Source organism: Phalacrocorax carbo, chromosome 3 (assembly GCF_963921805.1).
Source record: "Phalacrocorax carbo chromosome 3, bPhaCar2.1, whole genome shotgun sequence".
NCBI lineage: Eukaryota > Metazoa > Chordata > Aves > Suliformes > Phalacrocoracidae > Phalacrocorax > Phalacrocorax carbo.
The window spans coordinates 119535861-119607949 of record NC_087515.1 but is presented as its reverse complement, the minus strand read 5'-3'; the positions used below and the strand labels follow the sequence as shown (position 1 = coordinate 119607949).

Below are 72089 nucleotides of genomic sequence, written 5' to 3'. Positions count from 1 at the left end.
TATTTCTGATTGAAGCAGCCTCTCACAGCGTCATCTGAAGATTTCAAAACAATGAAGACAAGTGCCAGAATATTTTGAATTCTTCTTAACAGTGTTAGCAATGATAGCAGATGATCTTGCTTCCAAAGTCAGAAATAAAACCAATGAGCTGCAAAGGCATTTGCTTTTTCATATTTTTTCTGTTTCACCTACCTACTTCTTGTCCTTCACCTTGCTATGTCTCATTGATGAACAATATAAGCTTGAAAAAAAAGTTCTGCATTCTTTATTCACATACTTCATTTCTCTTAAGATACAGACTCTTAACAGCTTGAGATAAGGATATTGCAGACTTCAGCTTTATAGGAACAGCTATTACATTTTGATACGCATTTATCATGACATGCATTTCTCTAACAGCACCTCCAAACCGCACCCCATATTAACTTCCTTCCTTCGTGGTTGAGCTGGAAACCTGTGACTGTCTATGGCACTGCTTACATAGCCTCATGTCACCTGAGACATCACTTCAGTGAGTAATGTGATGTAAGGAGAAAGGGACCAGAGGAAGAGCTGCATGTAAGAAAAGATGGAATTTGTCTGGTCACATGATGGAGAACGGGCCGTGATGCTGCTCTGCACACGCCTGCCCCCCGCTATGGCAGATCTGCCGAGCATGGGGTCCGAGGAAGAGGCACAGGTCAGACCATCCTGATGCAGGTGAGGTGTAGTGGAGCTGAACTGTGGATGCATGGGCTGTAGGCACTGGCCATGACAAGAGAACATGGACTGGGAGCCAAATGGGCAGACGTGCTGTGAGGAGCTTGGCAGGCCTGTTGCAGGTCCCAGCCAACACGTGCTAGTTCAGCTGCCTGTAAGACCCTGTTGTGAATTTTCTAGGCCAAATGGAAGAGTCAGAGGCCCAGACCATAGCCCATAAAAGAGGAAAGATGCTGGGGAGCCCTTAGGGGCTTTCTGTTATTGCAACTGATAGGGATGTCCTGGTGTTAGTTTCAGCCGCTGGCTGGATGAATGCTGACAAAATTGCACGTTTCTTTTTCAAGCTTATGGCAGTAAAAGGGAGAAAGGGAGATTTCTTGCTCTGCTGGCTCCTCAGGGAACCACAGAGATCATCCCAATAGGCAAGAGATCAGCACCGTTCATTATTCCTGCCAATGATATATCCAGCATGTCTAAGCTTCAATTAGCCTTCAAAATCCTGTATGTCACCCACCCAGCACTACTCATTTAACAGCACCCACCACCCAACCCATTAGGGAGTGCCACATTTTGGCATAAATAGGACTCCTAAGTGTTTGGTCCAGACAGTTGAAACCCCCATACAGTCTCCTGCCCTTTCTGTGATGTTTAGGTACCACTCAAAATTCTGCTGTGGCAAGAGAGAAAACAGAGCTGTTTTCTTTTTTCTTTTTTCTTTTTCTTTTTTTTCTTCTTTTCTTTTTTTTTTTTAATACACAGCTCAGTGTAGGACACTGATTACTGAAAATCACAAGCTCACTGTTCTCGGAAGTTTGACACTGGAATTAGCATAGTCTAACAATTATCTTATTATTGAAGTCACTTTCATGGGACACAGTAGCAAATTTCTCCCTCTGGTTTCCCACTAATGTGTTAATGTAATGCAATGTAATAAATGCAGAGAAGTTTACCTTCATTATTTTTTTAAGCCCAAAGTTTTATCCTTCTAGTTCAGATTGTCAGCTGAATTCATTCAGTGATGATCAGAGCTTGAGCTCTGATGTGCCTATTAGTGATGTCCTCTGCTTCTCTTATCCACCCGATCCTTAGATGAAATTCACTGATGTAATTACACCAGAGAGACTAGAACGACATGGGTATATTTCAGCTGAGGATCCACCCTACTGAATACAGTTGAACATGGGAGTTTTCAGCTGAGATGTGATGTCGAAGAATAGAGAGCACTTTTTTAAACTGGCATTGAAAATTCCCTTAAATAATGGGACTCTCAGTGTAACATTCATTTGTATTAAAAAAGAACTCTGATTTAATCAAGCCATATCTAAATCCCTACCTGAATCTTGCATCTAATTATGCTTTAGAATAAATTTTTGTATTCCCCTTACCCATCCTCACTTAGGATTCAGGCAGAAAATAATGAGCTTTAGCAGTAGGTAGGTGTTTAAACCTCTTCTGATCTTGAAGAGGTAGAAACAGAACAAATGAGACCCTCTGTCGTTGAGCTCTGATGTGTGTGGCGACACAAGCAGGGCTCTGGGCAAGGGATTGTCTCTATACACTTGATTTGCAGAGCATGACACACGCAGGAGCACCTATTCTCTCCACATTTGTTTGCCTGATTTTGATGAGACACAATGAAATGGCACATCTAAGGAAAGACATAACGCTTCGCCCATGGCAGTTTTGCACCTAAGCCAGCTGTAGCAAATTATATCCTATCAGAGACATCACGGACAGCAGCAAAGGCAGCAGCAACTGCCATGAGCTAAAGATGTCAGCACAGACCATTCACAGCTTGAACTGAAGCCCACCGAAGACTTCCACATCACAGCAAAAGGCTTCGGATTGCCCTGAACACAGAACTTGTTGTAAGAGTTTGTCCTTCTGTTGGCTCCCTTCTTTTCCCAGCTGACAACAGCCTAAGAGAAGTATTCTCAGGAAAATGAAATCATGTGCTACAGCTACTTCCAGCTACAAAAGAATATATTGTAATCGAGCATTTTAGAACCACAATATTTTAACATACATTTTATTCAAATATTTCCCGTTAGAGGGGGTATTGCCATTTTTAGGTTCATCCTGACCATAACCAATATCCCATACCACTTTTTAGAAAAAAAATATTGCGGGCCTTCAAACAGTTCCTTAATGAATGCCACTTTGGTGCACACATCTTCATGTAGTACTTTAAAAGTCAGTTTCACAAAAAACTGCACTAATAAAATGCCTGTTTAGCAAAGGTTTTAAAACCCTATGTGATCACTATTTATTCTGTGCTAGTAGAGAAAAACCAAGAAGCACATCAGTCAAGAAAGCTTGAGAATCTTGAGGATAAAGATAGATAGTGAGACTTCTTGGGAAGGTAATATATGTAGCTCAACAGCAGCTGAATAATAAGCAAGAAGGACTTGTAATGGCAAGGGATAACCTTCTGGTTGGGACTGGGCCAAAAATGCATCAATATGGTTAATGCATGAAAAATAACAGGAAAAAACAGCAAAGACTGGGAAACTGCTGAGGTGAATACAATTAAAACCGACACCCTGCACTGAATGGGACTAACTCTGACAAAAAGCCATTTCCATGTCTCTTATGGAAATTTTTCTGGATAAAAACATTACCTAACTTTTCACATAGAAAAGAAATCTGGAATCCAGCCTTTTGCAGAGTTCATGCTCCTATTTTTAAATCTCCTTTTAGTTCAGATTTCCTCTATTTCAGTAGGTTAGAAGTTCACATTTCCAGCTAACATTCTGGACTTTTACCTTTGCAGTGAACAGTCTTTGGCAAATGTGATATAAATAACAGCAAAAATCCCTCTTGACAGCACATCCCTTCTTTACATTCACTGGACCTGGCTAGCAGCACTAACACCCTTGGAAAACAGGCCCTTTACCTCTGAACACAGTGAGGTCTGATCTTTCCACCAGTTTTAAGTAAGCTTAATGCCCTGTGCACTCTCAACAGATAGACTTTCTACCTACCCACACTTCACCTTTTCAGTGCTGCCATTCCCTACAGAGCAGCTGCCACGTGAAAACCCACGGGTAGTTTTGTGTTAGTCATAGACAAAGCGATTCCTTGTACTGGTGTGCTGAATATCCAAAGCATTTTGACACCTTGCAGGATGAAAGGTACAATGTAATATGATTATCATGACTGTACCATCGATCCCTGCTGAAAGTGTCTGAAGGATCCTTCATTATCTTGTTAGCTGAAGGTGCTTGGTTTTGCTATTTTAATTATCCTATTAGCTTCAGTTTCTTCCTTTAGAACTCTTTGCTATCAATACATCTGGCCTTTTAAAGTGGTTTCTGCTACAGGGAGAAGGTAAAGAAGCAGGGAAATCCTATGCATGCAGGGTTACCAAGTCTGAAGACAGTAGTACACCATAATTACTTCTGGGAAGAAGGAAAAATATTGGAGAGGGAGAGGGAGAGGGAGAGGGAGAGGGAGAGGGAGAGGGAGAGGGAGAGGGAGAGGGAGAGGGAGAGGGAGAGGGAGAGGGAGAGGGAGAGGGAGAGGGAAGGGAAGGGAAGGGAAGGGAAGGGAAGGGAAGGGAAGGGAAGGGAAGGGAAGGGAAGGGAAGGGAAGGGAAGGGAAGGGAAGGGAAGGGAAGGGAAGGGAAGGGAAGGGAAGGGAAGGGAAGGGAAGGGAAGGGAAGGGAAGGGAAGGGAAGGGAAGGGAAGGGAAGGGAAGGGAAGGGAAGGGAAGGGAAGGGAAGGGAAGGGAAGGGAAGGGAAGGGAAGGGAAGGGAAGGGAAGGGAAGGGAAGGGAAGGGAAGGGAAGGGAAGGGAAGGGAAAGGAAGGGAAGGGAAAGGAAGGGAAAGGAAGGGAAAGGAAGGGAAAGGAAGGGAAAGGAAGGGAAAGGAAGGGAAGGAAGGGAGAAGGCTATGTCACAAGCATAATTGTTGTACCACATATCCACATGATGTTCTTACCATTTGCCATCAAAGCCTGTGGGAGGAAAGCAAAGACCTCTGAACTCTGTTACCCCTTTCCTCAGAGGAATATACACAGTGTGCTGACATCAGTGTCTTGCCCTAGCTTTCCCTCTTTGCCTCATTCTGATTTTGCCCTGCGAGTCATGGCCCTTTTTGTTAAATATATTAAACTTTGTTTGCAAATATTCTGTTTTTAGATTATTGAGCCTTCCAGCAAGGTTCCCAAGGGCAGGGTGTGAGAGTGTCTGGTTGGACCTACTCATCAGCAAGCTTTTCCTTCATTTTAACACATCTCTTTATATATAGTGATAAGAAAGTAGAGAGGGGAGGAAGAAAAACTATTAATTGAAAATTGAACTATAGCCCATGAAATAAAGGTCTTGGATGTCTACTAAAACTCACAGCTTTGATAATGTCTTCTAACTTAAGATATAACTTGTGGTATCATTCATCTTTGACTTTTCATTTCTTCAAATAAGTGCTTAAAAATAATGGTTTTCACTTTCCAAAGGAAGCAGAAAATCCAGCTGAGCACTTACTTTGGCCTTCACTTGCAAAAGAATATCATAAAGGCAATAAAAATGTGCACTGATACCAAATGAGTGTAACGGCAAATTTCTCAGATGCACAGTAAAAAAAAAAAAAAACCAAAACCCAAAACTTTTATAGCCTGGACACACCAAGTGAAATTCATCTGTCCTGACACTGGTGCCAGAGTTAGTGGCATAATTCTATGTTGTCAGTAGAGTGAAATAGGCACCTCCAGGAGACAATTGTTTTCATCCAGAGACAGATGCATGTGACAGGTCACATGAATTGCCCTTTGGAGATACTTATTTCTCTCATTAACTATGGAGGGACTCTACAGATGCCTTAACTCAGGCTAGATTAATCTCACTGAGAATGACCTTCCCATATGAAATCCAGGTGTCTACCTGTTCTGTTAAAGAACTCTAGAAGCACCAGAAAACTCTAGTTAACCAATCCAAGCTCACAAAAGAGAAAATTAAAAAGGCAAAAGACATTGTACCGATTTAAAATAGAATGTAAGAATCCAAGGGAAAGAAAATGATGACATTAAATAGGAAATATTAGGCTAGAGAGTAGCAAAAAGCTAACCTCAGCCAATACAAAGTCACCTTTGAATAGTCACAGACAGTTAATGCTGCAGGGAATGAGTTCCAGAGTCTGAAAATGTCACTTTATGCATTGTTAAAAACACCTGTCTTCAACACAAAAATAAACAAACAAATGGAAAAACACTATGTGTATTATACTAGAAATGAACTGGGTGTTGGGGTTTTTCTTTTATCAGTGTTACAAATACATGTTCAAGGCATTTAAGAAAAACAGAATATCAATTTAATTTCTATGTCTTGAAATCTTCCAGCAGACAAACTGACTGTCCCTAATCAAAAAAGGCCAATGTTGTCTAAATTGTAACATCCATAGTAGCAGCCACTAAATTTGCCTTTATCTTAAAAAGAGTAAAGTAGAGCAAATTCCTAGTCACACTGTAGTGTCTTTGACCTTTAAGGAGGTTTGGAAGAGGACTCTGGAAAACAGTGGCTCAGTGGAGCATGTCAAGTGCTAGATTCAAGATCAACATTACCCCAGACTTCTGGCAAGTGTCATGAAATGCAAAACGTGTTAGTAGGCCAGAGGCTTTGAATGCATCCTGGGTCAAAACACAGATCCTTTCTAACGACCAACTTACTGAAAACTCAGTGGGAATTTTAGACTGGGCAAAAGATTATGGAGAAGATCATACTGGGTACTGTTGAAAGGCATTTGAACAATGATGCAATCATCAAGCACAGTCAGCATGGGTTCACAAAGGGAAAGTCCTGCCTAACTAATCTGATATCCCTCTCTGATAAGGTCACCCACCCAGAGGATGAAGGAAGGCGGTGGATGTAGTTTTGGGGGATTTTAGTAAGGCTTTTGATACTGTCCCTCACAGCATCCTTCTGGACAAGCTGTCCAGCGGTGGGATGAGCAGGTACACAGTGTGCTGGGTGAAGAACTGGCTGAACAGCAGGGCTCCAGGGGTTGTAGTGAATGGGGCTCCATCTGGCCAGCAACTGGTTACCAGCGGTATTCCTCGAGCTCAATTCTATGGCCAGTTCTGTTCAATCTATTTATCCATGATCTGGATACAGGAGTTGAATGCACCGTTAGCAAGTTTGCTGATGATACCAAACTGGGAGGTGCTGTTGACTCTCTTGAGGAACAAGAGGCCTTGCAGAGAGATCTAGACAGATTGGAGCATTGGACAATCATTAATGGGATCAAATTTGACAAGTTCCAAATGCCGGATTCTGCACCTGGGATAGAATAACACCAAGCACAAGTATAAATTGGGAGAGAAGTGCCTGGAAAGCAGCCCCGCAGAAAGGGATCTGGGGCTGCTGGTTGGCAGCAGGCTCGGTGTGAGTCCGCAGTGTGTCCTGGCAGCCACGAGGGCAAACCGCCTCCTGGGTGCATCAAGCACAGCATAACCAGTCGGTCAAAAGAGGTGATTATCCCGCTGTACTCAGCGTTGGTGAGGCCTCACCTTGAGTACTGTGTGCAGTTCTGGGCCCCACAACTTAAGAAGGATGTGAAGGTCCTTGAGTGTATCCAGAGGAGGGAAACAAAGCTGAGGACAGGCCAGGAAGGCCTGTCCTATGGAGACTGGCTAAGGGCTCTGGGCTTGTCTGGTTTGGAGAAAAGGAGGCTGAGGGGTGAACCCATTGCTCTCTGCAGCTTCCTGAGGAGGGGAAGCGGAGAGGGAGGTGCAGATCTCAGTGGAATGGTTCAAAGCTACATGAGGGAAGGTTTAGGCTGGACAGCAGGAAGCATTTTTTTGCCAAGAGGGTTGTCAAACACTGGAACAGGCTTCTTGGAGACACGGTCAATGCTCGAAGCCTGTCAGTGTTTAAGAGGCACTTCATTAAGGACAATGCCCTTAATGACATGCTTTACCTTTTGGTCAGCCCTGAATTGGTCAGGCAGTTGGACTAGATGATCATTGTAGGTCCCTTCCAGATGAAATATTCTATTCTTGGGGAACTGTATCTACAATTAGCTAGAAACAAGAGAGTCACAAAAGCAAAGGACAGCAAACAAGCGGAAGCCTGTCTCTGAAGCTTTCCAGTGCTGACAAGGCATTAGGGAGAGGTAAACACAGCAGGCAGCCCCAGCAGAGTTATTCAATACCAGCATGCTTAGGATATCCTTCTGAGAAAAGGGAAAAGTGGTTTTCAATCTACCGGTTTGCCTCCAGATCAAGTATTCTTGTGCCTAGTATAATGAAGAATAATGCCACTGCTTTCCAAAGAATGAAGGGTGCTCAGCTTGTCATGATCATGGCATGTGGGAGCGTCCAGGACAAGCGCCTAGCTACCCCTCTGATGGTTCTGTATTACTAGAAGGAAAAAGGGACTGAACTCCTAACTCACCTCGCCTGCATGCGGGTCATCCTGCAGGGGACAGACATTAACATTTTACGCAACTAAAAGGGATACCTGAATATCAAATCCTGCTAGGATGCAATGGGACTGTGCTGCTTATGTGCCAGACTCCACTTAAAAATTAGTTTTGATGTTTTCCAGAGTCCTTTTCCAAACCTCCTTAAAGGTCAAATACCAGTTACTTCCTCGAATGTATCAGGGACAGACAAGAGTTCAGCTCTACACACTACGTTTTAAGACTGTTATTTTTAATGCAATTTGAATTTAGATGTGGCTTGTAGCTACATGGTTGTAAAGTCAGAACAACTTCACTGAAGGGTCTTCTTACAAAGAAGCTGTAACTCTCAGCTGCTGTGCAGATAGGCTTTTGCTGCTGACTTCAGTAGGAGTTTACCTCCAGGTTTTCAACTTGCATTAATTAAATGAGAGTATCATCAATCACTTGATTCCTCTGTTTACCTCATCATTGTTCAAACAGTTTTATTTATCTGTTTCCTGCCTCCACTCAATAATATTTGTAATGTCTTATGAAAATATGTTTTTGAAAAACACAAAACAAGGAATGCAAACAGGACCTCCTATTGCCTCGCCACATAATAAAAATCTGAATCTAAATCGTTCTATGGCAAAAGGCTGAGAAATGTATGTTTTCAATTACTTTATTTTCATGTATAAACTGCACATCTAAAGCACACTTGGTGAATAAGTAAACAATTTAATTTGGTTGGTAGGTTGGTTTTTGGTTTGGGTGGGGTTTTTTTTGGGGGGTGTGTCTTTCTATTTTGGTTTTTTTGGTAGGAAATAAACAAGAAGAAGGGGGAATAATCAAACCCACCCAGCATCAGCAAACTTTTCTCATTACACTCTGAGGAATAGCAAGATGGGGAAAATAGCAGATCATTATGTCTGATGAGTATAATTACACTTTTTCAAAAAGGGGGGAAATCTAGGCTTATCACTCCACCTGGTTTTTTTTAATAGATACCTTTAAATTCCGCTGAACATGCAGCAGCAGAAAAATTATTCCTTCTTGCTGTTTGATGGCCTCCAGTAATGCTTAAGAAAAATTGTTTTCCATTCCACTGAACTGTAAAATAAACAAAACAAACCCTTCACTAAATGCTCTAAAGGCCAAAGGGTCTCAGTGAATGAACTTCAAATGGCTGCTTTGCTCATCATAGAAAAAATCCATTATGTGACTGTGTTTAGAAATAGTCTAGCACATTTTGGGTGCTATAGCATTTTAAAATAATAAGGTTTGGAAATAAATAATAAACTGTTGAAGAGGCAGAAACTAAGTTGCTCCCTAAATCTAAATACAAATGTATTTCAATGTCATTTTCTATACACAGAGAAATGCATAGAACTAAATAAGTTCTATCATTTATAGTGAACGTTATGTTTTCCTGTACTTTTCAGCTTACTTTCATTCCTTTCATGAAAGAGCATCTCATGACCTTTTCAGTATTAGCCTCAAGACATAGCTGAGCTATTCTTTTCATATAGAAACCCAAGACCCCAGCTGGCTAGCATGAAAGCTAACTTTGCTGACAAATCTCTAAGAAAACATGTGATAATTTTCATCTGTATTTTGGGGATATTTTTTTCCTTTTACAGAAGCTATCAATGCATTTAAATATAACAGTTTTCTGTATGTTTTTTCCTTCTGAGACCAAGCATTAATTAACATGTTGTCCTGAGTGTTATAGGCTAACAAAAGATCGACTATACAGCAGAATCATAAGACTTTTTGGCAACTGCCTCTTTTACTGCATCTGTTAGAAAATGTACTACAGGTGTTTTAGGATTCCTAACCTCTTATTCATCACCAGAAAATAAAATCCCTATAGTATCTGTTCTGTTGTAAGCTCCATTAGGAGATGACTTCCAGCCTCTCAGCAGGATTTCCAAGAGCTTCACTGTAAAGTTTACTTTCTTTATAACAGACAAACAATCAGGACAGAGCTTTTCCTTAGAAGATTTCTCTTCTCTGGTTTTGTTGAGGAGGTTTCTTCTATTGGTATATGCAAAGTCCTCAGGATTATCTATTAAAAATGTTAGTAGGTAATGAAATACAAAAGACATGCTTGAAAATCCAGGGCTGAACTTCAAAAAATACCCCTCAAAAAGGGCTTTGGAACTGTATCTTAAAGACATCTGCAGGGGCTCTTTAAAACCTGCCCTTGCACCCATCTTCATTCACAGACATTCAAATCCAACATCCCTCTGATTCCCTTCAGAACTTCTGTCTGACCAAGACAGCCACATTGCTAAAGCAGATATAGCTACTGGGAAAGCCTGTTTGCAGGCCTCCAGATGTAGTTGCCACCTATGCACTCCCACTGCAGCACCTGGTAAAAGTAGAAGCCACACAGGTTTGTAGCTTCTATAGGATGAGGCATTCAGCTATTTGGTTTGTGTATATCCTTTACCAGCTGCTGTCCGTCATCTTCAAGAAAAAACAGCAGGTTGGAAAGGATTTGATTCGCAAGATGCCACGTGGAGCATGCTGATGGAGAGGAATACAAAATAGTCCAGATTTTCCTTGCACTTTGGAAGCAGTGGCTATGACACAGGTTTCAATGAACTTTACCTGATCATACACCTTACGTGGAGTCTCTATTAACAGCTTTGGACCTTCCATTAAGCCAAGTCCTATCACACCCTACCCACGTACAGCATGCTTGTCTAACATTAGGCACTCTGAATAGGTTCTTCAGAAAATTACCATTAAAACCTCTTGGCTGGAGAAGTGTCAGATTACCTGTGCAATTGGATTGTATAGCCCTGCAGGGCAGTATGTTCTCCATCACACAGGGTTCAGAAACATTCAATTTTCAACAACCATATATTCAATTTTGTCTCAGAAAGTACTAGACACACAGCTGGGGAGCAGGTAGCACTTAACTAGACAAAGGATGACACAACATCACTGGCCATGCCGTTAGTAAATAATTTCATCTAGTGTAAGACTCAGAACTATGTGACACAGAAGTGGTCAGATGTGGAGGAGAACTCAAAATACAAAGGGAAAGCAATGCCTAACAGTTATCAAAATATGACTTGGTCATAGAACCACGCCTCACACAGACTAGTATTACTGGCAAAGTGGAACGGAATTTCCTTAGTGTCTATCCCTGTCTAACTTGTACTTGGCAACTGCTGAGCTGCTGTTACCAGGATAAGACTGTGACTGCTTCTAGTCCTACGTGATGTGACTGCATTTGGACGTTAAGGTATAGGGAAATGAGAAGATGATCTTTTAAACTACTGCAAAACAGTTACATGAGAAATTCAGTATATATTGGTGACTTGTGTGTTTTTCGAAAGTCTTTTAAGATGCTGATTGCTTGGGTTGGCTCCCAGCATGAATTGGTCATTAGAAGGAACAGCTGAAGCAACTGTCATCAAATGAAACATTGGTGACATCAAAACCATACACACACTACTCTTCCAGCTTTGCCTCTAGCAGTAACAAATAGCTATTGAACCTGCAATGCAATCTTCCCAACAAGTGTGTAAATAAAGCTGCACCTAATAACGCTGTTCTTTCTTGACTTATCAGATTAAATTCTGTTCTGTCCCAGTAGACATGAAACTTTTCTATCATTCAAAGTAAATATATGCTAATTCCAGAAAGCTTTGTTTCTGAAGGAAAAAAAATGCTCTCCTTCTCTGGCATGGAAGTAGTTCTACCTATAAATTAAGCTGTTGTATACAATATTTAGAATTATTACCAACTCTGAAAACTCCAATAATTCCCACAAAAATAACATGTCTGTCATAAAATTCTCTTGGGTTATGGTGCCATTTGACAACTAGGGGAGACCTTTAAAAAGAGAAGAGCTATTCAAGATTATTCTTTCAGTACTCCCACAGAAGTCAAGACCTGAGCAGCTTCTTAAAAGTTGACAGAAGGCAGTATAGGACCAGTTAACACTTCAGTACATTTTTAATGTACTTTTGACCTACAACCTTGCTGTGGAACCAAGAATAGGATTTATACCCACTCAGTACAAAATAACTGATAGAGATATTAGAGGTAAGACCTTGCCAGTGCTTCCAGAAGAGACTTCACATCTAAACTAAGCACATTCAGACAATATTAAAGATCCTGATGGAATCTGGATTTTTTATTAAAATTAAAGATACAAGTCTTATATGGTCTACACCTGTATCAGTATATTAACCTGCAGGAGGGTATACACACTAGATTTCAACCATCCATACTATTCAGACTTGAGAAATGGTTAGACATACTTCTGGCTTTGGCCAAGGTAATTTTCATGTGTCTACAGCATTTCAGATTGTGAGAGAATCTGTCAGCGTGGACAGTATCCAGCCTTGAGACTTAGGCGCTATGTAGTTTACAAGTATATAAGATGCCTTAACAGCCTAAATAGTAGTACCTGACTATAAAGATCATGTTGCTATGCATATTATTCTACTGGAGGAGGAAACAGAACAGGTACTTGAGGGTAGTTGTGAGAAGTGACAAGAGGTGACTATTCACTAGGTGTATAGGGCAGTTACATTATCTTCATTTCTGTTGACTGAAGTGCAACATTAGCATTCTTAAACACAGATGTTTTACAACCAGCTTAGGCTTCCTATCCTCTCAAACCTTCCAGTCCCAAAGCCTTTAGGAGCACGGAGATACATAATGTTCCCAACCTAAGCAACCCTGTCTCCATCAACACACCCAGAGATATTTCTTTCAACTCTTCTCATTCACCTTGTCTCAACTTTCCTCTCTTACAAATCCCAAACATCCTCCCTAGTCTCAGCTCAGTCTTCATTTTGATCCATTCCACCTTCTACATTTTGCCTCAATATGTTGACTTTGACAACCACTTCCCAATGATGTCAGGTACAGGTTAACCTCTACAGCTGAGTCTGCCCTCACTCCTTGTTCTAGTGCACCAGCTCTGGGTTCTGATGTAGAACTGTGTCCTGGTTTCAGCTGGGATAGAGTTAGTTTTCTTCCTAGTTGCTGGTACAGTGCTGTGCTTTGCATTTACTATGAGAATAATGTTGATAACACACTGATGGGTTAGTTGTTGCTGAGTGGTGCTTACACCAGTCAATGACTTTTCAGCTTCTCATGGTCTACTGACTGAGAAGGCTGGAGATAGATACACAAGAAGCTGGGAGGGGCCACAGCCAGGACAGCTGACCCAAACCAGCCAAAGGGATATTCTACACCATATGATATCATGCTCACTATATAAACTAGGAGAAAGCTTGGGAGCCTGCTGCTTGGAGGCAGGCTGGGCATCGGTTGGTTGATGGTGAGCAATTGTTTTCCATTTGCATCACTTGTCTTTCTTGGGTTTTATTTCTCTCCTTTTTAAAATTGTCTTTTTACATTACAAATTATATTATTATTATTATTACATTTTATTTCAATTATTAAACTATTCTTACCTCAACCCATAGGTGTTCTCAGTTTTACTCTTCCAATTCTCTCCCACATCCCACTGGAGTTAGGGGGGAGTGAGTGAGCAGCTTAGCTGCTGGCTGGGGTTACATCACAACAAGCTGTAAAATTCAGACTTTAAGTCCCACCTAGACAGAAACCTAGAGGGCAAGGAGAGGATGGCATGGCTGAGAAAGACAATCTTAGTGGTGTTTGAAAATTTCTATTGGAGTCTGATCTTTGGTCCATAATTGCCTGAGTTGGGCATTTAGTGTAAAGAATGAAGTTTTGTTCTGTTTTGTTGTGGATTTTTTCTTACTAATTTATTGGTAAAGGGAAAGAGAGTGAAAAACAATATTTTGAGAGTATTATGATTTCTGCTGAGAGTTCGTATTGCAGTTTGTGAGTTCTATTAGCATTAAACATTAAGGGCTTGAATTTTAGAGCTCCCTGTACTGGCACCTCATTTTCTTGCATTATTAAGAAAATCCAAGAGTATCTGCAGCTTACATACAAGCATATGATTTCCACATATTCATATAAATAATGTAAAATGAGGAAATATCTACAAAAGTAATCAGAAGATCAGTTTGCAATCTTACACTTAAGCAGCTTTGTGACTTGAGTCAAAATACTGAGATCATTCAGAGGAATATTTATGCAATAAGTAAATAAGGCTTGTTTCCTTTCTATAAGAAAAAAAAAAAAGCCTTTCCAAAAGGCTTCATAATGTGGTTAAGTGCAAAGTAACAGCCACTATCTCATAAAAATGTTTAAAAATTAATTTTATGAATCTTATTTTACCTGCTCTGCTGAAAAAAAAAAAAATCAGGTTAAATCAGAATCAGGTCTCTGTGCAGAAAGCTGGAAAAAAAAATGGTTCTAATACATAATAGGTAGTTTTTCTTGGGCAGATAGCATCCCTGGTCAGTTTTGCGTTTATGGCTCAGTACTAGTGAAACATTTTATTTTCACATCTTAAAAGATCATTTCAGGGCTGAACAAACACAGCAGATTCAGCAGCAGCTGGAATACAGCTACTACTGTTCACCCTTTGGAAAGTTTATGAAAGCGCTGGCATGGGTCTGAAATATTAAAAGGTCTTCTGAAACTCAGAAAGAAAACAGCAATGTAAAATCAAGGGTCTGGTCTGGCTGAGTGGATAAAGTGCCATCCTTTTATACTGGGGACCTAAATCTTTCAAGTCAATATGTGGTATAGAAGGGCTTTTATGGTCATTGGCTAGTGGCTGTGAATTCATATCAACGAAAAGTAACATAATTCAGACCAGAACAGAGGAAGAAATCAAAGTGTAACAAGGCTTGCGTTATAAAAAGGCACAGTCACTCGCTTGGAAATAGTCTTGAACAGTAACACCTGACCCGAAGATCTTGCTCCTGGGAGAGAGTTCAGATCACAATTTGCATTTGGATGTTTCAGCTCAACTTAGCTCTGTACATCTAACATATTTTACACTTTACATGGTTCCGTATTTTATATGACCTCACCAGCATGGCACCAGAACACCTTAAATTTTGATACACGTGTTCTTTTAACCCTGCAGGGTAAGGAATACTTAGACAGAGACATTACCTATATTTATACGGATATCTTAACTTACAGCCAGAATATCCAGAGTGTTTAAACATGCTGGCACTAAAGCAGGAAAATCATTAGTCCATAAAGTTTGAATTTAAGCATAGTAGCTCTGGCAGTCCTTTGGAAACAGGCCAGCGCTCCAGATCCACCTCACGGCACGCCAGCTCATCTCACGCATGTGTTCCAGGCTCAGTCCTAAGAGAAGGCAACTTGATGCTGCATGCAAGATTCAGGCTGAGGTCAAAATGACAACATAAAATCACTCTGTCTCCCTCAAGCCCTCATCTCCCTCAACCACTTCTTTAAGCATCTCTCCAAATTTTAATTGCAAGAACTTGTACAGCACTTGGGCAATATTCCTGTGTATCATGCCTGATACCTTTGGGTACCTTTAGGATTTCCAAGATAAGAAAAATCCTTCTGGTTGTTCCAACAGTTCCACAATTATCCCCATGTGAAGTGGGAGAGGGGAAGTGTTATTGAAAATCACTCTCAGTCTTCCCACCTGTTACAAGCTAACAAGCAGCTATCAGCCTCACTGCTCTGTTTCTCACTGGTGGTGGAATGAAAGCTCCTTTAAGAAATGTATTGTTCCCTCCACCTGACCAGATAAGGACTGTACTGATCTGTTCCTAACTGGTATCATTGATCTCATCTGCTTCTAACATATCTCCGCAAATATTTTAATTGCCAAAAATTAATTGCAGATATGGATGGAGGAAAGCAAAAGGATTCTCAGAACTTGATTCTTCCACACTTCTAAATGGATTTAACTCTCGATAAGATGCAGGGCTTGGATGTGAATCTGGCATGAGTGATTCCACACTAAGTTTATGTCTTAAAGACATGTCCCAGAGCACACCTCCATTGTCCTATAATCTAAGGATTTTTTCCTTCCCAAGTGCTTATCCCCCGATTGACTCACAAATAATGTAACTTGTTACTTTAAATGAGATTAAATAAGTAATTTTTAAAATTTAATTTTGTTCCACGAAAATTCCATTTGAATGTCACAGTACACCTTCTGTGGACTGGGTTCAGTTCTGTGACATAGGAAATGTCTTAGCAGGTAAAACTTAGTTTCATCATACCCAGCAAATCCTCTCCTGTAGTGTAAAAGTCACAGTTTGTGGTTGTTTAAAGAAGCAGCATAAGAAATATTCCTCCTGGATATGAATTTAAAAAAAAAAAACCTTAATATTTTACAGGATAATAATTGATGGTCTTTTCTTCTAGCTAATTTTCCAGACCCTTTTTAAATCTACTTTATCCTTTGGGCACTACAAAAGTCTTTGACAATGAGTTCCAGAGTTGAAATGTGGTGTGTGAGAAAAGTGCTTCCTTACGTTTACCTTAAACTAGCAGCATGATAATTTCATCAGTTGGCCCCCAGTTCTTCAAACAATGTCAAAAGCAAACATGACAGTTCATCTACTCTGTGCTATTTATTATTTTATGTACTCTTTAATTTTGTCCCTCAGCCATTTTTTCTCTCTCCAAAGACCCATTATCCTAGCCTAATTTCTCTTCACAGACAAACACCTTCATATCTAATCTTTGCTGCCCGTGTCTCTTTCAGCCACTTCTCTCTTGGAAAAAGCAGGGACAGAACTTCATACAGTATTCAGGACACAAGGTGATCCTGGCTTTATACAGAGGAAAAATTATGTCTACTATTGTGTTCTTGATGCTTTCTTTGATGTTTCTGTGATCTTCAGCTTTCACTGAGCACCTTTCAAAGAGCTAAACACAATAACTCTCAATGTCTTTCCAAAATACTCTCAATGTCTTTCATTTATGAACCCATGTCACTGTAAAAATTGTTAGGATTATGCTTTCTTGCATCTATTACTTTTCATTTATCAGCACTGAATTTTGTCTCCCATTTTATCTCCAAGCATTCAAAGTCAAAAGGTCTCTTTACCCTTTTGTTGTCAGTGTTAGTTTCTATCAGCTTGAGGTATCCTGTGTTATCAGCAGATTCGGTCACCTTATTAAGCACCTGCTTTTCCAAATAGTTTGTAACTGTGACGAAGAGTACAGAACCTACCCAGATTCTCTCTTTGTCTGCACTGACAAACTCTGCATTGTGAAAACTGTGCATCTATCCATACACCTAACTCCCTATCTTTTCACCTACCATTCTGGTTTTCTCCATAACTTGAGTTAATCTTGGATGCAGTTGACAAGAATTTCATACAGAATTCCAGGTCCAATTTTCCCAATTACAAAGGAGTTGAGTGTAGTTGTTTTTATTTCATAAAACAGGAGATAAAGCCACTTGTCTGACTTCCAGAGCCCAGCAGCAGAGCAGCAATGTGAACCCACGTCTTCTGTCTAGTCCTGACCATTAAGCTGTCTCCTTGTTTGTATCCCTGCTGTTGAACACAGCCAGGACACACTTACACTAAATTTAAACACATCACCAATACTTTTTCCCAGAAAATGGGAAGAGAAATGCAGACTTTGAAATGGACACCAGTCAGTATCAGCAGTCACCTTCTTGACTGTCCATTCCGGTGTTTCTGATATACTGGTTCCCATGTATCTGAAAACCCTTTATTATCTCCACTGCATACATTAAATTTCTATCTAATTTCTAGTCAAATTAGTGGTCTTTTTCTAGTCTGAGTTACATACACAGCACAGAGATACAGTAGCTGAATTAATACTTTTTAGCTTTATGGGACAGTTATTTTTCCTTTGTCTGGTCTAAACTTTCTCCTTCATAACTGCTGCTTCTTGTATTTTCTACAAGGAAATACTTAGCTTAATATGCCAAGTAAATTGTCTTGCAAATTTGGATAAGCCCCTCCAAAATCAGAAAGAAAGAATTGTTCATAACAAAACCCTGATGTTTAGAAAATCAGCCCTTTCCTTCCTCATATAGTATAATTCCTAATCAGAATTATTTTAACCAGCTGAATCAAAGCATATCTATGCCTACTCCTGCTCTTCTTTATGGCTACCCCATTTCAGCAATTCACAGTTTCACTAAGCATGTGGAGGACATGAAGAGACATTAAAACTTAGTGGTGTGACAATGTTGTGGAGGTGTATTAACTCAGTTGTCTTTCATGCTGACTCTGCAGTGATAAAAATGAGATGAACCAGTGGGTAAAAAATACATAGAGATATAATAACCAATCTGCTTCTTGCCTACTCATCTCTGGCTTCATGATGCTGAAAATCTCACTGGTTCAGCCTGGGGAAAGAAATCTTTCCATAATCCTACAAGAGTTTACAATCTACCGTACAAATCAAAGTAATATGGAAATCAGCAGATAAGCACAATAACACATGTGGCGCTAAATGAAGTCTCTTGTTCTCTCATGGGGAGGAAGAAAGAGACTTATTTGTTCAATATACCATTATAAAATTATCTAGTTTTAGGAAGAAAAAAACAACAGAGAGCACATTTTAAATTCTTATCTTCTGCTTTTTTTTTTTTTGTGAAACTTATTGATGAATAATTTAGAACTGTGTTTTAGCTATTCTCCTCTCTCTATGAAAATGTAATCTGACTTAATTATGTGTCATCACAGTAATAATAGTAAAAGAAATCCACTCCGGGGATGAGTAGAGTATATAGTATTTTATGAAAAGTCCAAAAGACATTATTTTAATTTATACAAAGTGGGTTTTAGCACTTGAAATGTTTTTATTCACAAAATTGTTTCCAAGCACTTTGCAGGCCTCCTACCAGTAAGGGGAGTTGCACAGCAGATGAATACAAAGGGAAGTGGCAGCCTTCGTTAAAGGCTGACAGGCTGATCACGAGGATTTTATGCACTTGTTCACGAACTTAAGGTTGTTAAGGAATATTTTAAGCACCAGAAACAGACAAGATGGAAAACTTCTATTAACCCAAGGCAAATCTATTTAGTTGACCCTTATCCATGGCACGTCAACAAATCCATGCCGCACAATTAATTAAAAACAAAATTAGCAACAGCTTTTGCTGTTGTTTCTTCAGCCAAGTGGAGAAGTGTGTAAGGACCATTTCAAATGAGATCACACCAAGATAGTATTTAAAGATATCTCCTAAATCCAAATTCATGTACACATTTTCATCAGAAGTAAAGTAGACTGGATACATACACAGTGACTCAGAGGTGTAAAGTCATAAACAGTACAGCCAAGGGCAACAAATATTGCATCATCTTGGACAGAGGATAACATTTTTATTTTGTAAAGGTACAGTAGCACATATCACCAAACAGACATTCTGTTGCTAAATGATAATAGCCACAGTGGCTAAAACTAACCATTGTGTTACTGAGAGAGATGAGCAACTACAGAAAATGAAGCCAGCAGCTTTCCTGCTCTACATGCACACCTTTTCTTATGTGAAAACTCCAGAGCTCCTTTCTAAAAAGGTATATTCAGAACAATTTTCATCATAGTTATACTATCTTTTATGTCCAGGTCACACATGCCTAGGGAGTTTTCTGTATTTCCTGATGGAGAAAAGGATCACAGCCAAGTAACTAAGATGGCCATCCTGTGGAAAAAAAAAGAAGTTTAATAATCAAACAATAACCCAGCTCATTAACTGTAATTGCTTCTCTCCTCAGAGAGCTAACACAAAACAGCCTTGTTTTCTAGCATGGAGCATCTACCTATTTTGAGATGTAATCTCTAAAATTCAGAAGGTTAAAATTTCAAATATTAGTGCAGAAAAACCTGATTTATACATACCACGTATTCATTGTTGCCTAGACTTCATTAAAACTACCATGATTAGTTTCTAAGAGAATCCATACAGGGGTGATTTAAAATGAGAAGCTGCTGGAAAACAGTACTCAAAGTTAATTTTCCCTTGTTAGTCCTTTTATCCTGTAAGTTTATACCAGACATCAGTTGCTCAATGGACTGTGGTTATTGCAAAAGGGCCAGAATTTTGTTCGGCAGTCTAAGTTACTTCAAGAAAGTTCAAATGGACCAAGATAAAAAGTGAAGCTCAGCTTTCAAAAATAAACAATTATTTCCGGCAATCATTAAAAACCCCTTCAAATGCCTTTAAGGAGGAAAAATTATCCTTCTGAAGGCCAAACCAGCAAGCCAGTGCAATGAGCACACAACTGTGCACCCAACCCCTCTAATCACACTGGGGCAGATGTTTAGTGCCAGCCCTCTTTACTTAAAAGCTTTTTGAAGACCTTTAAGTTATGTCACTTACTGTGCCAGCCATGGCTTGCTCTCTTTCTTCCTTTCTTCTCTTAATTTCAGAGAAAAGATAGATTATTGCCATTCTTTTGTCATGGTTAAATAATTAATGTACTGGGCTCTCTATTCATGTCACAGTCTCAGTAATGGCCTTTGTATTATTTCTTCTAGCAATATATGCAACTTGGAAGTATTATTGTAATATAGATTAAAAAGTGGTTTCATCCAAACTGAAATCCCCTTGCATATAGTCTCTCAAAATCAATAATCCCTTTGGAGGGTTAGAAGCAGATTTCAGTTCAGATTACAGTTTTAGAGAAAAACTCAAGGAGGTTTTCATGATATTGAAGCTAGTTCAAGCTACAATGAAAACTTGCTTTCTTTTATGACAAAATTGATTCACAGCAAACAATACATAACGCATATGTGAAGTCTGCTTATATACCATTTCCTTAGTGCTATCAGGCTTCCACACATTCAGGGGAACGGAGGAAACTGTAAAGTACAAGACACTTCAAGTTTTGGGTGGTTGATTTTCTTTCTTTTTTTTTAGGTTCATAAAAAGTAGCTTTATAAAAAGTCAAAGGGCAGAATGAATGTAACTAACTACGCTAATTGCATGGCGGGTTTCTCTGCATATCACAAGGGAACAAAGCAAAGGAAAAATGGCATAAAAAATGGGCCCAGGAAAAGAAACAAAAAAAAATATACCATGACAGTCTGAAAGAGCTGCTGTAGAAGAAGGAAATAATTCACTGAAAAGTTGATGCTGAAAAGAAACAGAAATGAGTGGGTTGAATTGATGGGTGTCCTTTCTCCCTTTAGCAATGCAGAGTTCAGCTGAAGTAAATTGAGTGCAGACTGTAATGTCAGAAACATGCATAGAAAAATGTCTCGAATGCACCATTGTCTTCTGTGAGTCCACGATCCTCTTTCTTTCTCCACTTTCAGCTTTGATTCTCCATTTATTGTTTGATTGGTTTGGTGTTTTAATTGACATGAATGTGGAAGTGAGGCTAATAGGAAGCCAAACAAACAAAATGGTTGTAAAATACATGATTTCTGGAAAGAATTGGTGTTTCCTGATAGGATTTAGTCCTTTCTCTTTAACCCCATCTTACTGCTGTAGGTTGGCTGTCAGTAGACTGCTGGGTAAGTAGGATTTTGGGCATCTAATTTAGAAACCTAAGCTTAAGCAACAAGAACTTCCTTTGCAAACCTCCAAAGGCACATATTTTTCTCCAAACTGCTAAAATGAAAAAGTGAGCTCCCACATGGTCATGTGGGAAATCACGTGGCCAAGGCTACTCTTGGCTGTATGTTGCCTGGTATGCTGGTATGTCTTATGGGAAGAATCAGCATGCTAAAGAACCAGCAGACACTTCACATGTTCTGAAACATGCAGCAACCTATATAAACTTAGTATTTGATTACATTATTTTTTCAAGAAAAATCATTCAGCTCAGGAAACAATCATGAACAAACCCATGATTTTAGCAGCACAATTCCCATTTTCTAGATAAGACAGTATACAGAGATAGTTTAGCAGAAATTGATGCACTTAGCATTTGCAGCCTCTTCCTAGGGCTTTAGGAATTTCAGGGCACAATAAAGGTAGGCCACCAAAAGATCCTAAGGCTAAATATATGGATCAGACATACCTAAACTGCTAATATGATCACTGTTGTTAAAAAAGTTTTAAGGAATTAATGTGGTTGCTCAGATTCTCACAAGGAACCTACCATGGCTCATTACTAGTTGATGGGAGATTAATGTTGTGGAAAAAGGAGAGACTTCATGGAATTTATTAGCTTGCATGAGACATCTCTGAGATAGAATGAGAATACAAAAAGGGTTAAAGACTGCTGCAAAATCTCCTACTGAGATAACTTGTTATACAAAAGGGTAAGTGCTAAAAAGCTTTCAAGCACTGCCTCACCTGACAAGGTTGGGAAAGTATGTATTATCTGAAAGGCAGACCATACTTTTGAGAAGTAAGGAGGATGATTCTTTTTTGGCTTGCAAATGTCTACCTATCAGACAGGCGGGGATTTAAATGGGAGTGTTCATTTGTCTGCTGCTGAGATGGACTTACTGGAAACAATTTTAATAGACAGCAAAACGATAGTTAGAGTAGCATGAGTTCATCTTTTTTCCATTACAGAAGGTCTCACATCTGTGTCTCTACTCCTCCTCCCAAAATAAAAAATATTTTAAAAATTCTGAAGGTAATTCTTTTTTTATCATCATCACTATGAGCTGCTGGATTCATGTTAATGTTAAAGACAGCATATTTATTAAACTTGCCTTATTAAACCCATGGGATCAGACCTTGTCATTAACTTTAACTTTAGACCAGCAGCCCACAGGAACAGCTGGGAACAAGGCCATGGGTTTAGAGTCCAGTGTACGGAGCTTTATAATACACAGGAACAAACAGTTCTCTGGGATAAAATGAACTATGTATGAAGTCACGCACTCTATGCATTGGGTTTTCCAGTGTACTGTTTCAGTGCCAAGCTATGGAAATTCGCTACTGTCTTAAAGGCGTGGGTTACCTTGGGAAGGATGAATTAAAACATATGAAATTTCAGAAGGTAGGGGAGTGGCCTGAGCACATGGGACAAGTCTGAATGTGGGGCCCTGTGACCTTAGGTGCGCAGCTTGCCCTAGATCATGCTATAACTCTATCTTCTCTGTTTAGATAATAAAATTTTAGGCATTACATCACAGGATTGTTGAGGTTGGCAAAAGCCTCTTGAGATCATCTAGTCCAACCCCACCTCAGGCAGGATCAGCTAGAGCAGCATTTTATCCAGTCGGGTTTTGACTCTCCAAGGACAGAGACTCCATGAACTCTCTGGGTAACCTGTTCCTGTGATTGACCACACTTACAACTAAAGAAAAAAAAAATTCTTGTGTTCAGATGTAATTTCATCAGGTTTAATTTGTGTCCATTTCCTCCTGTCATGTCACTGGGTGCTAGCTGAGAAGAGCCTGGCTCCCTCTTCCTTACTCTCTCCCATCAGGTATTTACACACATTGATAAGATGCCCCTAAGCCTTCCCTTCTACAGGATGAACAGTCCTAGCTCTCTCAGCTTCTCCTCACATGAAAGATATTCCGGTCTCATAATAACCCGTGTGGCCTTGTGTCGGACTTGCTGCAGTATGTTGATGTCTCTCTTCTACTGAGAAGCCCAGAACTGGACACAGTACTCCAGCTGTTGCCTCACCAGTGCTAAGCAGAGGTGAAGAATCACCTCTTTCAATGTTTTCTGTGAGGGTGCTTTGCTAGATCATGGTCATCTTGCTGTCCACCAGGACATCAAGGTGTTGCTCAGCAAGCTGCGCTCCAGCCAGTCCGCCCCCAGCAGGTACTAGTGCATGGGGTTAACCTTCCCCAGATGCAGGTCTTTGCATCACCCCGTGTTGAACTTTGTAAGATTTCTCTCTGCCTATCTCTCCAGCCTGTCAAGGTCTCTCTGAAGGTGTCACAACACCAGGTGTACGACCCTGTCCCCTCAGTTTTGATCATCTACAAATTTGCTGAGGGTACACGCCATCTGCCTGCCTTTATCCCGTTAAGGTTACATGAGATGAACTCCATTCTATGTGTGCACGTGTTTACAGCATCCACCTTAAGTGACCCTGAAGTTAATGCAGATATATAGCTTGTTATAATGTAAATTAATAAAATAATAACAGCTATGTTCTGTAAAGCTTCCTTACCCCTCAGAAAGTAAAGAAAGCCTCCATCAGAGCAGAGAAGTGACAGTCAAACATCAAGAAAATGAGAGAAAGAGAAAAAAATCAGCCTGGAAGAAAAATATTATTCCTATAGAAAACTGAGATCTTGTCCACAAGAAATTCAGCAAATCGAAAATATTAATAAAGAGTATGAAGCTAAGATAGATTTCTTAAATTTCACAAACCTTATGTAGACACATTTGTTCAAAATTTAAGTGGTTAAATTTGACTTAGTTTAATTCATTTCTAGTATGTATTAAACAAAATTAAGGTCGTCTTTACTTCTAACAAGGCTGTCTACACAGGGATTTAATGCAGCTGAAGTGTGAACTTTAACATTTAATTTGGATTGACTTTCCTAAATGTCCCCATGCAGAAGAGTCCTATTAGCTTCCACAGTGGCAAAAATTAAAACCAGACAACAGGTAATGGATGCTAGCCAGGTAATGGTAAAAAGTAATTAAAAGAAGACAAAGAATCTTTCCAGAAGGAATTATGAGAAGCCACAGATTCTGGCCAAGAGGTGATCAAAGCCATTACCAGCATACAGGAAAACAGCCAGCAACAGATGAAGGGTAATCATAAAACAGATCAAATACTGTCAGTTAGAGACTGGCATTGCAGAAGATCTGGAGCACACGAAAAGACACAGAATTACTGTTTTTAAATGCCCAGATGGAGCTACAAAAAAGGAAGAGAAAAGAACAGCTAGACTACTACAGATAGTCAAAGAAATGGAAGAATTTTTAAAAACCAGAAGATTCTGTTAGCTCTAGAAAAATTAAGAGACATAGTTAATGTGCCTTTAGAGATGCAGATGTGTCAAAATTGGAAGCTGGAAGACCAATTGCCTTGTAGAAGGGCAAGACACTTTGGTTACAAGTAATAGTGACAATGGGGCCTTTCACCTTTATTTCATGGCACAATGGAAAGACACTGGGACTCATATTGTACCTGCTCAGGTAGTAGACCTATTTAGCACCTGTAAGGGAAACAGTGACTGATCCACGTAGTGCTTGCTATTTATTTCTAACAAGTAATAAATTGTACAGAAGAGAAAACTGAGCAACATTTCTCATCTAAATAGATTCCAAAATAAAGGAAATTCCTAGCCAAAGTAATCATACAGCACCATAGGTGTATGATTTGACTTCTTCTGGAATGGTTCTCTGCACCTGTACAGAAAGACTCATTACAAAAAATTACAGCTTCACCTGTTCTCCAGATGGGTCACAATGACTGAAAAGTAAAGCTACAGCTCCACTGATGAGTTTTCCTATCAACTCATGCTGTCCCTTGTTGCAAACAGCCCAGGGAAAGATGGACTAGCCAGCTGACACACTGGGTAGGCTCTTTCTATAATGCCCATCCATCATTCTTCTGTATACTAAAGAGTTCTGAAAATGCTATTTTTTCAACATTAGCAGCCAAATGGGACAACTCTTCTGAAGCATTGCCTTTGTCTTACTCTCCAGAGTGAAATACTTTTTTAAAAAGAATAAGCATCTGATACTTTTTTCCTCACAAATTTCTGACGCCATAATATAGACTAGAATCAAGCAGAACCACATCAAGGAGATAAATAGCTTTCCACAAGGCACCTGCCTCCTTACCTTACATGCTCAGGTCCAAAGCAGGAGATGAACAGAGGCAAGCTTCAGCCTGGAGACCCCTTGGTAGTGGAGCACAGCAAGCGGTATGAAAATCTCAGACTTTAGTGATATGGCAGTGGAGTCTACACTGATAAATTGAATAGTGCAGGAGATCAAATATGAAGAAAATGAAATTAATTCTCAGTGTTTGGGTTAGAATTAGAAGAGTGCAGCATGAACAGAATCTGAGAAAAGCTTCATTTTTAATTTGGCCTCTCTGTCCAAGAGAGTTATACATCAGTTTTGCCTGTGTTCTCAGTTTAGCTGAAAGCTTGGTTTGCCATTTATAAGGCATAGGTTGTATGCAAGTATATTTCTTTACCCACCACTAAAGTGCCAGAAAAAATATAGTTTGTAACCAAATTTATGCCAGTACCTGCTCTTAGAGCCCTCATCTGTTACCTTGCTAAAATTTCACACTTCATAAAGTAGGAACTAAATCTAGCCATATGCGATTTATTCTTGCTTAAATTAATTTACAGCAAAAAGACTTATTTATTTCCTGCCTTTGGTATAATCTGATTGGCTTTTGTGACAGCTGTAAAAGGAAAGCTGCTAAAAGAGACAATCACATCCGACAAAGAACATGCTAATGAAGTCAGGCTTTCTAAAGGGAAGTGATTTTGACAGATTAGAAATTATAGCTTTGTATGGATACTACCCAAGTTGTCAGCCCCTCTTCCCACAGTAACAGCAGGCTCTGTTAGATTTGAGGAACACTCTGTCTGCTCATCATGTTATATAAAATCAACCCCTAGCCATATCTGGGTGATTTCCTACAGTGAAAGACTCGGAAACAGAAGGTAAAAAATCCCCATTTGGCACCTTAATCTTCTAATAATGATGCAACCTTACTGTACCATCTGAAAAACATGAATCAACACTGAGCCCACCCTTCCACAAATAGAACTCTTTACCCTATAATGTGGTGATCTTTCTCTTTCTAATTGCTTCTTACAGATTTTTAAAAGGCACTTTAGTCCTTAAGTGTAAAATTTGCATTCAAAGTACTGTACAAAGAAATACTAACAATGATTTTGAAGTAATTCTTTCTGACAAAGAGCACAGACTTCTGATCACACACCATTGGAGAAGATGGAAGTGTACATGGAGCGTTTTTCTTCTCTCATTAGCAACCATTAGAAACCCACAGAGGGAACATAATGACCAGTGGAAAAAGGGCAGAGCAAACTTCAGTGAACAAAACAGATGTTTAGTGCATATAGTTATTATCCAACACCAGCATCAAACTAGTGAGTTTGGCCATTTAGGGCATCTCCTAGGAAACCATCAGATAACATTAAAAGATATTGACTAACATAAAAAGAGCTGCAGGGGAAACGGTGTATGTTTGATAGAAATGGGATGTGCTTCTAAATGCAGCAGTTCTAATTTCTGCTGAGGTAAAAAGAAAAAGGATCTATTTTTCTAGGTGCATATTGTGGTTTTGGTAAAAAGGCTTAAAATTTGCTGTACGTTTCTGTATCTTGACATTGCAGTCTTTAACTAAGCAGCATATAAAATGCAGTGCAAAAGCACATCACAAAGCAAAGGAATATAAGTACCTCTTAAATATGTTGCAACTTGTATGTCACAAAACATTGTTTGGTTGTTCTTATTATTTTGTTTTTCCTGCCAGTTATTTCTGGCTGGAATTTTCCACATAGTCTGAGAGTTATAAAACTGGCAAAGGTATTGGGCACTTAATTTCCATTATGGTCCTTTGAGGAAACCTTCTTTTTCACAATACACCAAAAAACACTTTAACTGACCAGGACCAACTGGTAGTATATCCATCACACCGTGTAAACTGTTTTCACTCATAACTACATTTCACCTCTGTGTTTTGCCCAGGAAGAGAAGGCATTTGATTCTCTGATATATTTTCATTTCCCCTATCCAATTTTGTGTCTAATCAACAATGTTTATCGCCTGATAGTTTCTTTTTAGAGTGTTAAGGACAGCTTTTCCACTGTGATTACTGTTTTGCCCTCTCTGCAGTCAGCGAGCGGAAAGGTTAGCTCTGAATTTGGCTAATGAGAACTTTGCTGATCTGTTCAAGTTGGCTGTTACGCCTTTTGGGCATGACCAATCAGAGCATAAAGTGTCAGGAGATTTGCTGTCCCTCTCCAGCCCTGGTGAATGGCTTCCTGGGGTCTACCAGACCATCAATTCTCTGCCCAGTTCTCTATATCTGTGGCAAGGGATAGTGGCACATACTCACCTCTACATAAATCACAAACTATTAATGCATGTTTTGTTCCTTCTTCAGTTTGGTACATTTGCTTAATGTGTCCAGGTCAAGTTGTATCATCAGTTTAGCTGAATACATAAAACCAGGGGGGAGGCCATAATTTAAATCCAGGGACAGAGTATGAAGAAGGGAAACACTTCATGAACAGTGGCATTTTATTTTTTCTGAATTGAGACTAGTCCAATATACACAGAGTTCTCTGCAGTACAGCTGCATTTGATCAATAATGGCAGTTTTAAAGGCAACCAACCCAGCCCCTGCATGCCATGGAGTTAAACTTGGTAGAGGGTTGGGGAGAACTGAGGAGCAGATCATGGATCCACTGCTGAAAAGATCTCCCCTCTTAATCTTTTAAACCATACAGCTGTCCCAGCTTTCCCTAGCTCCTGTATAATACTCCTGTACATATCCCATATTTTCCTGGGAAGCTACGCACATTAGTGCACAGACTATCAGCAAGGCACCAACATGCTGCTTAGGTGTCCCTATTTTTGGAGGTGATTGTCATCTGGCTAACTCAAGGATCAGAGGTTTATGGAAGGACAAAGATCTGCCTTCTTCTAATTTGACCCAAGAGACTCTGTTTTATAAGAGACAAGCTATCAAAAAACCCTTTCTGAAATATAAACCTACCTGAACTTCTTTTGATGTTTGTGTTTTATTTTCCAGATGGAGCACTGCCAAATAACAGCTGCATAGACAGTTAAGCTCAATCATTTACAGAACTGCAAAGGGTTTGATTGATCAGCTTAGATGTCAGCAATTTTGTAATATGCTTGGGCACCAAAGGAGCAGAGCAGGTTGGGAAATGCAAAGGGGAAAAAATATTGTGTATTCTGATTGTGTCCTTCACACAAAATTACAAGCATTTTCAACAACGAAGTAATTCACTTCATCCAATAGACTGCCTGCAAGTTCAGGACAATAAAACTGAAGAGCATCTTTAACTGACAATTTAAGCTCAAATCATTTTTGACTGGCAAGGTGTGGTATCATCCAGAAGAATTGATGCTATAGTAGTAGCTTCAAATTACGGGGTTACAGTGTGTCTACTCAACATGCAGCTCTTATCAGGGGAGATAAGGGGAGGAATAGGAAAGAAATGGATAGCAATAAATGCTTTCTGTAAGCTCTACAGTTAATTAAGGATAAGAATTTGTATACATATTTATACTTGAGTAGAACTCAGAATAAAAATTAAAATGGAAGATTTTGACTGACACTGAGTACATATTGTAATTCTCCTTTCAGCACCATTTTCCTATTCAATCCTCTGCATGACTTTTTTAAGAGAGGACTGGGGAAAAAATGCATCCCCCTGTCAGCAAAGGAAATTTGAAACAATGCCATTTTCTGGAAATGGTGGTTTACTGAAATTACATGTTTGTGTTAAGCCAACCCATTCCACCCCCTACCCAAAAATAATTCAAGGCAAGTTGTTGTGTCAGCAGTTGTCAGTCTTTGTTAGTAAGCATCAGGGCTGAGATAACCACTAATGTCCTTCGCTAGCTGATGAGTATAAAGGCCATTAAAAACGAGACTAAAACTCAGTACCCTGAAAATAAAAAAGTAAAACTCTCTCCTAGGTTTTCCACGAGCAGTAGAACTGTTAGCACATTTTGTAATGGGCTTCTCACCCCAACAGAGGTACATAATAGTCCAATAACTGTAACCTAGAAATGCACCCAATTGTAAGAGTTAATTAAATATTACAATAAATGAAGGAAAAAGAACTACATTGAAAAATCCCAAGTAGTTTCAACAGAAATGGTCCACTAATACTAGACTATGCACATAACAAATTAGAAACATGTGAGATTAGAAATCCCTGAATCAAGATGGATGTGTTAAAAGTTAGACCTAAGCAGTAATCAGACCTTGGTTAGTCCACCCAGAAACTACCTTTTAACATTTTCAAGAAGAGACTTTGTTGACTAAAATCATTTAATACATGGCCTCTAAAATTACTGCTTCACATCACAAAACCTGGTCTTGACCAATAACCTTTACTGACCGGGACATTCATATCAACACAAATACAACCAATGATCCCCACTGGATCAGCAGGAACACCAGAATTATACAAACAGGAATCCATTTTGTCTTATATGCTGAGAGCATCGACATTGGCTTTTCCCCAGTTATTATTAGAATGATTGTGTTGCTTCTCCAAATGGTGTGTCTCTTTTGTCAGAAAGAAGGAAAGTTTCACAATAACCATCTTAAGATTCAACATCAGAACTATCTGCCACTTCTCTTTAACTGAGTAGCGTTTAAAAAGGGACACACATAGATACTGATTAACTAGCTCAATGCTTTCATAATACCACAAGTGTTTCAGACTTAATTCTTCTTCAATTGTGCACTTTTTAATTATGCATTTTGTAGTTTAGAAAGTGCACTTCTTTAGTATTAATTTTCTTGCATCTGTGCAAGTTATGGTGGTTGAAGGACTCCTCACTATAAATCCCTAATCAGGTTTAATAGTTTAATGCTGCACAGTAACAAGGTTGTGTTAAAGCAATTGACCCTTCAGATCAGCTGATTCCATGGAAATTAGAACAGCACGTCTTTACTCCTTCCCCCTCCCTTACGTCTCACCAAAGTATAGCTACCTCAAAATTAGGCATCTATTCTGGAGAGTTGGGACCTCTCTACACTGAACAGCAAGAAATAGGCACATTTTTTCTTACAATACTTATCTCAGGATAGGGTCGATTACTCTCTGCACTGCCTACATCTCGCCATTGACTTTACAGGAAGCTTAAAAGAATTCGCTTAGAGAAGACATCTAACTTTTAGATGGATAATGTTAATTGAGGTGAATCCTTGCTGGATGTCAATATATGATTACTACAATGCTGGCTGTCTTATCCGAAATGCCACCTCCATCTCCATTGTCATAGATGACTCTGACTGTAAAGTGCAGATCAAAAGATACAGCACATTGGGATGAGTTTCCATTGTAACGTGGATTTGCCTTAGAGATACTCTGATTACTGTATCTATACAAGTAGTGTTAAAGACACACTTGTGAATTATTAACAGTCGTTTTAACTCAGAATATTTCCTAAAAATACATCTATTCATTGTTCAGCATCATCTTCACTATGTTCCAGAGTTTGGCATTTTTATTGTATTAATATTTATATTTTATCCATAATATTTCTTCTCATAAAAAATCTACCAGCCAAATGCTTCCTGCATTATTGCACAAGAGCTTGACTACGTCTGGCTTTCAATCACAGTCTCACCATCTCTCTGAAAACATCCTTGGTCTTCTGGGTAACACAAGCCCTGTGGCAGGCTAACCTATTCAGAGAAAAGGTCAACTAACTGTCGAAGCAAAGCACGAAGAAAGCAAAACCCTCTGCACAGCTGAGAGCTGTGAGGTTGCCAGGAGGCTGGGGAGCTCATGCAGAGAAACTCCCTGCCTTCCATGCTACGCTGTGCTTAGGTCTCAGGATTTTTAAACCTTCAGATTTCCAGACGCTGTCCTCACTTTAAATAGCAAACGGGATTCAATTTATCTGTCAGCTGGAGAAAGCACTTGATATGTGAGACAAATGGGGATTTGGTTTGGGGCCCGGAGTGGGAGGCAGTTGCCTGAGACAACTTCAGAAGACAACTGCATAAATAATGCCAAGCTTTTTTTTCCTACCATATTTCTAGGTTTCCCAAGGAAGTCATCAAGGCGAGTTTGACAGCAATCACAAGGCTGGGCCTACGTACGATCTGCCACAGTGTGAAAAAAATGAGACATAACACTTGAGAATACTTGAAAGGGACAACCCTGCCATGGGTAGGAGGTCTCAGTGATCCTTCCCACAGCCAATTAACGCCAGGGGAAAATCCTGCTCTGCTCTACAGCAACCTGGGATCCATGAACCAGGCTCTGGTTGCTGTAAATCCATTCAACTCCAGCAAGACCTTCACAACAGCTGAGCTCTGGCAGTAGAGGAGGGATAAAGAAACTGTCAGAAAGCTATTTTGATGGCCAACACTTTATCCTCTGACACAATACAGTTGTAAGTTATACAGGAATTTCACAGTGTGTAATAGTAATGTGCACAAGGTAAAACTTTAAGTCATTAGCAGTATAATTTATTAGCCAAGTTGTGCCAATGCCTATCAATCAGACTTTAAGGTTGGTTCCAGAGAGGTTTTTGATCTTCCTCATATTGCATTGCTTTTCTTCTTCCATGGCAGCATTAGTAGGCGACAGTTACATTATATATCTACCCAGTGCTCTGGTGAGAGACCATTATGTTCACAGATCATTACTGACATCCTGACATTTGTCATCTCCTTTCATAGCAGTTAAATCTTGCTTTATCTGTAAATGTCACCACGTCATTTATTCATGAAAAGGGGTCACATTCCCAAAATAGTACACTCAGCTTTTAAAAGGGACGTTGGTTTTATTCACTGTAGTAATCCTTGGACAAACTTCACTGCTGCTAAGTACTTACTTTTTTCCCTGTGCACTTGTTTACATCTCCACATACAGATTTCAGCTTTTTTTATTTTTTAAATAAAACCCTATCAGGAAGGCAAATGATCTGGATGAGAAAAATAGGTGTTTATTTTTTCAGCTTCCTACATTTAATCCACATGGATTTATCAGCACTGAATTTACTGTTGCGAAGTATAATTTTAATTTGACATCGTACTGGCTGAAAACCCACAGGTTGACTATTTTTTCTAAGGCTTTGGCATGTAGTTCTCAGCTGGACTGTATTTCAACCTCACAAAAAGGTAGTTTAAATAATCCTTGATAATAATACTTTCTCTTTTTCATCTTCAAAGGTCTTGAAAGTTTAATTAATAGAAGTCTAGGCCCACCCTGTGAGATATATGGACATTCTTGTCTAAAAAGTAGAGAAAAGAAATAGAAGCTGAGGCAAGCAGGATGCATAAAGGACTCTTACTGTATTCTTGGAAGAAAAGAATCAATCTCATGTGGAGAATCTGAATTTAAGAGGGCAGAGGCTCCCTCTTACAGTGTTTATGTACCAACATACATCCCCCCTGCAACAGGATTTTCTTTGTCAGCTAAACTTATACCATGCTTCCATTTTATACCTGTTCAGACACTAACATTTTAGGGGATGTCTTGAGGTGGTTGTGCTATCTTGATATTTACAGATTTCTCTTTCAAGTTCTTGTTCAGTTTTCCCTTGCACTCATCTTAACAGTCAGGTATGTCATCTGGAGCTCCGTCTTACTCGGGTTATCATTGTAGCACTAGCACTATTTCTGGAAAAAAATGAGCTGTGGCCAATTTTTAGGGCCAGATTCTAAGGTAGCAGGAATTACCTTAGCAATTGGGATCCATATTTATATTTATATATGTATATACATATAGCTTATCTAGTGATTCTGAGGTTTTCTATAGTGATAAAAAAGTAGCAGCTCACTTCTCTACAGTAATTTCCAAATAATTTTACAAACCGTATGAAGTATATGCAGCAATTACTTTTCACACCACTCACCGCAGCTGCTTTATGAGCTCAGCAATGCTACACAATAGCTGAAGGTAGGAAACAATAAAAACTAAGGCCTGAGTTTACCAGGGGGCTAAAAGGGCTGCAGCTCCTCCATTAACGTTGCCCCCTGAAGCATATAATCAACAGCTGGATCCATTTCTGAAACCATCACTTCTCATTGAAAACAAAGAGAATAATTTAAGTAAACTGAACAGTATCATAGAAACACAGAATAATTCGGGCTGGGAGGGACCCCTGAAGGTCATGTTTGCTGAAGGCAAAGCCACATTAGATCAGGTTGCAGGGTTTTGTCCAGTTGAGTTTTGAATATCTCTAGAGAGCATCAACAACTTCCTTCCCAGTGTTTGACAATCCTCATGGTGAAAAACTACATTCCTCATACCTAATCTGAATGTCTTGTGTTTCTGTTTTTCGCCTTGGCTTCTCATCCTATCACCACACACCTCTCATACCCCAGATCCTTCTCCTCTGCAAGCTGAACATATCCACCTCCCTCAGACTCTCCTCATACTCCTTGTGCTCCAGCCTCTTGACCAATGGTGTCCTCCACTGGACTCACTCCAGTTTGTCCATGTCCTTCTTTTATTGGGGTGCTCCAAAGAGCATGTGTGAGAATGCTGTTTGGGTTGCCATCTCACACATGACAAATCAAGGAGGGAATTATTTTTCACAGCCTTTGCCTGTACTGCAAGAGAGCGCTGCTGAGGTGAAACCGTCCTCCCCCAGGTGTCACTGGTGAAAATCCTGCACATTTCATTCAACAAGTGATTCAGGTTGCCATAGTTTCTGCTTCAAGTTTTCAGTGTCTTGTTTCATGCCAAGTTTCCTGCCACGTTTTTAGCCCAGTATGCCTTTACAGCTTCCAGTTATGTGATTTTTGAGACCAGCTGGAACATAAATGCTCAGAGCTGAAAAATAAATAAAATGGTTGCTTTCAGAAAGTTAACAGACTAAATTCTCCTCCATGCCAACTACCTGTTGAAGTCAGGGTCATTACACGTACTTAAACCAGCTGAGAATTTCATCAAGTATTTGACCACAGTTTCTGATCACACCAGGTGTGGGACCAGTTTTCCTGGGGAAATCTGTAGTATTCCAATTATGCTGAGCACTCGGTTTAGACACACACTTACTTTTTGACAGTATTGACATATTACATTTTCCAAACAATAACAACCTCTCTTCCCTACTGAATATTGGCTCCTGAAATTTGTCTCTATAGTACTTTTCCCCAAACCAACAAAGGAGGTCACAGAATAAACCTTTATTTGTAACTATTGTATTTGAAAAACTTCGGTATCAATATAACAAGAAAAAATACTGTCATTGCACAGACTTTTGTAGAATTTATTACGAATAGAGATGTCCATAAAACTTCCTGAAAACAGCTTTACTGAATCATAGAATCATAGAATGGTTTAGGTTGGAAGGGACCTTTGAGGTCATCCAGACCAACTCCCCTGCAGTGAGCAGGGACATCTTCAACTAGATCAGGTTGCTCAGAGCCCTGTCCAACCTGACCTTGAATATTTCCAGGGATGGGGCATCCACCACCTCTCTGGGCAACCTGTTCCAAAACAACCCAAATGTTATAAAACAACCTCTACTTAATGCTGGTCTAGGCTTCAGGGGAAACTTTCTCCCTCCAGGATTTCTACTGATCATATTGTGCAAAACAAAAGATTTACTCTATAAGAAACACATACAACTTTTTCCTTTTGAGATGAAGGGTAACACGTTGTTTAAAGATTTCACTACAGTAAGGATAATCAAAAGGAGAGGGACAAAGGCTCTGAAAACTTATTTTGCTGTAGGTGTACTTTGCCATGTGAAAAACATAATGGATGTAATTCTGGTTTCATGAAAGCCAATGGGAGGTTTGTCACAGGCTTGAGTGATGTCAGGAACTGACACCATTTCTCAGGCTGCCAGTAGTTTTTCCAAATACCATCCAGTATTTTTGGTGTGAACTGAAAGATCCTACAATTACCTTCACTTTAGTTTACAGAAAGCCATATTTTTTTCCTTTCTCCTTTCTTTTGCTGTATTTTTCATAGCTTTCCTAAATATACTGTAATATCATACATGCAGGAAATTATTTTGTTTGAAGCATATTACTAATATCTCTTTGTGTGTGTACGTGTGTGTGCACACTTATGTATACACGTGTGTGTAGAGAATCTTTTATCAACCATTAAAATGATATTGTGGATATTAAAAGAATTCTGTTTCCTCTACTCACCATGAAATGTATTTTCTCCTGATAACTACAGCAAACTCTATTGACCTCTGGAGACTTGCACATATTACATATTGCCGGTTAAAACAATCGGAAAAACAGCTCCCCACTTAAGCAGAAGCTGCACTAGCTCATGTAAGATTTTGTTCCTGAATCCTTAAAATGAATTCTGAGATCAAATGCTGACAAGGACTGTATTTCTTATTGCCAGATTAAACTAGTAAAAATGATCACACTCCCCCCCAAACAGTCCCTTTTGTTTAAAAATGCTTATGTTTTGTCTCAGCACCTTTAATCTCTATTACTTTCAGAAATATCCTTCTTTATGTACTCATATAAATCAAGATCATTGTCTTCAAGCATACATCTGCTTTCCCGGTGTTACTTCTAGCTTACAGCCTGTTTGTATTACCAGTTTCATCTACCCACTGATCAATTGTTTGACCAAGCACCTCTCCAGTTTATGGTCTCAAAATGTTTGTTTATATCAAATGCTGACCAGTGGCAGTGCCGCTTGTTGAACAGTAGTGCCTATCATGTACAAAAATTGAATCACAATAAAGGATGCTGAAGCAGGGATAATCCACTTTTTACTGACATCTGGCTTATAGCTATGGCTCACATTTCAGGCAGAGACATTGCTCACAGTGAAACTGAGTGAGCAGTAAGTGACAAATTGTGGAAAGACTACCTTCTAAATTCAAGGATTGGTCGACATTTTTCTGCCTTGGTTTTCAAAGATGCCTATACTTGCCACTGGTATTCTGGACAACATTGATTACAGGCTGGAGCACTAGAGGTGACTGCATAGAAAATGAGGGTAATATGTCATAAGACATAACTGATGATGGATGGTCTCCTGCTGCATGGCAGGCATTCGACACAGCGTCTACACAGTGAGGCTCAGCACAGCCACAGCTTAAAGTCAGGCGCCCAGAGACAGGTAGGGAAGTCCTGGTGTTAGCTGAAACCTGCAGATATCTCTATGGACACCAAGGAGGAGAGTTAGCCCCCCCAGGATGTGGTTGACATCTGGGAGAGTTATCGAGCATGGGGATGCCAGAGCCAACCAACAGGGTTTGCCAGCAAGGGAGGTATCTCAGAGCTTCCACTTAGTGTTTTTGTGAGACTCAGGTGCAGAACCTGAGCACATTTCTGAGCACAGGCATGTAGCTCTTCCTCTGCCTAGTCAGTCATTAAAGGATTTGGCCTTCAATTACAAAACCTAGGGATTAGGCTATCCCCAGCCTGTGGGAGAGCAAGCAGACAGCTCCTGTGTTCCACAAATATCCAGACAGCTGGCAAGAAGTCTTGCCCGTAAGAGCTAAGTCACGTACATGAAACCAAAAGGAAAGAAGCCAAGACTTATACCGGACTGTCTAGGACTTACAAGTCAGAAGGAGGAAAATCCGATGATCTGGCTGTCTTCTCTGTAGTCTATCCAGTTGTCTGTCATTGTGAAAAATTAATGAATTCACTGTACTTTTACTGCCATACCCTTACATCACTACACAACAGTTTTAGTAGAACTCAATACAATCAGATAAGTTCACTCAACGAACTGGGCTCTAGAGAGACCCGAGGTGCATGAATGGCTGTTCGCTGAATTACTCAGGAGAGAGATCTCCTAAGCAGCAAACATAGCAAATATGTGATCCTGCTGTGCAGTCTCAGTGGCAGAACTTTGGGTCTGTGGGGCAAGGTTTTCCAAAAAAACTTTTAACAGCTGGCACAAATCCAATGATAAGCAGCCTTGGAGAGTTTTTCCTGAATTCTACAGATTTTAGACTTCATCATGTTGCTCGAGTGACACATTTGGGTTTTAAGTGTTTTGCTGATTTCCTAACTGTACCATAGGCAGGAATCATTTTTGTCCACTATTGCTGCCAGTGGGACACACAGTGGCAGCGGTATTGGTCTACAGAAGACGTGAATTTCTGAAATGCTTCAGAAACAGTTCAATTTTCCCCAGCAGAAATATGTTCCAGACAAAACTCAACATTCAGTGAAACTCAATTTCTTTTTCCCCTCCATGCCGAATAGAGAGTAGCATCAAAGGGACCCATTCATGGTCACGGAGGGAAAAAAATATGTCTGTAAATTAGGGAACCAGGTGGAGAAAAGCCAGCCTTTATATAAATGTAACATCTGTGGCTCACTCTCCCAGCTTCAGAGAGTGTGCATATGCTCAGGACATTTGACCAGACACGTACAGAGCTAAAAGCATGAACAGCGAGACTGTACAGTATTGTATTAGAGGTTTCTGTCTCAGCACAATATGTTCAAGTACAGAGAAGACATCCCAAAATACATTTCATCTGTTAAAAAGAGTTATGTAGATAGGCTCACAAGGTAAGTTTGACTCCATGTTCTGAGACACGTGTTATGGTCTTTATGCTAAATTTTGAATAGAAGGAATTTGATGTGGGATGAAAGATTTGAATAGTCCTAAGAATAGCAGAAGGCATTATTGAGTAATTTGTTTCTCCATCTCTTTTACAACCCCCTATTTCTTAAACTTCCCCACCTGTGCTTGTACCACGCCATGAAAAGTTGGCTGACATTTTCCACAGTGCTTTACAAATGTGGCAGAATAAGAAAAGAACAGAACAGATCTACAGTTATAACCTACTGTATTTCAAGACACTTTAACACAGGTAACTGCAAGCCATAACTTACTGAATCCTAAATAAATCCCTTTTCTGATCCTCTGCGGATTACTGAAAATCCAAATAAACCATCTGGCTATTACACATTCATTTGCCTAGCAAGTATTTTGGATGCCCTCCCATTAATATGTCATTTGAAAGAATATTTAGTTCAGTGGGAGATGAAGCGTCACAACACAGGTCATGCCTAAATCAACAGAACAGCTTGTCTCTCTCAGAGCCAATCTACATATAATTGATTTTCAGCATCCACATTCAGTGAAGAAAACTGTTTCTTTGAGAAATTTGAGTGCCACATTTCACAGCTCTCTATGCACACTTTGGGTAAGGTCCATCTTCCACTGCTAAAGCATCAGTGAAAAATTATGTATTGTAGCATTTCCAGATGATGTTTTACCTATTGCAGCTGGGCAAAAAGTCATAAAACAAAGTTAGAAAAATGATAACTGAATTATTAAAACCTGCTTTCAAGCTCCTGTTTTCAAATGACTTACACTGACTGTCACCCACACAGCACCATGTTCACTGTTACTGAGAGGTGTTAAGCAGACTCAGTTTGCTCTTCTTCCTCTGCACATTCTTGGTTTTGGGAACAAAGACATTCCCACATAAGTTGAACATATGAGCAGACATTTAACATTATCACCAGTCTGGGGCAATTTCCATAATAGCACACGCCATATGATACCAGCCTAGGCCACAATACCAGAGCTGAATTACACAACATCGGTGTGTAATTTGGATTCCAGTCTGATCACAAAGCTTAGCACGTAGCTACTTCACTGCTAACAAATCGTCACACCACTTTGGTACAAACACCTACAAAACTGCGAAGTATCTGAAACAGACCGGGTAGAAATTTGTGGGGTTTAGATTTTCCAAGCTCACCCACAGCTAATGATGCAGATACATTTACAGATCCTTGAAAACAGCCCTGCTGTGAAATATTCCCTCCAAGAGAAGAAGGTTGCATAGCCAGGAAACTGCACAACTCTTTGGAAGAGGGGACTCCTGGATAATGCGAACTGCGGAGAGGGACCACCAGGGCACTTTTCCCTCACGGTTCTGTTAAACCCACATTGAATATGCTCCAACTGCTATTTCAGTGGAAATCTGGTTCCTTCAGCAACAATGGGATTATGTGGAAAGTGTTTTTCCTCCAAGGACCAGATGTTCTTGAACAGTTTTGCTGTTATTCAATTCGTATTCTTATTATATTCACTTCAGCATAAGAAGTGCATGAATGAGTCTGGGGGCTAACACAGGAGGCAGGCAGAAATGTCAGAATTCTTGAGCCATAGGAGATGAAAATCACAGAAATGTAATCTTAGCTGCAAATTAGCATGACAGAAAGAAAGTAAAAATGTTCATTTGAACTTATCCTGTTATCCAACATTACGATAAAGCAGGGACAGTCAGAACAGATTATTTTTATTTTAATTCTTGGGAGATAATTATTATTTTACCTGAATAATCCATGAGTCATTTGAAAGGAACACTGGCAGAAGGAAGCAAGCTTTACACTGTAAAATGCATTGCTATTAATGAATATATAATTTGTGCTTCAAGCCCACAGACAGTAAAAATACAAGTAAAACTTCAGAAACACACACACACAAAAATTAGTTTCTGGCAAATAATGAATCCCCTAGTCAAAGACTATAGAAAATATTAGGGATATACTTTTTCTATAAATGATGCTCATGAGGGAAGAAGAAATGGGAGGAAAAAAGAACTGCTATGAAATGTAAGATGGGTCTTCTCATGGGTACCATTAACGGAACAGCAAGAGGAACACTGAAATATATTGCTCACTTTAACATCCATTCCTCTTGCCCTCTCTTCTTCCTTTGTTCTTCTAGACACATTCATCTATGAGAAACAGGTTCATGTTACAATCATTTACCTATCCACCAACCTAAATACATTAAAGAAAAATAAAACGATATTCTGGAACAGGATGAAGTAACTGCACTCAAGCTTTAATTTATCTTTTGAATAGCATTTGGGTTGAGAAAATAATGTTAAAAACCTATTTTTAAAGTCCTCTTTCCCTCCAAAAACATGTAGCTGTGAAGCATTGGCTGAAACATATATCTTGAGGAAACAGTTCTCTGAGGAACATTTCTGAACACATTTAATCTTGGACGCTAAAGCCACCATCTTGCTATTTCATGGTAATATGCATTTAAGAACCTAGTAGCTGCTGGCGTCACAGGCATTCTTGTGTAGAGTGATCACCAGGCAGAGAGTGGGGAAGGTGTAGTGGATTTCACCATGGCGCTTTATGGACGGCTGGCTCACCCCACGTGGGGCACATACACAAGTGCAGTGTGACATCTGAGCTAGTACGTCCACACCGGAGTCCTGGCTCATGTATCCTGGACAGGAACCTAGTATCTGAAAAAATCTGGGGATTTGCCAGTGTGCTCAGTTATCTAATACAATTCTGAATGTCATTTAAACATTTTTTAAAAAATAAAAGCAAAAGACTGAACACAATAAGTCTCTTTAACCCAAATACAACTCCAGCATTGAAAAAGACAGGTTATAAAAACCATAGGGTTGCTTTAAAAATAATTTAAATGTAGATTAAAATCTATTTGCCTCTTTCCCTTGCGCTCTCTGTCTCTCTTTCTGCCTTCCCATCTGCACTACCCTCACAAATACATACAAACACTCTAGTTCTTTAGTCTTAAGGTTCATTTTTCTCAAAATTTTGTCACTTGATTTATTTCCCATTTTTTTCCTTTACAAAATAAACATCATCACACTCACTGGTATTAGCACATTAATATTAAAATAATATAATATATTTCATCATAGTAAAGAAAGCCTAAGAGTTGGCAACTTTACAGGGAAGAAACTTTAAAACTACATTTTTTCATTCTAGCTTTTCAAGATATTCATGCATTCCCTCTTCCTGACTCTAGTCCCTTTTACTCTGCTCAGAAGTTTCTCTAAGCCACTGGCTGACCTGGCCATGTCAGGAGCACACACTGTACTGCACACTTTGTTGTTGCTTTCTCTTCCCTGCATCAAGGAAATAGTTGTTCTTCTTTGATCCTTCTCTCAGCTGCATGACTTTTAGTTCCATCTGTCCTGTCTGACGTTTATAAAATAACATTTTTTTTCCCAGTTCCTGCCAAATAACCTTATTTTGATGTTTCCCTCTCTATGCTGAGTGCCCAGGAATACGTCTTTCATAACTGCGGGGTGTGTTTGGTCCTTTAGGTTGTAATTGAAGGCCTAGCTTGAGACCGAAGGGTGAAAACTTACATTGTTGAGAGCAATTTATCTGCGTGAGTCCCATTAATGTGAATGGAAGGTAGGTGGCTAAATCCCAATAGAGCTTACAAAAAATATATAACTGACTCTCCATTCTTCAAAAATAATACACTGAATGCATTATTAATTGTATAGTCCAATTTACAGGGACTGAAATACAGAGTTGTTTAATTTTGGAGGTTGCTTTATGTGGGTTTAAAATTAAAAGGGCAATTGGCTGAAGATTAAATAAAAACACAACACCAAATCAACATCAATACATCAAAAAATTAAATGTACCTAGATAGCTTTAATATTCCTTTATAGTTAGAAGTAAGAACTTCAATATTTGTACAGTTCAGGTTGTTTGTCTGAATATTGACAAATTCTTCTTGCTATGGTAGGAAATGGCATGCTGAAGATTACCAAGGACAAAAACATCCAAGAACTCTTTTTCTTTTTTCAATTTACAGTGCCCAATGAGGAAAGCTTCAAAGAATAAAAAATAGGCCTTGCACTTCTGTCATTAATTATTGACTTGTCTATTTGCCATTTATGCATTGCCCTACCTTTCATTCTTGTCTTTATTTGTACCTCTTTATTTTAGCTCCTTAATTTTTCATCAGCCTACATCAAGTTTGTCTCCTCTATTTTGCATTCCAAGAACTGCATCCCTATTCCAGATCATTAAGCTGTAGGATCCTTTCTTAATCCAATTGCTGCATGGAGACACAGTACCAGAAGGAGTCTAGTGACAACCAGGGGATGCAACAGGTTGTAAAATGACCTTTCAGTCACACCATGTAGCACAATGAGGACAAAACCACTTAAATTGGAAAGAAGAAGCCAGAGAAGAGCAGAACAAATAAGTAATTCATGAGTACCAATATATATTTGGAGTTTGTTTCACTATGCCAGTGGCAAGCTTTCAAGTGCCATGACTAGCTACAAAGTATATTTCTGTGCACCCAAATACTTAATAATTACCTCCTATTAATGATAATGAATATGCTACAAGGTCTCTGTATTTGGCTGAAATTAATAGCTTTTGCCATTCTTTTGTGGCATATGGCTTCTGATGAGTGTACTATCACCTGAACTCTTCATAACATTTTCTATTTTAATGTTTTGTGATGCTAAGCAAAACCACTGTGTTACTCATCACAAGTGATGACCGACACTCCATCTGCAATGCAAATGTGTGGGAATATCTGAAAAAGAGCTTTTTCACAGCTTCATGAACAAGCTAAGAAGCAACTGAACAACTGGAGACATACACTAACAGAAGGCATGGGCAGCAGCCAGGACAGCATCTCCAGGCACTCCATATGTGGACTCTCTGTTGCCTACAGCAAATAAACTTTTGAAGCCAGCAGTGGTAGGAAAGCTGACAGAATGAATTAAAAAGTGGCAGCGGGGAGCCAAATACTGCTGTAACAGAGGTAGCAGGGAACTCCCTGAACTCTGGATAGGACAGGCAGTAAGAGGGTTGAGGGTGACAGAGAAAAGCAGCAGAGGACAGGGATGGGGATTCAAAAGGTACTTTCAAGGTCAGACAAGGCAGAAGTAGAGGACAACTGTAATTACTACAACTGCCATTTCCAGGGAGCCATGAAGGAATACCTTCCCTTGAGGGATGATGGAAATACAAATTCCTGCATGGAAATAGGTCTGGAACAGAGGACAGCCATGAATGTATGGAGATGGTTTACTGGAAGCATTCAGGAGCTGTCAAACAACTACAAGAAAATACATCAGAAGAGATCTCCAGAGTGAATGACAAGTGGAAATTAGGCTCCAACTGGACAAAATGAAAGCATGCTAAATTTGCTTAGAAATTTCTGAAATCCCATAGTTGGGTAACGTCACTCATTTTCCAATAAAGGAATACAAATATTCTGAGCATGCTTCAGATTTGTATTAAAAACTGATAGAAGAGGTGCCAACACGACAGTCATGAACCCTTATCAAAAATTCCAGCAGCGTACAACCAGCAAAACGCCTTGTTGTGCACCAGAAATGGCTTCCTCCATGTAGTTTTTCTATACGTCATTCTTAACACTGCTGTCTATTTTCTCATGTTTTATTATTTACCCTGTGAAGTGCAAATTTCTTCTTCTCTTCTGAAAGTCTTGTCACACGTATACAGACACTGTAAGATAAAGTGATAGCTTTCGACACAGTTCTATTATAAGAACTTGAACATCAGCCCAAATTACCTGTCATCAGCTGTTCAAGTCTTCTTTCCATTACTGACAAAACAAATGAGCAGCTGCTTGCTCCGCAAACCTGCGCTCTGAAAAAAAGGCACGCTAATAAAAAAGGCTGTAAACAGCAAGCAAAATATATATATATAAAAGTTCTAGACATAATACCAAGTGGGTTAAGGTTGCCTGCATTCCCGGCAAGCTAAACAGAAGAGTCTCCTGTAAGATGCTATAAATGCTCTCATTTATAAAAGCATTTCAGCAGTTGCTGCTGTATAAAGATGTAAAGAAATAACTTAATTCTTTGTGGATATAAGCCTATAGTGAATTTTTTTCTAAGTACTGGAGAAAAGGTAAAAGTACACAGTATCATGAAAATAATTTAATCATTAAATATTAGGACATTACTTTCTATTTATTTAGGACTATTCATAAATTTCTCAGAGTTCATTAAGTTTTAAAAAAATGTCATGGCATCATTTATTTTCTATGTGTAATGTCATGAAGGAAAAGGAAAATGTGCTTTTCACTTAATTTCCAGTTAAATAATTTTTTCTGTTAAAAACTTACAAAATCCTTCCCTTTTTGGTCTTCTATGTCCAAACCTCTTTTTTTGTGAAAGAGGGAGGGCTAAAAAGAGAGAGTGAGAGAAAAAGGGAAAGTGGAAGGTAAATAAAAATATATAAAAATTTAAAAATTTTTTTTCAAAATTTAAAGAAATTAACCTGGAAATAAAGCAAAATATACATTTTACATCCAAAACTAAATTAAAATTATTTTAATCAAACGGACGGCAGTGGGAGTGAAAATTCTAATTATTTTTCTTTTTCCCTCTTTATCATCTTCCCCTTTTCTTCACCTTCCTTTTTGCCTTAGGTAATAATTTCTCCCACGCATCTTTGGAACTTGAAGCAACACTGATAAATGTACTAAGCTTCTTTTCTACCCTATGAAACAGGTTCTGAAATTCATAAGTTTTAAAGCCAGAATGAATAATCGTGAATATTCAGTCTGTTGCCTGGTGCATCCGAGGCCACAAAATCTCACCAGGAATTTAACCAAGCCCGTCTCTTCACTTTGCATGGTAGTACACCATATAGATACGCATTCAAGGCAATGAGAAGCCTCTATATCCTTAAGCTTGTACAGTCACTCGCTGTGACAGTCACACAGCCTCCTCCATACAGCCACCTCCATTGTATATTATGTGCACTTTAATTTCTGCACTTACTTTGTGCTAGCTTAAGCTTTCAGCTGTTGAATGTTATGTTATGTTATGGTGGTTTTATCCCTTCTTTTTTTCTGGAAGATTAAAGAGCCTCCTACTATCAAATACTTCTCCTTCAGATGTAATCATAGGTTGCAACCTCTTAACCTTTCTGGACAAACAAAATTGATTGTACTTCTTTAGTTCCACACTGCAGAGCACCTTTTCCAAACCCTGAAATGCTTCAATAGATCTTTTCCAAACTCCTTCCAAATTGTCAATGTTCTTTTTGTACTGTGTTGGATTGACATCATCTAACTTCAGTTTCACTGTCTTTTCCCATAGTTGATGTAGGGAATTTCAGCACCTTACAGTGATGCTTCACCTCACCCTAAGAAAGGCATTTCAGGTAGGTCAGCTGAAGCACATGGGAAGGCGTCTGTTTTCTCTGTTGACTTTAAAAGGAATCCAGTTCCAACTCAGGCATCTTAATTTTTGGATGCCTTTAGTGAGGCAGATGAATCCCACTCAATGTGGGCACCAGGGAACAATTCAGCTGCCTAGACATAGAGGTTCTATGTGATTTCAGACACCTCGGGCATCACACCTGGCTGCTAGCTGACACTGCGCCCATGGATGTCACGTCACATCTGCCAGCTGCACTCAATGCCTCTGAGTCTATAAAACGTCTAGGTATGTTCCATCAGGACAATTATGATAAGAAAATATTTTACAATCTCATCAAGACACAGGATCCTTTGAAAAGAAACAGTTTCTGTAATGATGTACTGACTGGCATCAATTACAATTTAAATTTTAGTTCAGTTCATCCAAGAAATTTTTCCTAAGCAAGGTTTGGGCTAACTAGGAAATTGTTTTCAAGGCCAATGAACTTACTATGAACTTACAATTTTGCACCATTACTATTTTTTCAGGCTTCTGGAAGTTCCTCAGAGTATTTAGATTTGCTAAAAAATTGGATTAATTCAGGCAGCTCCACAGACAAGTAATCTTCCTGACTGTGAAGTATCTAATTCTGTAGATTTAAAAATATTTAGTGTTGTTGTTTAGCACTCTTCCTCAGAAGTGAGAGAAAATAAAATATTTCATTCTACTTTTAGAAAAGACATATTTACTTAATTCTGCATTTTCCCTACCAGGATTAACAATTTTACCATCTATAGTTCTATAATATTGTAAGCATTTTGTTCCTGTTTAAAGAACTTCTTGTTATCTTTGCCCTATTACCTATAGATTTTCAACTGATCCCTTTAGTTTCCTTTATCAGTTCTCTCCAATATCTAATACTGATTTTATTCATCGCTATCAGGCTCCATATTTTTTCCATTATTTTTTATCATGGACTTCACCTCCTTCTTAGCCAGGACTGCTTTTTAACTGAAGAAAATACCTTTTGTCAGTGCAAAACTGTTTCTTCAGGTATCCAACACAACTTTTAAAAACTTCCCTCATCTATCAGCCATACTTTTAGAAGTATTTTTGCACTCAGTTTTGGTGCTAGTATTTTTCTTTTGGAGTGTCCACTTTATAATTAAGGAATGAGGACTCTGGAACTAAGGTTTGTGTATAAAGTCAATTAATTTGCTTTATTCTAAACAGTCCCTGAATCTTGTAATAAATCACAAATTGTCAACTTTCGGAGAACAAAAAACACGGTCTTTTTTTAATTCTAAATTGCATTGGCTTTGAGTGGCGAGGTTTTGATAGCGGGATGCCTACAGGGGTGGCTTCTGTGAGAAGCTGCCAGAAGCTTTGTCCATGTCCCATAGAGACAATGCCAGATGGCTCCAAGACAGACTCACCTCTGACCAAGGCCGAGTCCATCAGCGATGGTGGTAGCACCTCCGGGATCACATATTTAAGAAGGGGGAGGGGGGTAACCATGGGCAATTGCAGCCAAAGATAGGAGTGAGAATATGTGAGAGAAACAACCCTGCAGACACCAAGGTCAGTGAAGGAGGGGGAGGAGGTGCAGAGGTTCCCCTGCAGCCCATGGTGAAGACCATGATGAGGCAGGCTGTGCCCCTGCAGCTTGTAGAGGTGAACGGTGCAGCAGATATCCACCTGCAGCCCATGGAGGACCCCACACCGGAGCAGGTGGATGCACCTGAAGGAGGCTGTGACTCCATGGGAAGCCCATGCTGGAGCAGGGTCCTGGCAGGACCTGTGGCCCATGAAGAGAGGAGGCCACGCTGGAGCAGGTCTGCTGCCAGGACTTGTGACCCTGTGGAGGACCCACACCAGAGCAGTTTGTGAAGAACTGCAGCCTGTGGGAAGGACTCACATTGGAGAAGTTCATGGAGGACTGTGTCCTGTGGGAGGGACCCCACGCTGGGGCAGGGGAAGCGTGTGAGGAGTCCTCCTCCTGAGGAGGAAGGAGCAGCGGAGACAACGTGTGATGAACTGACCACAACCCCTGTTCCCCATCCTTCTCTGCCACTGATGGGGAGGAGGTAGAGAAATTTGTGAGTGAAGTTAAGCCTGGGAACAAGTGGGGTGTGGGGAGGAATGTGTTTTAAGATTTGGTTTTATTTCTCATTATCCTACTCTGATTTTATTTGTAATAAATTAAACTGACTTCCACAAGGTGAGTTGGTAACTGGGGAATGATCTCTCCCTGTCCTTATGTTGACGCACGAGCCATTCGTTATACTTTCTCTTCCCTGCCCAGCTGAGGAGGGGGAGTGATAGAGCGGCTTTGGTTCACACCTGGCATCCTAATTAGAAATTTAATTCTAAATAAACATAAAAATCTTTTGGTGTTTGAGAGCTTTTTAGAGCTACTATAACAAATAAGATTAAGTAATGATACTCTAAGATTCTGTAGTCATGCATGGGATCATCTTACTTGTCCCATATTTCTTTGACACCTATGTCTGTGGCACCCTAGAGCTATTTATCATTCCCTGTCAATTCCAGGAGTCTAGCCAAACAACTTACACTGGGTGCCTAACCTGCAGATGGCTAAAGTTACATAAGAAGAATCCTTCTTGTGTTGGGATGCCTCTAAATTATCTCCTTTTCAAAGATCCCCAAATACTTCCTCATCCATTTCTTCACTAGATATAGGAACAGTCACATGGAACAGGTTGGTGATCAACAGAGTACTTAAAAGACTGACACTGTGAACTGATCAGTGAACTAAGCACAGATCACAGCTGGTGGCCGTGATCATGCACCTAGGCATCTAGAGCATTTGTAGAACTAATCTACAGTTTAGATTTGTAGAACTAAAGTATGAATTATAGTTTCATTATCCACATTTGGAAATTCAATTATCTTTTTCTTTGGTTTGTTTCTCTACTAAAATATTTTCTCCAGGAGTACAGTTGGGAAAGTCTTGGAAAACACCATCAGGTTCACTTGTTTTTCTTGTTTTTTTATTTTCGAAATTTGAGCAAGTCTCAGTTTAGGCTATAGCCTTACCCTCAAAGGGACTTCAGTGCAAATTATCCTTAAAACAGTGGTAGTGCTGATTAAGACGACTTTTTAAGTACAGCATATATAAGAGTTTTGGGAACTAAACACCAGTTAAAGAACCCAAGACAAAAGAAATGGCCATGTCTCTGAAGTTTGTCAATAAAACATTCATGTCCGTGATTCAGATTTACCATACGGCACTTAAAAAACTTTAAAAGTCATTTGACCATGTTCGTTAATGGCATGAACTGCCAGGAAGTAGAAGTTGTTATTTCTATTGTTTTTATAACTATGGGCACAGCATTGAGAAGATGCAGAGGTAATTACACACCTTGCACAAAAGCAGTTGAAGCAATAATTGGTAGATTTTGGTTCTTTGGATCTTTCCACAGTGACAAGACCTCCTCTTCGCTACAGGCAGGAGAAGGTCATTGTGGGTTAGAGCAATATGATTTTACAATGGCTCAATGGACTAACTGTTACGGAAGGAACACTTAACATAAATAATAAATTTTGCAGTCTAAATCTAAAACTCTACCAAATAGCCCGGTTTTGACACTTCAAGTTAGAAATAGATCTTCAGAACAGAATTTAAAAGTGAGTAATATGTCTAAACATTCACTTTCTGATTAATTGAGGATTAGCAGTATTTACTGTTCCCTCCGTTTTTATGTATTTCTGTTACCATGACATCATTAGCAGCTTTCTCATGGATTAGAGCCCCACTATGCTAATGAAATGACAGAACCGAAGGCTGTTCCTAGGTATTATGGAGAGCTCAGCACCGCTGCCCTTTGGGCCAGATAAGTAAAGGGACTACAGTAAAGGTAACAAAGCCCTGGAAACAATACCTATTGAGAACATGTCCATAAATGTCACAGAGCAGGGATCTTTTCAAAACAGTGTCACAATTGTACACAGTGAACCCTATAGTTGACTTGTTTTGAAAATGTGGTCCCTGTATTGATAATCAATATGTTCCATTGCGACAGAGCAGACATATAAATGAATGCCTTCAGTTTAGATTGGATTAAAGGAGGCTGCGGTAGCGAGTGGGTTGTGTGGCAAATGCTGGTTCTTTTCTAATTGAGCTACTTGCTTTTGAAAGAGCCAAAGATCTCCCTGGTGGACATACATGGGGTGTACTAGAAGGATGAGGTTGAAAGAAAAGCGGCTAGAGGAGTTCAAGGCACTGTTTATTACTTCTGAACATTTCTGAATAAAGGGAGTGTTAGCTTTTCAGTGAGGAGAATGCAGTAGTCTCACTCCTGACTGTACTGATTTGTAAGAGTGTCTCTCCCCTTAATCTTATTCTTTTTTCTTTAATCTGTATGTTTTATAAACCTTATCTTTTCTCTGACCCTACCTTTTGAGTTAATCCCTGGTGTCCTATGCCTCTATGCCTGTCTAAGTCTATTCAGTCTTAAAAAGACACTCATCGTTTCCAGTGGCACCACAGGGATCAGGAATGCACAGCGTCCATCCTAAGGTCTTTCCGTTGCCTCTTCAAAACCCCATGTTCTGTATCCACAACCAAAAGGGTTAGCACTGACATATGTTGGGTCTCCTGTGTTTCCTAAGAATTGAGATGAGAGACAGAGGGAATGAAAGAACAAGGGGGGCAGGGGAGAGGGAGGGAGGGAGGCAGGAAGGAACACAGCAGTAAAGGAAGGAAGGGAGCGAGGAAGGAAGGAAGGATTTCTCATTAGTGAAATAAGAAATTCAATTCAAACTAAGTTTCATTTATAGGAACATGTAAACAGCAATATTGGAAAAACTGGTTGCAAAATACAAACTCTGGAGGTTAAGGCTTCCTGAGATCAGGGTATGAGAGGCACTGCTTACATTTTTAGGCGTCTGTTAATTAACCAGGGCCTATAGCTACATTCTTATTTTGAAAATTATTGTGGGAAGTAGGCAAAAGTTTTGTGAGATGTCACAATAACCTGAGAGTAGAACGATGGACAAGAGATAAACAAAGAAGTTCTGTGCAAACCTGAATCAGACAGGCTTTTAGTTCAAGACTGGAATCCTAGGATTTTGTCTGGTAAATAAGAGAATAGAATAGGCATATCATGTTGCTAGACTAGAGTTCTTTCATAAACAAGCTAATGAGGGGATGGTTCTTCCCTCCTCATGCCTTTTTTTAAGTTTTAAAAAGAAAGACTTCCCAAACAAAATAGCAGAGTGGATTTTCAGGGCTGAAGGCAGTCTGAAATTTTCTTCAGGGCTAGGATCTTCTCAAGATATTCTTTCAAAGAACTAAGCAGGTTTCATTAGTTCCCTAAAACAAATGCAACTATTGAAGGATAAGATGTTCTTAAACATAGCCATTTTTCTCTGTAGATTCACACAGAAGCTAGGGGTTTTGGTTCCAGGCCTGTAACACACAAGTGTACAGTTATTTTTCTACTTGTATATGAAAGGACTTCTAATGTCTTTGATATCATTATAAAAGAATAACAAAATAAAATCCTTGTGCACCTTCAATAACTGCAGTTGTGCCTTTTCTGGCCAGTGCCATGTCACATTCCCATGTGTGCTTTCTGGCAGGTGCTATTGCATTGGAAGGTGCATTTTTTCATGTACCATCAAGTGGTCATCAGTTTTAATATGGAACTTGAAAAACTGAATACATAACCAGCCTTTCTGCTACCATACTTGTCTCATTATTGGAGATGACAGACAGCACAATATGGAAGACTGAGATTCAGAAACATGAATTTGTTAGGAAAAAAGAATTTTTCTTTGCTGATTGCAATCTGATTCTATCATAGTTCTTTATTTTTTTTTTCCTCCTAGCCTGCTGTCTTGTCCTGATCTGTTTTTCCTCCTTGTCTTTCCATTTTATATACTACTGTCTTGAAGACATCCTGGAGAACAAAGACACAAGGGCAGATCATCAGATAGAATACAGTGCAAAAACATTTTAATTTTTCCCCCCAGTCTTTTGAAGTTTTAATTTTTTTTCTTATGGACAAAAAATATTCTTCCCCCAGCTCTGTTGCACAAATATGTAGAACATATTAGCGACAAAGGGCATAACCTTGCTTTATATTCTGTGAACAGGACTACTGGGCTGAAAGGGGTGCAGAAGTTTACCATACTAATCAATTTTCAGTAATTGTGAAGGCAGAGGGGGCATTTGTAAATGCGCTGGCAGAACACAACCTTTCCACAAAGACACCCATCAGCGAAATAGAGCACAGATCCAGAACATGTCAAGGAGATGAGCTGTGGAGCAAATAATGCCATCTGTACTGCTCATGATGCTCTTGGACCAAAGTATCAGAAAGATGTAAATGAATGCCACATTTATGTTTACAGAATACAGCCATGATTGATAATAAGCTACCAATAACAGTGGGACTTTTTAAATACAGCGGAAAATAAACAATTTTGGATGAGAAACTCATGTGCATTATTAAGAAAATTAATAGTAGCCTGCAGAATCACCCAACATATAACCTTGCATTATACAACATATCACAATGGAAGAGAAAAATAAATATTTACAGATAACTTCAGTAAATTCCTCCATTTAGAAGTTTGTTGTATTCGTCATTTGCAGATGAAGATTTTTTTCAGGAAATATGTCATGAGAAGCCAATTTTAATGTTATCAGGGGGATCTGGGACATCTGACAAGTATCTCTCAGATATTCCAATTGCTGAGAGAACCCAATTCCCCATTTTCAAAAGCAAGGCCACTACAACTTAAAGCATGTCCACTGGACACTTTAGTCTGGATTGAGGGTATGACAGATTAATAGGCATAACTGCAAGCACACTCTTTGCATTGACAGGAAAGCTAACAAAGTCTGCCTGGGTCCCCATGCCATGGCCACTCAAAACATGAAGTTCACTTTTAATTTCTTTGGTGATGTAATTTGAAGTATTACAATGAAATAGACAATTACTAACTTCAGAAGATGATAAATTACTTAGAAGCTACTCAGTACTTCAGTGTTTTAATTTCAAAACACATTGTCATTTTTTTTGTTCTCCATAAAGACATTAAGATAAAATTAATGCAGACCATGCCACTCATACATAGTCATAGTCACCCTCTACTTAAATTATTAGGAATCTTTCTATAGACCTGAAAGAGCAAAAGGTTAACACTGTAATCCAGGCACTTATTATCCTGAACAATTACCAGAATAAATTCTAGTAGTCATTGCTTCAAAATGAAATTAATCAACTCTTTCTGATAATCTCAGGATTGGGACTCTTTCCATTTTTTCCAGAGGCAGCAATATCATAAAACAGAAAGTTTCTTTGCTCTGATTCTACCGGGGATCAACCAAGTTGTATGTAAATGAATGTTCCCATTGAATTGTGCATCTCTTTTTTTAAGGTTGATCCAGACTCTGAGTTTTGAGAGCTGGAAAAAAAGAGTGAAGTCAAAGAAAGTTGTAAAGGGAGAAATAAGACAAGGACCAGATAATTAAAATAGGCAGTCCAGGATTCTTCAAAGTGGAAACGCCTGTCTGTAAATGTATTCATCATCACTAGACAGACACTATATGAGGCATATTTAAGTGTCTACACTGTTGGGTTTAGTCTGACACAATTGTTTATTTTGCTGTTCATAATGTGCTTCTTCAAATTATCTTCCTCTTATTTCTGCTTGTTCTTCTCTTCTTAAACTTTTTCATCTTAGAAATGGTGGAAAAAAGGTAAGGATCCTCAGTAAAGTAGCAATTAGTAAACAGAGATATTTCTGCAAATAGACTTCCTTATATAAGGTATGAGGTACCTTTTTAATAGGCATTCATACCAACAAAAATTTGAATGAATGGCTATAGATAAGCAAACAAAGAAGATATTAAAACAGCTCAACTTAAAAACAAAGGAATTCAGCAAAATGTTTGCATATAACATTTCCAGTTAAAGTATGGACTAAAGCTTTGGTCTAATATTTATACCACTGTGAGACACAAAGAATTATTTAATGCTTTACAGAGCAGACAGATAGCTTCTGGCTGAAAAAAACGCTTCAGTAAAAGGGGCAACTTTCTTAGTAAACTTGTACTCCAACTTGTAATATGAGGTAGTCACCATCAAGGAAAAGAAATTGTGTATTCAGTTAGTATATAAAAGCTTTCAAAAGCAAGAGGTGAGGTTCAAAGACATTTCAGCTCAGTGTTGTGTTTTTTTTTTTTTAATAAAAACATGAAAACAAGGGAATCCCTCAAAAACTCTACCGCCAAATTAGTTGAAAATTAATAATCTGCTTTAAAAACTTTTTTAGAGTGGTGTGCTTAAAATCTTGAAATTAAGGAAGAAAGCTTACTGCTGACTGGAAATAATCAGTACATTTTCCAATTAAGATCATAGTCATACAAAAAATAAGAGGGCTAATTTGTTTTACAGATTACTCACAAGGAAATTCTTCACAGCATTTGTAGAAACTAGGATAATGGTCTCTGTGATGCAGATGGCGCTCTCATATTCTTTTAAAATTAAGTTATTAAAACCTGCTCAGGCAGGAGGAATATTGGTTGAGGCAGAGGAACCAAAGAGCAGAGATATCCATTCACACACCTGCACCTTTGTGAAGGTTGCTTTTATCTGCCGTGGAAGATACAGGTGCTGCCTGTTGGAATTTTTTTTTCCCAGCACCGTTCCATTTATAGAAAAAAACAGAAGAAAGCCAATGGTAATTTTTCTGAGTCTTGCTAACTACTCTTTCAAACTAGTAAGTACTTTTTAACAACATAATGAAATGATACACAAGTGGATAGGATTGTATGTTTGCTCTTTGCATTGCCAGGGAAAAGCTACCCAGGTAGGTCTGCCTGGACGTACAAGCCACCTTTACTGTCACTGGGGTGAACCACCTCCTAGACCTGCTTATTTCTCACCCTTGGCTGCAGCAACAGCTCAAGTGAATAGGCTATACAGATGCCTAACTAGTAGACAACTGAAACAAGAAAAATTTAATCCCAGCTTGTGCATACATGTCACCAATGCAGCTTTCTTCTTCTTGGTATATCCACATTTTGGTATGAGTTAAAAATTAATTTCTTTTTTAATAAGCTCAGGGTATATAAGGTATTATTAACAAGCAGATTCCCATTCTGTTTCTTTTTCTGGGTAGTGTGAAATAACTATACATTATCTCAATGAGTAGTGTTTTCAAGGGTGCTGATTCATTAGCATTCAACAGTGATGCTATAGAATTACAAATGGAGATCATAGAAAGACAGAAAAATAAAACAGTGTCTGGAACATCCGGTATGGAAGGAAATTATTCTTAATTTTTGGCTTTAAAAGATCAATATTTTGTCCTGACAATTCTGATTACAATCTTCTACCAACAGGTGCTAATGAATTATAGTGTCTTAAAGGAATCACTCATTTCAGAGTCAGACGTGTAGATGGTGAGGCCAAAAGATACTTTTGTTATCACCTAAAACAGTTCCTCATAGAAGTTAGACTTCATTCCTGGGTGAATTCTTGATTCAGATCAAAAGATATACCTCAACAGGAAGATAGCTTTTAGAAAACAAAACCCAATCGTGATTTTAAATTTACCACTGATGAAGAATCCCTTGGTAAGCTGCATTAAAAACAATTCTTGTTTCAAAGACATGGTCACATTTCCAGTGTTGTTTGTCTAACTAAGTCCTAGATGAAGGTTCGGGTTACGTTCTGCTGGCTAGACTGAAGAATGCACTATTGCAGATTGCTCACCAGACATTGACTCCCTAATCTTCTCTTTGATAAACTAAGTACATGGATCTAATTTAGCCCTTCGGTATAGCATGTTTTCCAGTTCATTAATCATTCTCATAGCTCTTCTCCAAATCTTCTCCCTTTTATAAGACTCTTCACTGGATATCAGAAATGATCTTAACACAGAGGGGTCAGTGCAGAACCCAACAATACAGTAATTTAATCTCTCTATAACTTCTCATATCCTCTTGTGAATTTATGTAGTGTTCTCATTAACCTTTTTGCCACAGTGTTGTCTTTAGCAGCTCATTTTCATCAGATTAACTCCCATGACCTACAAGTCCTTTTCACAATCCCTGCTGCCAAGAATGTATTTCCAATCCTGTATGTATAACTGACTTTTTTTCTGCCCCTCTGACTATGTGTTGGACAATACTGGCAAATACAGCAGCCTGTGCTGCTGTTCCAAGCAATCAAGTTGCCTACATTTTAGTAACCTATTTTCTTCATTATTTACCTCTTCCCCTATATTTTTCTCAATAACAAGCTTTAGCAGTACAATTCTGTATTTTCCAAATTGTGATAATGCATGTGTAGTGAAGAATGGATCCTACTGGGGCTTCCCTGCGAGGATGGCTGCTTCCTAATAATTGCCATTTACAACTTGTGGTGGGTTGACCTTGGCTGGTGACAGGTACCCACCTAGCCACTCTCTCACTCCCCCTCCTCTGCTGGACAGAGGGAGAAAATAAGATTAAAAACTTGTGGGTTGAGATAAAGACAGTTTAATGAAAGAAAGCAAAGCCCCCCTGTAGAAGCAAAGCAAAAAAAAAAAAAAAATCTATTTTCTACTTTCCATTAGCAGGTGATATTCAGCCACTTCCTGGGAAGCAGACCCTCAGTTCACAGAGTGGTTGCTTCAGAAGACAAAAGCCTCAATAATGAATGTCCCCTAAATCCTTTCTCTTAGCTTTTATTGCTGAGCATGGCGTCATACGATACGGAATATCCCTTTGGTCAGTTGGGGTCAGCCTGTCCCAGCTGTGTCCCCTCCAACCTCTTGCCCACCCCCAGCCTATTGGCCTTCGCTGGGGGAGGGTGGAGGATGGGAGCCTTGACGCTGTGCAAGCACTGCGCAGCAGTAGCCAAAACACTGGTGTGCTGTCAACACCTTTCTAGCCACCAATACAAAGCACAGCACTATGAGGGCTGCTATGGGGAAAGTTAACCCCACCCCAGCCAGACTCAACACACACCTGTATTTTGAAGCTTATGAATTACTTTTTTCCATACTTATTAATCCATTGAATGATTTTGCACCTTTCTTCCCACTTAATGAAATATTGTTCTGTACTAAATCAAATGCCTTGGAGATGTCTATATTAAATAGATTTCTCAGTCAAATTCATAAAAATGTAGCAAGCTAGATTAACAAATTGTATTAGCATATACTGATGTTGATTAGCAATAACTACAGTAACCTCTTTTAACTCTTCATTAATTTGAACTGCATCAACCATTTCACTATTGTCCCTGAGATCAATGTCAGGAAAACAGGCTCAAAATTATCACTGTTGTCCTCTGTAACTTTCCCAAATATCAGTGAATTTATGTTCTTCCAAACTTCTTTTGTTTTTTTCTCATGCTAAGGTTTCCAAGCCTCGTGGAAAACAAGCAAATGTACTCCAGACAGGGATCGAACCAGCTCTTTCTAAACTCTTTAGTGGGGACGGTTAAAACCAGCTGAATAAAAACTATGTAACTTATGTCTTGTATACATCAGCTGTCCTGTTGAAAACCAAAATATGTTAGGACAGAATAACATATTAATATGGTGTGATACGAACGAGCCATTCCACTTTTTCCCAGAGCGCGCAGAAATATTTATATAACTTGTCATAACCAATGCCCTGCATTCAGCCAGGATTATATGTGAAGGCAGAAAAATCAGGACATTTTTGTCATAATCTGTGTGAGGATCTAGCAAGAAGAACTGTTTTCCACCTTTGCCTAACAAGGACAGAAAGACAAGAAGTTTTTTACTCTGTGTCTACCTTACATGTACACACAGCAGTATACTTCCCATTAATGTCAGTGAGGGTTACAAAAACATATGTGGGGGTAACTATGTCAGTAAATAAAGAAATTGTCATTTGACTGTGCATAAATTTCAGAGCATAGGAGATTCAGCTTGCATTAGTTATCCAGCCTGGCACCCAGGATACTTGCACTTATTTTCTGAAAGAAACAGAAAATTATTAGCTGGCACAAATCCTTCTCCATTAGGGCTGGAGCTAGACTATCTATTCTCACTTATTGCTTCTGAGTCACTATCAGATTCTGTTACTGTGGAAGAATTTTAATGATTGTTTATTTGCTCTTGAATTATAGACACCTCTAGTAGTATTACTTTGTGCAAGTTTTCTAATTGCTGGAAGGTTTGGGTGTTTGTACTTTGATTAATAGAACTGAATTGGCAGCTATATGTTCTGCAATCTACTCCTAATGTATGTTCACTCTAGGTTTACTAGAAAGGTGTAATCTGCCAAATGTGCATTTACCTTCCCAATTCCCACAATACCATGCTGATAAGCACAGGGATAAGCATTGCCAGATTGCCTGACACCACTATGTATCTGTTCTATTTAGATTGGGGCTACAACTATTCTTGGCAATACCGTGAACCTGTCTCAGCTGCCCAGTCTACAGAAGGGATATAAAACTATTTCTCTTTTGGCTACAGACACTTTCTTTTCAGCTCAAGCTGCAGAGACTTCTGGTTTTAAGTTCAAAACGTTCCCAGGCTAAATCTCAAATGACAACTAAAATGGCAGCTGTCACCCTGTTACCATGCCAGCAGAGTCTGAGGCAGTGATTTTCACACTAACAATGGGGGAGCAAAACATGATTAAGCCACGTTGAGCTTCCACTGACACCAAGTCCACCTTAGTAGAAGTATGGACCATAGGTGTCTGCCACTGCCTCTGTCTCTGAGCGCGGACACTGTCCATCACCTCTTCCAACAAGGGGTAATTTCTACACTGGGGAAGGGATCGGTTTTAAACATTCTATTGTACAGCATATATCTAGACAAAGTGATGGGTTGTATCTGAGAACTAATGAATTAAGGCAGGTGCATGTTAGTATAAAACATACAGCGTGTTCCAGGTCTTTGCCATGTTTCTATGCTTTTTCTAATAAATGAGGCAAAATTGTGAGTTAGTCTGCAGGGAAACCCTCTGACCCCATAGAATTGAGCCAAAAAGAAATTTGTGTTTAATAGTAGCCTCAGCTACTGAAGAATTTACTCCAGTTTTGTAAGTGGACTCATCTTATGCAGACCACATAGGAAACCACCCATCACCATAATTGAAACAGGCCTTTTAGTAACAGAACATGGGGTAGAAAGCAGAGCATTTACGTTTTTAGCTATGTCCCCATAATTGCAGCAAAACTTAAAGCTGTCATACAAGGTGCTTCTTCCAACTTGTTCTTCAAACCTTCAAAGATAAAGATATTGGACACATTGCGCTAACACAATGCCACATGCAAATTCGGAACTATGCCAAATTACAATTTGAAGGGGCAACTTTTTTCCTGTGTTGATAAGGATTCCAGTTCAAACACAAGCAGGCAAATAAATAAAATTCAATATAACCTTGAAAACTGACACCAAGTAGTTACTTAGCAAATTGAAATAAATTATGTAAAAAATGAAAGAAGAAATTAAACTGAAAAAAAATCTCTGAAGTTATCCTATATTTCAGACATAGAAATGTAGTCTTGTTTAAGTCTTTCACCAAGGACTAACACTCAGCTACTGTCCTCATTTCAGAGATCAGAAAATTGCTGCAGAGCAGTTAAGTTATTTACACTAAGCTGGAGAGAAAAGAAATTTCAAACAATGTTTTTCTGGCTCCTATTCCTGTGCTTTGGCAAAAAACTTTCTGATCTACTTCATCTGCATTATAAATACAAAAAATTACATCATTCATGTATGCAGTATCTTATTACTTGCATGTAGAGTAATAACTATATACTTATGGTCATTTTATATCAGTAATATAAATGATATTTATATAATGTCATCAATAATATGAAAGATTGACATAAACTATGATTATGTATGGCTGCTTAATAAAAGTATGTAAGGTCACTACAGGAACATTTTGAATATCTTTAAAATTATGTGAACCAGAAGAAGTAAATACTGTGCAGCTCCTTTCGGCTTTGTATTTTTTTCAGTCATCTGTTCAGTCACTCCTATTCCACTGCCTTGTCTGTAGGGACAGGCTGAAATAGATGCAATTTATCAGGAATCACACCAAAAAACACAGAAATGAGCTCACCAGCCCAGAAGGAAATCTGTGGCTAAGATCCCTGCCTTACAGACATTCCGGAAACTAGTTCAGCCAATCCTTACTGTCATGTCAGAGGAAAAGTGTCCTCCTCTGAAACACTGATAAGGAACTACACAGAAGTGAACAGATAACAGCCTTGTTATTATGCCATATCATGTTCAAAATAAACCCCAAATATTTAAATTCCTAAGCCTCCACAATAAGACTGCACGAGTTGCATGTGAGATACATCAGTTGGTGAGACGAGATAAGCAGAAACGTATAAATAGGTATTGTGCAAATTGAGAGTGGGGAAAGACAGAGTGAGCGCAATGCAAAGAGACTTTTCAACACTGTCAAGAACCTCACCCTAAACCCCTTCTATGCTGTCATGATTTAACCACAGCCGGGAACTAAGCCCCACACAGCTGCTCGCTCCCTCTCTCCCACTGCCGTGGTGGGATGGGAAAGAGAATCAGAAGAGTAAAAGCGAGAAAAATGGTGGGTTGAGATAAAGACAGCTGAATAGGGAAAGCAAAAGCCGTGCACACAAGCAAAGCAAAACAAGGAATTCATGGGCAGGCAGGTGTTCAACCTTCTCCAGGAAAGCAGGGCTCTATCACGCGTAACAGTGACTTGGGAGTACAAACACTGTCACTCCAAACATCCCCACTTCCTTCTTCTTCCCCCAGCTTTATATGCTGACCGTGACGTTATACGGTGAGGAATATCAGCTGGGTCAGTTTGGGTCAGCTGTCCCAGCCATGTCCCCTCCCAACCCCTTGTGTCCCCCAGCCCACTCGCTGGTGCGATGGGGCAAGAGGCAGAAAAGGCCTTGACTCTATGTGAGCCCTGCTCAGCAGTAACTAAAACAGCCCTGTGTTATCAACAGTTTTCAGCACAAATCCAAAACACAGCCCCATGCTAGCTACTGTGAAGAAAATTAACTCCACTCCAGCCAAAACCAGCACATCCGCAAAACAGTGGCATCAGAGGAACAGATTAGAAAGTGCTAATGAAATAAGGAGACATCACAAACCTCAGGAAACTGGGGCAGGAATCTGCATGATAGTCAGGGTATTGTGACAGTTCATATGAAACACCAAGGTATGTGCCAGACTTTATCAAGTGAAGGGTGATCATTCAAATTGGCATAAAAGGAAAACCTCTTTGCTTCTATTTTTTCAGGAACCTGTCACACATGTGTGAGTCCCTGCATACACACACAAGAACAGACACACAGAGTCCTATTATAGTGTAGCCAAGCTGAGCAGAGACTTGCATAGTGCACAGTGCATACATCAAATTCTAGTCAGGTGCAGGAAAAAAAAAAGGAAGATGTAGATTCTACAAATAAAAAAATAGTTCATGATGTCGTGTCAAAAAACAGACCTGAACAAAAACGCACGCATCTAGAGATGACTGAAGTGTTACTGTATGCTTTGACCAACATACAATATCATTGGTTATCTTGGCATCTACTGTGAAGCAAATACATAACAGTGATTCAGTGTGCATCGTGCCTCTAGGGACATGGAGGGGAAGACATGGTCTTTAAGGGGACGGAGACAGAATGAGTGAAACAAGCCCCCAAAAGTGGGGAAACAGAGGTAGCAAGTTTGGGCTGTTTGACTACGCATGTGATACAAAAAAAGATTTAGCCCTGTAAAACAGACTTGGGCTTCAACTAGGTCACCACAGTGGTTACATGGTAGTAAGTCAAGCTGCCTTAAATTGATACCATGCTATAAGCCTAGCTGTTTCAGAAATCATCTTTTGGAAGCCATTTTAAAAGTGGCTAAAATACAACCTTTTCCTAGACTTGAAAGTTGTTTTGGAAGACAGAAGTGGGCTGTAGCCAACTTCTGTCTTCTGGTAACTTCCTTTCTTGGACAGAAACATATTATTTTGACCAATATACATACATACAGTCATGAATAATTCCTGCATAATTCAGATTCCCTAGTAAAAACAGTGGCGCGCCAAACACAATGCTGTGCACAAAACTAAATATCTTGAGAATCAGAACGTAAACTGGGATTAACTTTCGTAAAAGATGGGGCTAAGGCAATTCAGTTGTCAAGGTTATGATGTAACCAGAAAAATACCTGGCCATTTGCTCACGGTGATGTGCTTGCCATCAAATGTAATAAAGACTTTCCAAGCACCAAGTCCTCACCAAATTGCAGTCCCCGATGCCTGCTTGCATTGGTATCATTATTATGTATGCTTGACAGGTTGGGTTTCATCTACACACAGGTATCTGGAAAGAGAGAAGAAATCATGATCCTTGAAGTGACTTTCTATCTTCCATTGACTACAGAGGGACACTTGAAGAGCATGCTTAAATGAGACATAAGAATTTTTTGTTGATCAAAATGAGTGTGATGAATCTCACATATGTGTCTGGCCCAAATTAGACTGTTCACTTCCTTTTGAGGAGAAAAATTAGTTTAAATATGAACAGGGCTTTCTTCCTCTTTCCTTATTCTACCACTATACGAAGTAGAGATTATCAAAACATTTCCTAGGTTCCTAAGCATGAGGTGCACAGATGGCCAAAGGGTAGAATGCAGGTTTTTTCTTTCAGTCTTCACTCAATACAGTGGCTGTGATTAGATGTCTAACACAATTAGCATCAACGACAAAAGGGTAAGAACTAAGGATGGAAAAGGTAAAGTACAGGTTTAATTGTACTTTGAGAAGCTGCATGTTTTTAAACTGGCTGGTCCTGATGAAATCCACCTGAGAGTACTCAGAGAACTGGCTGAGGTGATCTCAGAGCCCTTAGCAATTATTTTGAGAATGGAGTGAGGACAGACAAAGTTTCAGAAATCAGAACAAGGTAATCATAATTTTTATCTTTAAAAAAGTGAAAAGAAGTGTAGATCAGTGAATCTGATTTCATTTACCAGAAGGAAATACTGGTTCAAATATTCAAACATCTGGACAGTAACAAGGGGATAAGAATCAGCCAATGTGGATTTATCAAGAACAAATCACGTCAAAGCAACCTAGTTTCCTCCTATAACATGGTGACAGGCCTGTATATTGAAAAGAAAAATATCTTTACTTTAGTAAAGTTTTTGACAGTGTCTTTTATGACATTTTTCTATGCAGTCCAGGGTCTTCCTGAAACTGCCATAAGGTAGGGACACAACTGATTTGGATACTATGCATAAAGAGGTACTGTTCAGCTGGAAGGATGTAACAGTGAGGTCCACTGGGGACTGATTTGAAGTCTAGATCTATGGAACTCTTCCAATAATAAAAACTGCTTGATGGAGTAGGGAATATGCTTGCTGTATTTGCAGATGATTCAAAGATGGGCGAGGCTGAAAAACAACGTGTGTGATGAGGTTAGAATTCAAACTGAGTAATATAAATTGGAGAAATGGTCTGAAGTGACTGGGATGCAATTTAATAAGGGCAAAAAATCAAAAGTTATCTACTTAGTTAAGAGTAACTGTGTGCACAATTACAGGATGAGGAAAAACAATTTTTCTGAAAAAGGATGCATGAGCTATAGTGGCATGAGTCAGCAATACTAGGCTATTTCAAAGACAAAAGGGAAGCTTCATCTTGGAAGGTTGAGAATCCTTCTCAACCATCCTGAAACAAGAGAATCATATAGAAGACAAAGGAAATAAACTTCCTATTTATTTCACTCATCTCAAGTGCTTTGTCTAGATTTAGGATATCTTCAGGAAAGATGCTCTCTCTTTAAAGAGACACGAATTATCAGAGGGTTATAAAATATGACCTTTGAGGACAAACCAAAACAAGTCAGTTTGTTTAGTGCAGGTAAGTGGTATTTGAAGAGATTTTGATGGTCTTCAAATATTTTAAAAGATTACTGCATAGAGAACAGAAGCAAATTCAAATAGGAAAGGAACAAATCAACTAGCATAAAATGCAGCAATAGAGATCTAAGTTAGATATTAGAGGAAAGAATGGTAAATATTGTTAAACACTTAAATAAATTGCCTGGAGAAAATATGGACTTTTCAACACCAGAGATTTTTAAGAATCGGTAAGCTGAACATCTGTCAGGCATGGTTTAGGAAGAGCTGAACACGCCTTGGGGCAAGTGCATGTACAGGATAACCTCGCAAGATCTCTTCCAGAAATGTGATTTCTCTATGATTATTAATGCCTTTGACTCCTGGATAAGACAGCCATGTGGAATACGAGAAGGGAATTTTTCTAGTGATGTGTATGGCAGATCTAGTTTACTTATATGAATGTAGTACCTCTGGAAAATATTTATTGATGTGATTGTCTACACCTCTTTGTCACACTTTGCATTTTACAACGCCTTCAAAACAGTCTCCATTTAAGTCAAGGAAGAGTGTACTGGAGTTCCTGGAATGAAGTGACAAAACTTGCCACAGGCACATGTAAAAGAGAGAACAGCACGACGGAAGACCCGGAAGAGTGCTTTCAATTGCCTTGGTGGGTTGAGCTGGACAAGTATCTCAAATCAAACTGGTAGCATGCATGCATTTGCCAGTAGCTGTCATTATCTCAGAGAGAGGGAGGGGGAAGTAACAGCTCTAGTTGCTCTTGACATGATTTCGTTTAACTCACTAGGTCTCTGACCTTTCAGCATTGTTGGAAATAGAAGTGGAAATGTAACACTGAGGGGGTAAAATTCATGCAAATAATAACCTTTAAAATCACCAAGTGAGTCTTTTTTTTAAAGGAGAGAAATCTGATGATCCAATTATGCAAGTCATTAGGAAAACAATGCCAAAATTTTGTGGCTAATGGGATTTTAAGTTATATTGACAATGAAAACCAATTATACTTTCAAAACTTTTTTTCTCTATCTGCAATTGCATTATTTTAATGAAATGGCATGCTAAACCTCAAGTAGCCAAATGAATGCTAATTATGGAAATAGTTGAATTAACAAGAGAAACCCTCTCTTTCCATGACCTCATAATTTCATAAGTCTGAATAGAAGCATAAAGTCATTCATTTTTCCTCTAAATTGTTTGATGTTGTAAATATAGCAAACTTCAAACTCTTCAGAACTCTTACTCTAGAATTTAGATTAATTTTCTTAAGAAATACAGCGGAACCAGAGCTCAACCACAGCATGAAAGCAATTCCAAGACTTGGGAATATTTAGATAATGACCCAATTCTTCCAGGTCAGAACCAATTCTAGTTCAACACATTAAAACTTTTCTGCTTTAATTGATTTTTCCACTATCTATTTATCTTTCTAATTGGATAGTAAGGTAACAGGTAAAACAAAGTCTGTGAAATACAACCAGCTCATGTAAGCAATTTCAATAAGTGAAAGGGCCGATGGGAAATTTTGCAAGGTTACTGAATAATTAATAGAAGCCACAGAATTAAAACAACTCTTTTGTCAGTTGCCGGTGTCATCAAGCTAACGGCAGAATAAATCTGTGATTCTCTAAAAGACATTCCTCACTGCAACAAGCAATTTTAGCTTTTATTGAGTTGAATATACAGAGAATAAAGGAATCATAGAATAGTAGAAGTGTCTGAGTAGGAAGGAACCTTCGGACATGATCTGCTCCAATTTTCTATTGAAAGCAGGCCTTAGCCTGGTTTACTGAGGGCCCTGTCAAGCCAAGTCTTGAATATTTCCAGCAAGAGAGATTCCACCACTTCTCTGGGCAAACTACTCCAATATTAAATTGTCCCCATAATGAAGAATTTGCTGGTTCTCTCCTTACAGAATTTCCCCTAAAGCAACTGGTGCCTATTCCTTCTTATCCTGTCACCATGCATCCTTGTGAAGTGAGTGTCTACATCTTTCACATAACTACATTTCACATATTGGGAGACCATGATTAGATTCCTCTGGAGCCTCCTCTTCACTGGGCTGAACCCTATTCCTTCAGCCTTTCTTCATACGTCAGGTTCACCAGTCCTCTAATTCTCTTGCTGGCCTTTTAGTAGATCTGCTTTAATTTTTTGGAGTCTCTCTTGAACTGGGAAAACTCCAACTAGATATGATAGCTCAGGTATGGCCTAACAAGTGCCAAATCATATCCCTTGATCTTCAGGACATACTCTGCTAATGCAGTTCAGGACACAGTTTGCCTTCATTGCTGCTTTAAGGGAATGTGTCATGGGAGCATTACAACCTTGCCTTGATCAAGACTTGAGTGCCTGAATATAATGCACTGCAGACATCAGGGTGGTGCAAACAAGACCAGAATGTGATGAGGCTTGATACAGGCATGGATCAGCAAATGACAGGAAAAAAATATCTGAAACCTCTGGAAAGATGTACCATGATATCAACATGGGCTGACTTAATTGGCAGCCTGTGCCAACATCTGGCTATAGACACACACACACATACACCCTTCCAGGTTACAGAGATCATGGAGAAACATTTTTATGAGGACACCTGACACCACACAGAAGCAGGGGACACCAGGTGGGGCCATTACAGGTCAGTGGTGAAACACCTGCCAGTCTGCTGCCTGTACTGCTGCTCCTGCCCCAGGTGTTGGACTTCCATTTGTCTATATATAGACTACGTCAGGAAGGAGATGGGTTTAAGTGGTTTGACTGCTCTTTTCTTAACCTAACAATGTGTAAGAATCTAAAAATCTTGCCAATTTGCCTTCAGCAGTTGTATCACACATGAGTGAAAGAAGAGGTATAGGCATCCCTTCAGTGCAATTGCAATTCATTTCCTCTGCCAAACAAAAACTTTCTTCTTAAAATGTGCCTAGGCCTGCAACAGTATCAGATAGCTTACAGTCTATTGTTTGGCATATGGTTTTGGCTGTGAAATCAGTCATTTGGCTTAAAAAATATTTTTAGGGCTAAATTTATTTGAAGGCAAAATAGTCAGGTGAGAACATAGATTACAGAACAGTATCCACACATTAGAAGAAATATGTTTCCACCTTGGCCATAGATCTTTTCTGTGAATGTAGACGTATTATTCATAGTTTGTATGGTTGTTCTTCCCATCACCCTTGATTTGTTTATTATACTGAAGTGTTTTGGAGCTGGCATTATCCTTAAACAAAAGTAAGAGATAGTGCTGCTGTGGTGACCATAACTTGGTTCTGAAATACAAATGACAAAGAGTAAATGGACCCAGACACCACACAGTTGCCAGAAAATCTTCTTCCTTATTTTTAAGGAAAGTATACAGGGAAATAAGTATTCTGCCAGCCCACTGATACTGAACAAATTATAGACTCATAGATAATTTATGTTGGAAGTGACTTCCAGAGGTCACCTGGTCCAACCCTCCCTCTCATTGCACCATTTGTGGCAAACTGCTATCCTGTGTTGATAGACTAGTTCCTCACTGCACCATTTCATTTTTGCTCTTGTTCTGAAAGTTCTATCACATCAGAGACTTAGAAGATCTAAAAGTGAATGAGAACTTATTAGATACCTGTGCCCAAGCGTGCTTGCAATGTGTGTCCTCCGGTAGCTGTAAGATGCTAAAGATGGTTTGCCTTTGACATGAGAAAAGGCACTTCTAACAGAAAGTTTCCAGAAGTGTCTGGAAAGAATTCCTCTTGCAGAGCGAGATTTTGAGACACTGCATAGATCACATGCATTTTAGATTTTCGTACTAATTAATCTGCCTTGAAAATTCACCATAATCCTCTTGCATGCTAGACACTGCTGTCCCCATGTGCAGATATGACACCTCATTTATGATGTGAGATAGAGACATCCAGGAGAACACATAAAAAGTGAGGCTTCCTGAAAGTGGAGGGATTTGCTGAAATGATAAGGACTTGCCACCTGCAACAACTCAAGGGAAGACCAAGAAGAAAACCAAACCAAACTATACATGACAGATATTACTCATGACTCGTAATGCACAGCTGGAAGGTGGTCAGAAATTATGGTCATAAGGACAGGTTCTGAAGCAGTATTGAGGAGAATGGGAACAAAGCCCAAACACACTCAGAGAACCTGGTAAACAGTTCACTTAAAATAGTGAGAATAAAAGCCAGAGGCTGACTGAACATCCCAGATTAAAAGGGCAACGAATCTGGTGGCCATGTTTGGGAAGGCTTAATTGAATGCTGATGTACTAATGTATTAAATCGAGGACCAATCAGGTTTTCCTGGGAGTGGGGTTTCCTGGTGTATTAGGCAAGGAGATGTGTGTCTTCAACAGTGTTTGCAGTTCATCACAAAGAAATGCATCGTTATTGATATGTTTTTGTATACAGATTGCTCATTGAATGCAACACATCAGGGATCCTCCTTTCTGCCAGACTCTATCTACCTGCCATTTCTTATTAGCAGCCAAATAAAATACATCTTAAAATACTTCTTTTTTTCTAACTGAAACACACATTTAAATGATCCTTATTATCCTTTGCTTTACACATACAAAGATGTATTTCTTCACTCCAGCCTAGAATATTGACCTAACTTTCATAGCAAGAGCTATTTAAAATTCATACATTTTGATGGAAAAAAATAGGTGACAGCTGCTTTTAATATTCTTTTTAAGAGCATCTATAACAACAGCTAGAGAATCAAGGTAATTCTGTTAGCCAAGAGAAGTAGATCGTGTTGCTTATTTCAGTCTCATCAGCTTCATCTTTGATTTTAATAAGCTCTTTTGAAAGGTTGATTTTCCCTGAAGAGCTTGCAGTAACATAACTTGGTCTAGATGTCCTCAATTCCTACTTAAATCAAAATAATTCAGACATCTTCTAGAAAGTTGCAGTACTCCAGACAACAAACAGATATTTTTGTACCAGGTATTTACTGAGATCCAGACCCTAGACTCCTTGCACAAGAGCACTGCCCAGGAGAAAAGTAACACGAGCAATGTATGCAACACCTGAGATGTAAGCAGTATTGCCTTTTTTTTGACAGCAAAGCCAATTTAAATTTCCATTTTATGCTAAAAAGTCAAATCAGTTTAGTTCTGCCTTAAAAAAATTACTTGATTTTTTCCCAAGATGTTTAAAAACCTCATTAAGAAAATTTAAAGGAAGCAAACAAACAAACAAAAAAGCCCAGAATTGCTAAATCTGCCTTCAGTTTTACATCAAGTAGCATGCTAGGATATATAAGTTCAGTGCTGCTAACATCAGTTGCTCCCCATTTGTGATAATTTCACTGCGCAGCGAATTTAAGCCCCACTGCCGAGCCAATGGCAGAATGAGCCCTTAACAGAACTGCATGTGACTGGGTGGGAGAGAAAGGACAATATCTCTCCAGAACAGCAATTAACACTGATCAAGTTGAATCCACAGGGGGAGAGCAGATTAGCATGGGGACAAATTTCCTACAAACTAGTTTTGATGCTTTGTGCCTGCCTTTACCCTGTTTTGCACATGAAAGATAGAAGCAGCTTTGCCCCCAGAGCAGAATCTAACAAAGAGGGCAGATGTATTTATTCTTTCATCTGTAACAGTACCCTGCCAATAGATTAAAGGGGTCTGTAGCTGGCTTTTTTCAGCACATCCATCGACAGGCAACACCACTGCTTGTGCAGAACCTGTCTCTGGCAGCTCAATCCAACCCCTTGGGAAAGCAGCCCAAATAATGTTTTTCAGAAACCTGTATCAGTTCCCCAAAACAGCACTGTAGAGGGCACGGTGCAGAGGCAGGCATGAGCCAGAAAAGAAAGGGTTAGGAGTGCTTACCCTGGCATTGCCACTGGAGAAATAGGGAAAGCCAGGTATGAGATGGGCAAGGGTGTCAGAGCAACCCCAGGCTGCATCTCACCTTCCAGCTACTCCCCCTCAGTTTTTTCCTGCTACAGAGCAATAACACCAGTGTCACTGGGAGCATAATAAAGGGATGTAAAAGCAGTGTTGTGTAATAAAGTTCAGTACTCTTTTTCTCCTAAACTTTGTTTTAACTCTTTTCTGAAGATCAGGACCTGATCTGTGTTTTCATAAAATATTATTAACCTCAGACCACATATGCAAAAATGCATAAGCAGTTATCAGCAACTCCAGCAAGTTTCAAAGAAAGTAGCTTATAGTCTCTGAGTGAAACTCATTTCTATTCCCAAAACGAAGGAGCACGTACAGTATTCAGAATTACACTATTAGCAGACAAATTTAAAGATGCTTTTCAAGCAATAGTCCATATTTATTGCTACTACATAGCTATCCTCAAATGAAGGACTCTGTGCAGTCACTGCAGGCTAGCGCACCTTTTCCCTTACATCTGCCTCACCACATTCAAACTGCACCTCTGGTTGGTGTTGAAAGTTTGGCAGTTAATTTACAGAAAACTTTCTGTGGCCACTTAAGGCCACAGGACCACCTCCCTCCAACTCCTATACTTGTCCTTCACTCCAAAGCCTGGTCAATAACTGAATCTTTCCTGGTACCAACAGCACAGAAAGTTATTACGGCAGCAGGCGTGGTTACACAGCTCAGCCCTGGGATCACTGGGTTTTCAGGGATGATGGGTTGTGATGTCTCTCTCGTTCTCCTCAATAACTCCTTCTTCCTCTAACCTAATGGAGACCAGATTTGGTCTTGTTAGGGGAACTATTCCCTGTTCCTGGACTATCTAAGTTTCACCACATGGTGACACCAAGTTCTCATCTCCTCTTCCACCACTGGGGCAGAGGATGCTGGTGGGGACTCAGCTCGTCTACAGTCACTTCTTCCCAGTGCTGAAGCAGAGAGACTGCTGTAGCTTGAACCCCACAGAGCGGTATAAAGCAGAAGGTAGAGAAGGAGGCACAGAGGATTTGCACATCAGAAAGAAGGTCCTGCTTCAGTAGAACGGGACATACTAGAGTATCATCAGAACATGAGTGCTGTTCGACACTAGCCCTGGTAGATCTCAATACTTCCAGATCTTTAGACTGAAAGTCCTCATCTCCTGTACTAGAAACACAGACTATCCCAGGGAATACCACAACTTCTTAATTTCTGCTGCTTTCTCCTTCTCCAGGCTAGAAAACAGTCCAATATGCATGCATTTCATGTACACGTTCAACTTGTGGCATATATGTAACACCCAATGTATAAAATGCTGCTTTGCCACACTTCTCTAAAAGAAGAACATATACCAAGTGAAATAGGAACTTACAATAACCTTAAAAATAAAACAAGAAGAGTTACCGTTCTGTTTGTCGATACAGAAACAAAGAACTAAACGCCTCCGTGTAGGAAAGGCTTCTTTCTTTCCCAAGCAGGAGGGAAGTCTGCCTGCAACTCCACACGGTCGAAGCACAGCCCTTGTGCTGGGTGGCAGGGATGTAAATTTTATATACCGCAGCGCCATCTAGCCCAAGGAAATAAAATACCACATTGGACAATGGTTGCTGAAGGACATTTTCTAGTGCTAAATGTTAAGTTCATAAATAATTTCTGACCCTGAATGAAACTTAGCTTTTGGCTTATTGTATGACATTTTAATCTTTTTTTTCTACACCATAAGTGCAGTTGAGCAATATATATGCTCCACTGAGAGCTATCTGCAACAGGAAATAACTGACATGTACTATTTTCATTATTTCTCATCCAAACTGAAACTTGAGATAACCTGAAATAAAGAAATAAATGAAAACCCAGGGCTTGTACATTTCTGTGGGTGTTTTGGTAGAACCTTCAATAAGAGAAGAAAGGAAAATAGAAAAATTCTAATAATGAAAGAAAGTTCTTTCCAGTTTTGCCAGTGTAGAATTTTGTTATAAGGGAAAAAATCTATAGTGATTTACATTATTTCTTTTTTTTTTTATTTCTAGAAATGTCAAATGAACTCCTTAGCTATTCCATACAAAGTTCAATTCACTCATACCAATTTGAAGTTTATCTAAATTAAATATCTGGGTTTGGATACAAGTGAGTTTAAATTCACCAGGGGAAAAAAAAAAAGAAAGGCTTTCAAAAGTCTAGATAGCTTCTTCATGATGATGTTCAGTTTAGTCAATTCAAACTGTGATCACAGGTCTTCTAAAATGTAAGTTTTCAAAGACAGTATTGCTGATATTTTTCCACTGTTTTTCCTTCACAGTCCATATTCTGTAAACTTTGAGGATTTCTAGTTATGTTCATAGCAAGTGAGAATTAATTTTACTATGAAGTAAGGGCACATCTACCTTTTAAATTTATCACAGAATGAATCATCCTTTCTATTGATTATGAGGGAGCCTACATAACTAGTTTAGCTTCCACAGAGTACAGCTTGGTTTTCTAGGACAGATCTGTCCTAGAAAGAGAGCACTTGAGCCCCAAGATTACCAGAGGTTTTTGGGTTTTTTTTCATTTCTGTGAGAACAAAATTTTCATAATTAATTTTTTTTAGCTCCAGGCATGCCTGCTCACACAAAGGATAACCTAAATCCAAATACAAGGTGCATACCATAGCAATGTTATAAAGTGCTACTCAGCAAGCCCTGAGAGTCAGCTCAGGAGTCACAAACCACGTAGATCCACTAAAAAGGGTTCTTTGAGAGTCTAATGTACCTTGTTCCTCAGCTAATTACACAGCTAATTCACAGCTTGTGTATCACCACAAAGCACTGTACTGTGACATGAAGACATACTATAACTCTTAAGTTAATGGATAAAAGCTTCTCCTCCAAGAAAAAATACCTGTGTTGCTGCTGAATGAGAAGCTGA

The 72089-nt window shown here is 39.2% G+C and overlaps 1 long non-coding RNA gene across 1 annotated transcript; it reads right to left on the bottom strand.

Annotated features, from left to right (window-relative positions):
* Positions 1–18956: 18956 nt before the first annotated feature.
* On the bottom strand, positions 18957–70659 carry LOC135312903 (uncharacterized). The gene is made up of 4 exons (XR_010372525.1): positions 70587–70659; positions 44403–44462; positions 43845–43921; positions 18957–19620 (listed from the first exon to the last, which is right to left on the bottom strand). It is a non-coding gene; the product is annotated as an uncharacterized LOC135312903 (long non-coding RNA).
* Positions 70660–72089: the final 1430 nt, after the last annotated feature.